Raw genomic sequence first — 70,275 nt, 5'->3', positions numbered from 1 at the left:
CTATGAGCCACATAAATGTCTGATTATTATAAATGACCCAGTCTCAGGTATTCTGTTATAGCAGCACAAAATGGACTCAGACATCTGTCTGCCAGCCCTGCCCTCCTGAGGCCTGGAATGCTGTTCGCCGCACTTCCCAGCTTCTCTGCTTTGCCTTACACTAACTTCCTTCCCTGGAACCAGCAGTTCCTGCTTGTCTGGGCATTTTCAGATCTTACTGATCTTTCAAGGGCACCTCCTCTGTGAACTTACCTGGGTCCTTCCCGGTTTGGAGGGATCTCACAACACATGCTGTAGCCAGTACCACATTCTACTGTCTCTTCTAAAGCACAGTTCCTGGGCCAGAACTTTAGCATGGCCGGTAAGCTTGTTAGAAATGCTAATTCCAGGGCCCCCTAGACCTCCTGACTCAGAAATTGGGGGTGGAGCCAACAATCTGTGTCTTATTGGCATAGATAATTCTAGGTCTACCAGGCTTGCCAGGAGGCCTTAATGGCCCAACAATCATGGGGCACGAAGGCAATGCCTGCGAGTCAGCAGCAGGTGATCACAGCTGGTCTCCCCATGGGTTCTTCTTCCCTCTTCTTCTTCTTAAAATGGAGGCAAAATTTACAGCAAAGCACACAAATGTTGGTGTGCAACTCAATGCCTTTTAACAAATGTGTCCACCCCGTCATCACACCCCAGATGAAGACATGGAACATTTCCAGGACCCCAGAAAGCTCCCTGGTGCCTCCTTCCCATCAATAACCCCATCCTCCACCAGCCCCACCAGGAAACCACCACCCTGACTTCTGTCTCCATAGATGACTTTTGCCTGTTTTTGAATTCCATACTGTGCATGCTGTTTGTGTCTGGATTCTTTCGTCCAACTTTATCTGCGAGATTGATCTAAGTTGTTGCATGGCAGAGTCATTTGGTCTTTTCCTTTGCTATGCAATGCAGGAGAACATTTGTTTGTTTTTAGTTTATAGAATGCAGTAAGTTTACTTTTGATGGACAACAGCACTTGTTTCTCTTGGGTGTCTGACCCTTTCCCATGCTTTCCCACCCTAGCTTCTAAGCTCTGTGAGGGCAGAGTTTGCCTCTGTCCATCCTGGCCTGGCATGCAGGCTGCTCCTGTGAGTATTTAATCAGTCCAAATTGCAACAGGGGCAGGTCCCTGCCAGCTGAGGGAGCTATTCTTCCAGTTCAGCCAGGGGTTGGCCAGTCTTGTCCCCTGGGACAAAACCCAGCCAGAGCTCTGGGCACTGTGGTTCAGAAGGCCTGAGACACGTGGTTTTACCGGGGCTGGGTACCAAGAACCATGCTTGAGGCTGATGGCATTTCACTGGCAGTGTCTCTGGGGGGCTGGGGGACTCAACCGTGGGAAGCCTGTTCTGCACACAGCCATGGCGCAAGAAATGCTTTTTTCTGTGACAGTTCAGTGAGAACCATGATGGCAGTGGTGCAGCATCCTCCCAGCTTGGTTTTTAAACATGGGAAGGGCTTCTAAAAAGTCACACAGCTGGTTAATGTTTGAACCAGGGTGGAAGAGGTTTGTTTGAAGCAGTGGGTGGAGCTGTCTGAATGCCAGGACGAGGGTCACCCTGGAGGCGGGTGACACAGGGGGCAGTGCAGGTCAGAGGCAGAGGCTGGGCCCATATGCCATGCGAGCTCCAGGCCACTTTCCCAGAGAAGTGAGAAGTGGCCAGGCTGCCGGAGAAGGTGTGGCCTCTTCAAGCCCTCACTGGTCCTGATTTTGAGGGGTGACTCATGCCGGCTTGGACATCCACTTCTGGCTCAAGTTGCTCTGGGTTCCTCCACACACACCAGAGGGATTCCTACGTCACAGGAATCCAGGAAGGGATGGGGGGTGTTGCAGGTTGAGAAGACAGAGGTGAGTGGCCCCAGGGCCCCTCCCCTGTTGAGTCACAGGAAGGGAATGGAAAATGTAGGCTGAGGCTGAGTCAGGGCCCAGCCTCACCTTCTCAGGACCTCATCTGAGCTCTGAGGTGAGAGGCCCATCTGTCCTCCCCTCCTTGCTGCCTCCTCTGCCAAGCATGAAGAGGGCGAGCAGGAAGGATTGAGGTTAGTTCTCAAGAAGGACTTCCTGACCTGTGCTGGGCGACACTGAGAGGCATCTCTCAAAGGAAGTTGTGAAATCTTCCTTGGGACCAATTTGAGGTTTGGTCTGGGTCCAACCAGGACTACCTTTATGGCTCTAGACTGTTTTCAAGAGTTAGACATTCCTTCCTCGACGTGGCTCAGGGAACACCCGATGTGTGCCTGGCCTGGTGGCAGGAGCAGGGCCAGCTGAGTGTGGGACTTGCCCCAGTCTGGAGGTCTCTAGGTCAGCATTACAGCAGCCTTGGAGGAGACCGCCCCACCCCTTCCCTCCTCCCATCCTCCTGGCTCCCATGGGCAGTCTGCTCTGCCAGCCACACCACACTCCACTTTCAGATTCCGGAAGGAAACTATGGGCAATAAATAGGACAAAGGGTCAATTTCCTTCCTATGCAAATCCCAGTAGCATTTGCAGTGCCCCAGGCTTGGGAGGGCACCCTCCTAAGTGCTTTACCTGCCTTCACTCCGCCACAGCCCTGTGAGGAAGGTGCTCCCCTTTCACAGAGAAGGAAACTGAGGTTCAGTGAGGTGAGCAGCCTGGCTACAGTGGCACTGCCAGCGAGCAGCAGACCCAGCCTGTGACCCGGGCAGTGGCATGGCAAACAGCCAGCAAGCACTGGGTGCTTTTCCTGCGCTGGGCCAGCACTTTGCAGGCATCGACTCAATTGAACCCTCACAACCACCACACATTGGTAAGAAAACCACCCTGACAGTCCCGGGAAAATGCGCAGCCTTCGTGCACTGAAGGAAACAAAAATGGACACATCAGTCATCAAAGAGAACAGAGAGATCCATCTGGAGTGCCTTGAATTGGCAAATGGTTTAATTTTGCTGTATAGGGACACTGGCCTTGCTGGGGCACCGTGAAGTGGGGCCCCGTGCTGGTGGGTTGTTCACTGGGACCACCTTTCTGGAATGCTGGAAGGCGGTGTGGCAGGACCCACGGAATGCCTTCAAAAGCCAGTGGTCCATGTCCCTGTCTCCTTCCTTAGACTCTTTCAGAAGAGACTGGTCAGAGGTGCAGCACAGATGAACCTACAAAGCATCACTTACAATGGTGAAAAGGCAGAAGAATCACTGAATTCCACCAAGGCAGAGCAACCGAGGAAATCACAGGTAGAACACTAGGGAGCCACAAGAAACGACATGTTTGAGGGGATATTTATAGCACAGGAAAATGCTCATGATCTAATGCTACACAAAAAGGGCAGGATAGAAAACAAGGCGTATTTGAAGAAAGAGGGTGGCATGGTTGTCCATCCACTGCTTTCGGGGACTGGACTAAGTGACCCGGATCAGAGTGGGGCGAGAGATCTGCTTCCTGCCTGAGCCCTGTAAACAGCTCAAATCACTCGTGTGTCTGCAGGAATCATTCTTACATTTGCTGTTCTGAGATAACTTCAAACCTACACAAAATTTGCAAGAATAAAAAATACCCTGCCACATACTCTTCACCTACATTCACCCATTATTAACATTTTATCGCATTTATTTTCTCTCTCATTCTTTTTTTTTTTTTTTTTTTTTTTTTCGACAGAGTCTCACTCTGTTGCCCAGGCTGGAGTGCAGTGGCGTGATCTCGGCTCACTGCAAGCTCCACCTCCCAGGTTCACACCATTCCCTTGTCTCGGCCTCCCAAGTAACTGGGATTACAGGCACCCACCACCATGCCTGGCTAATTTTTCTGTATTTTTAGTAGAGGTGGGGTTTTACCATATTAGCCAGGATGGTCTCAATCTCCTGACCTTGTGATCCGCTCACCTCAGCCTCCCAAAGTGCTGGGATTACAGGCATGAGCCACTGCGCCCAGCTGCTAAACTCTTCATTTTCAATTACTCCAATTGCTTGAAACTCAAATAGCCACATGGGGCTAGTGGCCACCATTTGGACAGGGTGACTCCACCCTTCCATGTGGTGTAATTTTATTTGCTAGCCTTTAGCATCATGTGATGTGATCTTCTTCACTTGTTTTCTGTCTCTGTGACCAGAGCATCAGCTCCTTGAGGTGGGGATTGGTTTGTCTTGTCCACTGCTGTATGCTGGGCTAGAAGTGGACCTGGCATATAGTAGATGCTCAATACGTAATCGCCGAATGAATGCATGAGGAAATGAACGACTCCTGGGGACCACAAACTCTGAATTTCTCCAAAAGGAATGCTAGTTCTGCCAGGGATTGCTGCTCTGTGACCTCAAGTCAGGATCTTGCCCTCTCTGGGCTCAGCATCCTGACCAAGGGGCGCCGGGGCCCCTGTGGTCCTAAGGCTCTGAAACTTCCTGCTGCTTACTCTGCCCTGTTGGTAGAAAAGCTGAGTGTTGGGAGAGAAGCTGAGGTAGGGTTTGCATGTCTGCTAGACTTGCTGGCTCCTTGCTTCTAGCACTCCCATTATCTCAAGTAGCCATATGTTTCAAAGAAAATGCTACAACATCACAGCTGTAGCTCATTCACTGGATACATTGCTTCCTTTAAACCCCCACATCCTCACCACCTGTTTCTTTGTTTGAGCACCAATAAATAGCGTGGGCTCCCAGAGCTTGGGGCCTTCACAGCCTCCATATTAGCGTTGGCCCCCAGGTCCCACTTTCTCTCTTGTCATTTCTCATTCCTTTGACTCCGCTGGACTTCGTAGCCTCCACAGCCTGGCATTGAGTCTGATCACCCCAGCATGCCCAAACTGCCCCAATTTATCCTTCATCCCCAATGCCCACCACCAGCCTCCCCAGCCACCTCATAGGAAGGGGACCATAAGGGCTTCCTGTCCCCGGAGACTGTGTCTAGGAAGCCATCAGAGCAGGCTGCCTGTGCCCGTCTCCTAGCAACAAATGGCCTTAGGAAGTATTTGGGGGCAGGATAAAGTGGTGATTGCTGTGGGGCTGTGTCCCAAATCAACAGCTCTCCAGCTGGCCAAGGGCAAGTGTTTCCCAGGAGCCAGGCCAGGGCAGGCTGGCGGTTGTGGCACGTGCACCAGGAGTCGGCTCCAGGGTCCTTCAAGCCTGGGCCCTGTAGTTGGCCACACTCACCCTCTCATGCCTGTGCTTGGGGTTCAGAGGTGGCAGGGAGTGCTTGGGCCCTACATGCTTCTTCGGGGGACCTGTAGGAACCAGGAATGAGGAATTGAGGAGCAGGTGCTGACTGTGAGTGACTTGAACCCTGACTGCTCCAGCATTCAACACTCACATGCATGTACATGTGCCTACTTAGACAGACACAACACACAGCTATGCACGCTGACATGCACATGCTTGAAGGCATGGGCACAGACACACACTTACTTGTTTTTGTTTTCATTATTTTGAGACGAAGTCTTGCTCTGTCGCCAGGTTGGAGTGCAGTGGCATGATCTCAGCTCACTGCAACCTCTGCCTCCCGGGTTCAAGCGATTCTCCTGCCTGAGCCTCCTGAGTAGGTAGGACTACAGGCATGAGCCATCACACCCAGCTAATTTTTGGTTTTTTACTAGAGACAGAGTTTCACCACGTTGGCCAGGATGGTCTCGATCTCTTGCCCTTGTGATCCACCTGCCTTGGCCTCCCAAAGGGCTGGGATTACAGGAGTGAGTCACTGTGCTGAGCCATTTTATGTAATTTTTATGTTTAGAGAGGAATCTTGCTGTCTTCCCCATGTTGGATTGCAGTGGTGGTATCCTAGCTCACTGCAGCCTCAACCTCCTGATCCCAAGCAAGACTCCCTCCACAGCCCTGCCAGTGGCTGAGATACAGAACCACACCATGAGGCCCGGCATTTAAGTAATTTTTTTGTACAGTTCGGGTCTTGTTTTGTTGCCCAGGCTGATCTCAAACTGCTGGCTCAAGTGATCCTCCTACCTCAGCCTCCCAAACTCCTGGCATTACAGGCATAAGCCACTATGCTCAGCTCTGTTTATTCATTAGATTTGAGTTGCAAATCTTCAAAGTTCATCCATATTTGTAGGATGTATAAGTATTCCATTCGTTTTAACAACTGAATAGTATCCCCCTGTACACATATAATACATGTTGCTCATTTATTCATCTGTTGATGAACAATTGGGCTGTTTCTACCTTTTGGCTATTGTGAATATGCTGCTCTTGATGTTGGGACACAAGTATCTTTTTTAATTGTGTTTTATTTTTTGATAAGTTATTAGGGCACAGGTGGTATTTGGTTACATGAGTAAGTTCTTTAGTGGTGCTTTCTGAGATTTTGGTGCGCTCATCACCAGAGCAGTATACACTGCACCATACTTGTTGTCTTTTATCCCTCGCCCCCCTCCCACTCTTCCCTTGAAGTCCCCAGTGTCCATTGTGTCATTCTTATGCCTCTGCATCCTCATAGCTTAGCTCCCACATATCAGTGAGAACATAGGATGTTTGGTTTTCCATTCCTGAGTTCAAGTACCTGTTTGCAACCCTGCTGTCAGGAGTTTTGGACATCTACTTAGGAGTGGAATTACTGGGTCATGTGGTAGTTTCATGTTGACTTTTTGAGGAACTGCCAAACTTTTCCACATTATACATTATACATTCCATGGGTCACTGCATTATACATTCTCATGAGCAATACGTGAGGGTTCCCGTTCCTTCACATCTCCAACACTGGCTATTTTCCATTTGTTTGATAATAGCATCCTAATGAGTGCAAAATGATATCTCATTGTGGTTTTGATTTGCATTTCCCTAATGACTAATGATGTTGAACATCTTCTCATGTGTAGATGCTGGAAGTGGGGACACTGTGACAAGACAGCAGCCTTGGCATTGCCTTAGCAGCAGCCTAGGATGGGTGCCAGGGAGCACGAATGAGTGTGAGGAGGGAGAGGAAGGGGGAGAGAGAAATAGAGAAGAGAGATGGGGAGAGAGAAGAGAGAGGTGGAAAGCAAAAGATGGGTAGAGAGAGATGGGGAGAAACAGAGGCGGCTGGGAGGGAGAGGAGGATGGAGAAAGCAGAGAGAGAGAGAGATGGGGAAAGGGGCAAGAGATGACAAGAGAGACAGAGAAGCCAGAGAGGCAGAGAGGGAGAAAGGGAGAGAGGAAGAGAGGGAGAAAGGGAGAGAGGAAGAGAGGGAGAAAGGGAGAGAGGGAGAGAGGGAAGAGAGAGAGCAGGTCGGGGCACTCTGGGTCCCAGTTTCCAGTGCAGCTGTAGGTCGCCATCCCCTAACCACATGTGCCATAAAGTCCTCCTGCCAGCTGCTCACAGCCCCCGAGAGCCCCTCCTCCTGGAGAATAAAACCTTTGGTGACTGCCCTTCCTCACTGGATTTTGGTTGTGTCTAATAAACCGAGTCGTCCCGTCTATGACCTTCCCGGGCTCACAGCTCCACCAAACGCTGCTCTCTCGGTTTGGGAGAACCAGTGGTGCCCACGTCTCACCAGGCTCCCGAGGAAGATTGTGACCTTGGCTTGTGCCCAAAGTAGCTGGGTACCTGCTGGGGCTCTGCTTCTCCTTTCACTAAGTGGAGAAAGAGACCAAAGAATGGTCTGCAGAGAGGACACCTGTGCAAACACCCAGGGAACGAGGGGCTTGAGCCGTCTTCATTTCCTAACAGACACACATTCCCTTCCATGCCTCCTTAATGAGGGCATGAAGCACAGTGTACTTGTGTCCACCTGTGTGCAAGGGTATGTGTGTGTGCATGTGTGTGTGTTGTGGGGGTGTGCAGTAGGCAGCAAGGAGAGGGCAGCTCCTGCTCAAAGCTGCAAGTCTCTCTGAAAGAAAGATCAAGATTCTCTGGACCACAGCAGGACAGTATTTTCATTTGCATCCATTTTTTATTAGCATTTAAACTTGTATTTTGAGTAGCATATAAACCATAAGTTGGTTAACTATTCTTATAAGCATTTACGCAGTAAGGTAAACACATGATAATGTACACTGAAATTATGCACCCTGCACCCCGCCCCCCGCCAAAATTATCTTGCAAACCTACGCCCAGCACAGGATCCCATAGCGCACTTTGGGAGGTGTAGGCAGGAGGCCTGGGTCTCCATCGCTCATTCCATCTTTTCACCATCTGTGGGCTACCAGGCTGCACTGGTTTGCTAGGGCTCCCTTAAAGTACCACAGACTGGGCAGCTTCAGCAACAGAATCTCACTGTCTCGCAGTCCTGCAGGCTGTAGGTCCAAGAGCAAGGTGTCAGCAGTGTAGGTCTCTTTCCAGGGCGGTCCAGGAAGGCTCTGTTCCAGGCCTCTCTTCTGGTATGTAGGTGGCTTTCCCTGTGTCTCTTTACCTCGTCTTCCCTCTATGTGTGTCTCTGTATCTAAATTTGCCCTTTTTATACGGACATCAGGGCGTGTAGGTGACTTGCTCTGTGTCTCTTCACCTTGTCTTCCCTCTATGTGTGACTCTGTGTCTAAATTTGCCCTTTTATAAGCACATCAGTCATATTGAATTGGGCACCGCCTACTGACCTCGTTTTTCATTTTAACTTATTTCTATAAGATACTATCTCCAAATAAGATCACATTCTTAGGCACTGGGGCTAAGGACATCAACATAGTAATTTCAGGGGACAAGTTCAACCCATCACACAGGCCCTCCCCGAGGCCACCTCTGCATCATCTTTGTCTACAGGCAAGTTGGCATCTAAAAAGTGTCTGCCCAAGACATGCGTCTGGCCCATGGTACAGCCAGTCCACACAGCTAATGGTGAGATCCGGGTGGCATTGTTTCTTCACCACTATGCCTCACGCAAGCAGCTGCCTTCTTATAACGGGGTGGACACAAATCCCGGCACTGGTGCAATCGCTTGCTGGCTGTGGGTGAAGTAGCCCCATGTCAGTGTGCTGCAAAGATGCGGCTTAGAACGTTACGGCTTGTGTGAAAGATGCGCAGATTTCTATTCCTTCTGATGTGTAGTTTCAAGTTCTGCTCGTCTGAACCCAAGGGACTCTGTAGGGTGCCTCTGGAACAGCCGGGGTGTTAGGGGTGCTGAAAACACAAGGTACCCAGGCTCAACCCAGCTTCATTCACACAAATAATCTTGTTGACATGTTTTTTTTGGTCAGTTTTTTAATTGATCTTTCGTGTAATTTTTTTTAAGAGAGGGATCCTTTGGCAGAAAGAAAATCTGAAACTCTAAATACCTAAATACTGTCCGTTTTATCCATGTGTTGTTGGTCCTACCCCCAAAACATATCCTGATTCCATCCATTTGTCATGACTGCTTTAATCTGAGCTCCCATTTTTCGCCTGGATTACTGTACCAGCCTCCCGGATGGCCTCCCCGCTGCCACCTGGCCCTCTCCTCAGGACTCAGCAAGATTTTTCTGAAAAGGACCTGGTAGTAAACGTCTTGGGCTTCGTGGACCCTGTGGTCTTTGTTGCACCTACTCAACAATTACTCAGCTCCGCCACTGCAGCCCCAAAGCAGCCACAGACAAGAAGTGAACACACGGGAGGAACTGTGGCTCCTATAAACCTTTATTCACCACAACAGGAGTGGGGCTGCATCTGGATTGTGGGCCATAGTTTGCCAACCCCTGCCTGACTTCATGGCAACACTGACCTTCATATTTACGCCTCTTAAAAACATGTGTAAGCCAAGTGCAGTGGCTCATGCCTGTAATCCCAACACTTTGAGAGGCCGAGGCTGGAGGATTGCCTGGGGTCATGAGGTCCAGGTGAACCTGGATAACACAGCAAGATCCCGTCTCTACAAGAAATCATTTCAAAAGCAGCCAGGCATGGGGGCCCACACATGCAGTGCCAGCTACTCAGGAGGCTGAGGTGGGAGGATCGCTTGAGTCTGGGAAGTCAAGGCTGTAGTGAACTGTGTTTGGGTCACTGCACTTCAGACTGAGTGATGGAGCAAGACTCTCTGTGTGTGTGTGTGTGTGTAAAGGTTGTGTACAAGACACACCTTTAATTAATGACAGCCAACCCTCAAATAATCCACATAGTATAGGACCCTTACAACGCTACACTCCCAACTGTTATCCCCACCCAACTTTTGTTTTCTTTCTTTCCACGGATTCTGTGACCATCTTCCTCTCCTCACTGACTCTGCATGAAGGGGATTCCTGGTGGGGGAAGGGTAGCCGGTGAGAAATGAAGTACCAAGAAACTAGCAAAGGGTCTTCTGGCTGTCTGGGGACAGTCCTCGTGCCATCCCTGGCCTAGTCTCAAGGGTTCTGGGCTGGTCACCCTGCAGTCTCTGTGCTGTGTCTCTGGATCTGGCCTCCATGGGAAGGACCCTGGGAGACCCAGCAGAGTGGGGTACCTGGTTGACAAACATCCTCCTGTTCCTCTGGCTACGTGGCTCAGGGATAGGCCCAGACAGTGTGTCCAGGTGTGCCAGGCCACATCACTGCCCCCTTTGAGATGGTCCAGAGGACCTTGTGGTGCAAGCATGAAGCTCGACACCCAGAACCTGGGACCAACTGCCCCTCCCTGTGTCCTGGAGTTGGGGTCCAGTCCTGAGAAGACTCTCAGTCACCTGTGGGTGCTGATGAGGGGAAGGAGGAGTTTGTGGACTCAGAGGGGCCATTGCTAGGGGACTCTGAGCACCATCGCTCAGGGGTCTGGTCAGTGGGGGTCTGGTCAGCAGGGATTGAACTCTGGGGCTCAGACATAGAAAAGCTGGTCAGTGACCCTTTCTTCTTTTTCAGTTCTTGCCGCACGTGCAGAGAGAGAGGAACTTCCAGTGCCTGCTACGGAGCCAGAGTCCACAGCATGGGGAAGGCCCCATCGAGAGGCAGCACTGCAGCTAGAGGTAGCTCCAGAGCCCTCTGGGCCCTGCACCAGTACAGCCAAGGACCAGCCAAGCGAGGAGCTACCAGACCTCATGCCACCTGCTATAGCCACTGGCTTCAACCCTGGAGCTGAGAGCTTAGCTGGAGATAGACGTGGCAGAGAGGAGATTGCGAGCAAGGCTCAGCCAGCAGCTCCCACGCTGCCCCTAGTCCTGGGCATGGTGTGAGCCTTGGTGTTGGAGGCCAGGGTGTTAAGCCTGAGTTCCTCTATCTCACTAAAGAGAGGCCTCTTTTATTTACCAGAGCCACAGCCCTGCTGCATCGGGACCTTTTCACTCTGCTGGTGCTGGGGCTGTCTATCTGCAAGCTGGAGGTGCTTGAGAGCAGGAATAGGAGCCTGTGAGGAAGGGTTCCAGCAGCTCCTCCTGCTCCCAGAGGTGGACTCCTCCTTCAGGCATGGAGGTCTCTCCACTACTGGGCTTCTGGGCTATTTGCCCCTGATTTGCTCCCTGGGACGGGCTCTTCTTAGCAGGTAGGCAAGGGGTGTGGGGACCAGGTGGGGGCTTCAAAGGGTACAGCATCAAATCTTCCAAACTCAGCACTTGTGCCCTGGGGTCTCTAATCTGTCTTCTGCCCTAGGATTTATTAATAGTGTTAAATTACCATTTTATACAAATGACGTTTAAATAAAATTTGATTTCTGAAACTTCATGCCTTTTTGAACTCCCTAATGTTAGATGGTGTTTTTGAGGCGATCCTGAATATCTCTGATAGTTGTGTCTTTTGTTGTGGTTGTTTGTGTGACTGAGTTACCACCAAATCAACTGTTATTGGAAACCTTTCAGGTATGGCTTTTAAAAGACCTTGACCTACTCTTGCCTGTTTTGACCCTCCAGTTTATTGTGGAAAGAAGGATCATGTAGTTTTATGTCTCCAGCAAATCAATCACTTTCCTCCCTCCATAGCAGGGAGGAGTCATGGCACCCCAGAGGGTTACTGGGAGGAGGAGGTGAGGAGGTGTATGGAATCCAGCCCTGCCACACAGACCTAGCACGTTACACCCTAGCTGAGTCCCCTGCTAAGGAAGGGGCACGCCCTCTGCCCTCTGCCCTCAACCGTCAGCCACCCATCCCTCATCTGCACCCCCAGGACTGCCCCAGATGGGGAGGTCTGCGATTGGGGAGGACACATAGATGTTCTGATGCTAGCTACGGGTCCTAGGGTGGGGGTGGTGACAGTGACAAGGATCTGGGTGCATACATGAGTTGGGCAGCCAGGCCTGGCCAGAGCAGTGACACATGCATCCACACATTAGTGCACTCACATACATGTGCACGCTCACCTGCACAAACACGCTGCACACGTGCATGTTGAAACTTCAGGGATGGGAGGATGCTGACTCCAGGCCCTGCTTGGGTCTGTAATGGGTGCCAAGACTCCACAATGTCACTGGTGCTGCATACCCTCCCGCCTACCTGCCTGCCCTCTCTGTATCTGGAGCTCTTGGAGACAAGACACACAGCGGTGTCTGGTTCTGCATAGAGGAGGTTTTCCTAAGTGAGAGGCACAGCTGGATCAGCAGACTCAGGTGAGTGTGACCTGCTGTGTTCCCTCCCTGCTGACGTGGGACAGTCGCTACCTGGTGAACAGTGCTGTCCTCTGGGCAGGTGCCGAGAAGGGTCATCCCTGAGCACTCACCAGGTGACCATTCTGCACTGACTGTGTAGACGGTTGTTTCCTGCATCCTCACAGCAACTCTGTGGGGTGGGTGCTGTCTCCAAATGCACCCGTTTGACAAGTGAGCTGTCTAGGGTCAGAGGAGCCGATACTGGCCCAGGGACCCAGATGTGAGCCTGGGATGTGCTCTCAGCCCTGCCCTGTGCAGTGCTGGACTCAAGCCCTGACCTCTGCGGCCTCCCTGCCCTGGATTCCAAATCTCCCTGGGGTTCTGGACTTCAGTGGGGCAGAGCCTGGCCCTGGAAGAGTCACTAAAATGGAGGCCCTATGGGTGGTGGGGAGGCGAGGGTTCTCAGTCCAATTCTGTGCCTTAAGCTGGGAGGAGGTCTCACCAACTCAGACTTCAGGTGTGGTCACTGATGATCCTTGTGGGACCCACTGGACACATGGGGTCCTGGGGGAGTGCGTCTCCCCCGGCCAGAGTGTGTGAGAACTGGAGTAGGACGGAGCAGTCACCAGTTATCTTGCTTCCTACAGAAAACTGGGCATCTTCATGGAGATTGATCTTATACAGATGTCCAGTCCTGACCCCATCTGCCTCCAGGTGCCCGGAATAACTCATCATGAGCCCTTGACGCTCGACAGGTGGACGCTGTTTGCCCTGCTAGGGCAGGTGTGTATCCACCTGAGAGCACTTGAGGACAATAGGCCTCTCTTTCCAGGTTGCCCTGTGCTCAAGTCCTCAGGAAGGAGCCCACCCCAGGTGGGATGCAAGGACTCCAGAGACTGAGGAAGGGGTGGGGTCACTGGGTCTGGCCCCCGTCACCTGGAAGGGGTGGTAGAATGGGGCTCCTCAGGCCGGAGGGTGTCTAGGGGTGTGGCAGGACTGGTTTGGGTGTTTTCTGGAGCACGACTTGGTCTTGTGGGATGGTGATGGATGAGGTCATGGATACCCTGCATGTGCATGGGTGAGGGGACATTATTGAAAAGTATGAGCAGGTGCAGGTAGGGCCGCTCCCTCAAGAGAGGTGGGGCCTCTCCTCCCTCGCTGTGCCTGGTCAAAGGCTCCTGGGATCCCTAAGATCATAGGGCCAGGACAGGCTGTCCACGCCCTTAGGACCGCAAGCGCCTCACCTTGCCCCCCTCTCCCTGGCCCCCTCTGGGTCACAGGGACACGGAGCTGGGTCAACAGTGGACATGGAGCATGAGCATGTTGACATCTGGAAATTCACTGATCGCCTCAGGATTGTGTGGTGAGTCCTCTGTCCCCTGACACATCGGTCTCACCTCAGGGACAGGTTTTGTTTTTAGAAAGATCTCTCTGAGGCAGGACATGTCTCCCTGGCTCTGGCCAACCTTCTCTCCAGGGTCAGAACTCCTCCCTGCCTCTCCTGCAGGTCCAGCCCGTGGTCAGGGTTAGGGCAGAGCCTTGAGGCCCATCTAGGGAGCTTGGGAGAGTGGGTGGGACAGAGAGGGGGCTGGGTCTGACCCCTGAGCTCTCAGCACTTAGGTCTCCACATCAGCAGGAGAAGAGGGGGCAGCCTGTGGGTCTGGCCCTGTCCCCTTGGGGGCTGCCCTGATGAGATCTGGGGGTGGTGGCCACAGGCTAGGGGGCCCCTGGCCAGGCCTGAGGGCCATTGTGTAGCAGGTCTCCAAGGGCTCAGGGGCCCCAGCTGAGGCATACTGTAGGGAGGGGCATGGGGACATCAATGGCTGTGACTGTGGGAGGCTGGGGAAGAAGAAGGGGAGGGCCTGGCCTTGGCATCTCACAATGAGGCTGGGGAGTAACAGAGCGTGCAGCTGAAGGCCCCGGGAGTGGTGCTGGGAAGGGATCTGGGCCTGGTAAGGGGAGCCCAGCTTGGAGTCAGCCCCTTATAAATCATTTAATTATAAGACACAGGATTAAGAGAGGGAGGAGTCTGGGGAAGAGGGGCGGGGTGAGCCCATGAGACCTGCCACTTCTGGGATGCACCTGAACCAAGCCAGCCCAGGGTGGAGCTGATAGCCTTGGGAGAATGACAGATGGGGCGGGCAGGGAACAGTGGCACACCTGGGACCCCTCAGTGGGGGGACTTGGTCAGTCCCCAAGGCTCTGCGTGGCCCTCCAGAGACACTGGTTCCCGCTGGCTCAGTCAGCACTGTGCAGGGTGGATGGGGGGGCCGAGTTGGTGCAGGTAGGACAGCCAGGCACCCCATGTCCTGGCTGCTGCAGTGGCTGGAAGGAGGCTGAGGGATGAAGGCTGACTGCCCTGAGAGCCAGCTTTGGCTGGAGGTGGGGTGGTGGGGCCATCCCCACTGTTGGCAGGGCTCTTGGTCACCCTTGTCAACCAGGCTTCTCTCCAGCAGGCTGGGAAGCCCAGTGAGACACCTGGGGGTCTCATGCCTAGGCGCTGACAGGAAGAGGGTCACAGGAAGGCCAGGGTAGCTGGAGAGAAGGTCATGGTCTCTGGGCTGGGCAGGATGTGGGAAGATGGGGAACAGCCAGGGTCAACGGCCAGGCTGCAGGGAGAGACAGGTGCACACTGGGAGGTCAGACCCTGCAAGGCCTGTGGGGAGTGTCAGGTGTGAAGGGCTCCAGGTGCGTCCTCAGGGCACTGGGCAGCTCTCAAGCCAGGTTATCTGGACATTGGTGGGTGATGAGGTCACTCCCAAGGCACTGCTGTCAGTCAGGGCTTGGCCACCCACCCTAGGCAGCACCCATCTTGTCGGAGGGGCTGGGGCCCTCTCAGGGAGGGAGATGGTTCCTGGCCTGGGCATGTCCTCAGCTCTGTCTGAGTTGCCTTACAGTGAGACGAAGCTGGCTCCTGTCAGTGCCCTGGAGGTGAAGATAAGAGCCTGTGCCTGCTGCATGTGAGGCTGCCCCAGGGATAGGGAATCAGGGCTGGTGGGCAAGGCAGAGGGGGCAGCCTGTGGGCCGAAGTTGTGGTGACTGGGAGTGACACTGTCACTGGGAAAAATGGCAGTTCCTGCTCCACCTGAACCCAAGATTCTGTCTCCATGGTGGTTCAATCAAAATCCAAACTAAGAACCACAGTCTTGCTCAGAAGTCACTGCCTTCTTGTTCCAGGACCCCAGCTGAAGGATTGGAAACAACCATGACCCAAGCTTTTTGTGGTCTGAAGATGCTGAGTCTTGCTATCAGGAGTCCAGGCAGCTGGTGCCCGTTCTATCAGAGGGTCTCAGTCCCCCAGGGTCTGCCCTTTCCTGGCTCCTTCCAGTTCCTGGAGCCCAAGACCCAGCATCCATGGGCTGCTGCCAGAGGCCAGACACTTCCGCTAACTCCATCCTGGCTCATTTGATAGCAAAGAGATCAGGAAATAAAACCACTGACAAGTGGCTGAAGATGCTTGGAGACTGGCCAAAATATAAGAACAGCAAAAAGTAACATGGGGAGGGAGTGGCCCCGTGACTGTTCTCTACAGAGCCAGGAGACAGGCACCCATGGCTGTGACCTGGCACCGTCTGCCTCTCAGCGGGTGGGTGGCACCCTGTCCTCACCCAGAGGACACCAGGCCTGGTTGCCAGCATTTTGCCCATCCATGCAAGCATCGCCTTTCTAAGAGAAAACCTAATACCAGGACCTGGGCCACCCCTAGCTCAGGGGTAGGGACGTGTCCTGGTGACCCAAAAAAAGGAATAGGTCCAGGTCAGAGTGCACAACCCTGAGTGCTCCTTCACACTTTCAATTGCCTCTCCCTGGGACCCGAAAAAGGCTGGAGACTTCCAGAACCCTCAGGCTCTGATCCTCCCTGAGTCGCCCCGTGTCCTGTCTCACTAAAGCATTTTGTCTGTTTCTGTCTCACAGGGTTTACAGAGGAATTCCCCCCACCGGTGAGGGACTGAGTGTGCTCACTCCTTCTAGACATTGAGGAAGTCAAGGCTAAGAACCCAGGGGGATACAAGATAAGGCCCTCCCATACTCGGCCAGGGCAGGACAAACAGGTCAGGCCATGTCAGGAGCCCAGGACTCCAGCTGGAGGGAACATCGAGCCCAGGTTGGGGGTGGGGGCTGTGGTCAGACGCATATCCTGGGCACAGACGGTGACTCAGGCACCACAGGTGCACTGGGCTCTGCTGACCCTCCCAGGTTTCAGAAACAAGGCAAAAAAGGAGCTTTTTGCAGAAGGAAATCTTCCTCCTTTCCTTCCAGAAGTGCTGATGGAGGGATGACTGCCGTTTGGAGCAGGGAGTCTTTTGTGTGTTCTGAGGCTGCTTCCTCCTCTTGGCCCTGTCCTACAGGTCATGAAGGAGAAGGGCAAGAGGTCCCCACATGATGTTTAGAGATCGATATGGAGTCAAGGCACGTGGTGTTTACAGAACGATTCAGTGTCAATGCATTTCGGGGGCTGTAAGGGTCCTAGGGGAGATGGGCAATCCAGAGGGATGGGAGCTTCCCCAGGGCAGAGGCCAGGGTCACCCAGGTGGGCTGACAGAGCCGCCAAGGGCTCTTCTGGCCAGGGAGCAGCCAGGATAATGGATTGAGCACCTCCCAGGTTCCCCTGGGCTGGGCTGGGGCATTTGGGGCCAGAACCCAGGTGGCTCCTGAGGAGACGCCAGGCAGCAAACAAAATAATGCAGAATGGTGAAAAGTGCTCTCCATGATCCATGGAGCCTGAGGTGGGCAGATTGCTCAAGGTCAGAAGTGTGAGACCAGCCTGGCCAACATGACGAAACCCTGTCCCTACAAAAAATATCAAAATTAGCCTTGTGTGGGGGTGTATGCCTGTGGTCCTAGCTACTCAGGAGGCTGATATGGAAATATCAAAGCGACTTGATTCAGGGTTCTGCTAGAAAATATTTAACCAAAATAAAATACCAGTTACCTTCAAGGAGCACACAACACTATTTTCAAAGGTAAACTAAGTTCAGAAACTTCAATATTTCACAATAGACATTTTCCTCGATTTCTAAAACTAGATACAGAATGAAAATGCTCAGTTTTCATATAATCGCTTTAGCCAGTCATAGACCTGTGTTTACAAAAGAAAGGCAACAGTGATCCTCTGTTTCAGCACAAAAAGATCTATATCTGCTGAAAATTCATTGAAAGACTCTTTATATAACTGTATTTGTTCTTTGCTTTCATAGATCACTGGATTTGGGTTCAGCAGTTTTAAAAAATCTCTCTACCCATGTATGAATCCGGATATGGATGTATCTATCTACATATGTAGATATGTATGAATGTTTGCATGTATGTGTGTTACCTATCTACCTATGATCTATCTAGTCCCTTGGTTCTCATCTGTGATACCACGATTCAATCAAAGAAAAGCAATATGGCATCACTGCTGTGACACGGTTATTCCACATGCAGTATAGCATAGGATTCGGTCAGCCTTCTCGACCACTTTCTTGTCTACTTGATTTTAGAGTTAGTTCTTACTATCAGGCAGCTACTAATTAGTTGATATTAAAACCAGCCCTTGTTTAGGCATTTTACTTCAATAATATAGTTTTTATTGTTTAGGCATTTTATAAACTTAACCTTTCTCTTGCTATCTCTCCAGAAAGATGACAAGACTGCATTTATAGTTTTGCAACTACAGATAATTGTACAAATAACTAAATATGTGGAATTGTTAATTTGTGTCAAGCACTATACTAGGCATATTACATACATAATTTATTTACTCTATATAGCCACAGTATAAACTAGTTACCATTTAATCCACATTTTTCAGATAAGGAAAATGAGGCACAGAGAATTTGAGAAATATATGTACATTACACTAGTAGGATATAGCAAAACCCCCATTTAAACCCACATTTCTCCCCAAAGAGCTTAAACTCCTTTTATGTTATACTGATTTGCTACTTATCACTTTTGAGTCTCAGTTTTCTCATCTAGGAAGTATACTACTTCATTTATTCATTAACTCTCAGTCGCTTGTGCTAGGTTATATGGAGGTGCATGCACAAGGATTAACCAGGAACAAAACAGACTGTGTATGCTGTCAAGGACATAACTTTCCAGTGAGAAGAGTCAGAGAGCCAGGAAATAAATGACTGTAACATGTCATGTGGTGACAAGAACTTTTATGAAAAATGAAGCAGGCTAGAGAGAAAGTGTTGTATTGGAAGCACTATTGTATACCATATGTGGAAAATTCTGCTAATGAGGTATTTGAATAGCAAGAAGAAGATTCTAGGTAAAAAGTAAGACAAATCTAAGAAGGAGGATGTTCTAGGAAGAATGTGTCCATCAGTGAGGCCAGAGCAAAGTGCACAAGGGGAGGATGGTAGACGACAGTTTCAGAGCAATGCCACGAACTAAATCATGCAGGGCCTTGGAAGACATTGTGGTCAGTTACTGTCCAACCAGGAGACTGAAACTGCACAGTAATTTGAATAAGGAAAATTGAAAGTAAATAGCTATTAACTATTTCAGGGAATTATCTCTTAAAGCAGGGGTGTGTCCAATCTTTTGGCTTCCCTGGGCCACATTGGAAGAATTGTCTCAGGCCACACAAAAAATACATGAACACTAACGATGGCTAATAAGCTAAAACGAAAAAAAAGTCACAGAAAAACCTCATAGTGTTTTTTTGTTTGTTTTGGGTTTTTGTTGTTCTTGTTGTTGTTGTTCTTTTTTTTTTTTTGAGATGGAGTCTTGCCCTGTTGCCAGACTAGAGTGCAGTGGCATCATCTCGACTCACTGCAACCTCCGCCTCCTGGGTTTAAGCGATTCTCCTGCCTCAGCCTCCTGAGTAGCTGGAACTATAGTCACACGCCCAGTTAATTTTTGTCTTTTTAGTAAAGACGAGGTTTCACCATGTTGGCCAGGATGGTTTTGATCTCTTGACCTCGTGATCTGCCCGGCTCGGCCTTCCAAAGTTCTGGGATTACAGGCGTGAGCCACTGTACCCAGCCTTGTTTTGTTTTTTGAGACAGAGTCTTACTCTGTCACCCAGGCTGGAGTGTAGTGGCATGAAATCTGCTGACTGCAACCTCTGCCTCCAGACTCAATCGATTCTTGTGCCTCAGCCTCCTGAGTAGGTGGGATTACAGGCATGTGCCACCACACCTGGCTAATTTTTGTACTTTTAGTAGAGAGAGACGGGTTTTCACCATGTTGGCCAGGCTGGTCTTGAACTCCTGAACTCAGGTGATCTGCCTGCCTCAGCCTCCCAAAGTGCTGGGATTACAGGCATGAACCACTGGCACCCAGCCAAAAAGCTCATAGTGTTTTAAGAAAGTTTACAAGTTTGTGTTGGGCCTCATTCAAACCAGCCCTGGGTTGTGCGTTGGACAAGCTTGTGAAAGGTCAAGCAAACACACACACAAAATAGGGACAGCAAATTCAGGGAGCTGCCACTGCACACTCCAGGACTTCAGGCAAGCACTGCAGGAAGAAACAAATCTGGAAGAATCCCCCAAACACACCAGAGCTGAGTGCTAGACCTCCTTGGAGAGGGTGAGGATGTGGCCTGCTTGACAGCAGAGAATTTTGCTGAGTTTCTACACTGACGAAACACTGAGAAGCTGCTCCCCTAGGTGCTGCCTGTGACCTGCTCTGTCCCCAGAGAGGTGATTAGCCACTGTTGGCTGCTGTCCCCTACAAGAGCAAGGTAAGAGGAGCACTCAGAACTAGAAAGAGCCTCAACTTTCTCCAGTGTCCCTCTAGCAGATGCTGCAGATGAAGTTTCACACCGTGCCGCAGACAAGGCAACGCCAGCAAGCAGGGTAAAGGGAAGAGGTTTGGAACTGATGGTAATCAGCTCAACAGTGCAAGAAAAATGAGTTTTCTTTTGGAAAACATCACTGATCATTAGAGAAATGCAAATCAAAACCACAATGAGATGCTACTTCACACTAATCAGAATGGCTATTACTAAAAAGTCAAAAAATAACAGATGCTGACAACGTTGTGGAGGAAAAAGGAACACGTACGCACTGTTGGTGGGAGTGTAAATTAATTCAGCCATCGTGGAAGACAGTGGTGATTCCTCAGAGACCTAAGACAGAAATACCATTCAATGAAGCAATCCCATTACTGGGTATATACCCAAAGGAATATAAATCATTTAATTATGAGACACATACATGTGTATGTTCTTTCCAGCACTAGTCACAATAGCAAAGACATGGAATCAACCCAAATGCCCATCAATGATAGACTGGATTAAAAAAATGTGGTATATATACATCATGGGGTCCTATGCAGCCATAAAAAAGAACGAGATCATGTCCTTTGCAGGGACATGGATGGAGCTGGAGGCCATTATCCTTAGCAAGCTTATAAGTGTGAGCCAAATGATGAGAACACATGGACACATAGAGGGGAATGACAAACACTGGGGCCTTTCGAAGGGTGGAGAGGTGGGAGGAGGGAGAAGAGCAGGAAAAAAAAAAACTAGTGGGTACTAAGCTTAATACCTGGATGATGAAAGAATCTATACAACAAACCCCCATGACACAAGTGTACCTATGTAACAAACCTGCGTACGTACCCTGACCTTAAAAGTTAAATTTTTTTGAAAAAAGAAAAGATTAGTTCTGCCCTAGTTCACAGAATTTGAGCCAAAGAACCAAAGGGTGAAATTTTAAATGATATTTTTCAAAAATCAGCTAGGTGGCTTCATGGAAAGACAAAAGGAACAATAGAAGGAATAAAAAGCATGTAGAAGGACAGGCTACTAATCGAGACCTGAGATGACAGATGGGTAGGGGTGGCAGCAGTAGACCGGTAAGAGATGCCTGGATTCACAATATGTTTTTGTTTGTTTGTTTGTTGTTTTGAGATGGCGTTTCCTCTGTTGCTCAGGCTGGACAGCAGTGGCGCAATCTCGGTTCACTGCAAGCTCCTCCTCCCGGGTTCACGCCATTCTGCTGCCTCAGCCTCCCCAGTAGCTGCCACTACAGGCGCCCGCCACCGCGCCTGGCTAATTTTTTTGTTATTTTTAGTAGAGATGGGGTTTCACCATGTTGGCCAGGATGGTCTCGATCTCCTGACTTCGTGATCCGCCCGCCTCGGCCCCACAAAGTACTGGGATTACAGGCGTGAGCCACCGCGCCTGGCAGGATTCACAATATGTTTTAAAAGAATCAACAACACTATCTACTGATAAATTGGTTTGGTGTATGAGAGATAGAAAGTAGTTCCAGAGGATTCCAGATTTCTTATTGAAGAATAGAAGTGACATTTACTGGATGGTAAAGACTGAATAAAAGTGAAAAACAGTGAGCTTCTCACTTCAAAAAAAAACTGACAATATCCTATATGTCAGTGATAAAATTTTAAATCTGAATTAAAAAAAAGAATTTTCAAAAAATTTTATCCACTACTTGAGCCAGACTGCTGTCCAAACACCTAAAGATCTTTCTGGTTAGGGTGGCCATGATTTAACAAAGCTGTTGTTTATTTGACATTGTATAATGAAATGTGCCAACATTTAAAAGATCTGCTTAACTCCGTGAAACAATGTCTAATGGATGATATTATAAAATTAGGCATGGGTAAAAATTATAAGATGGAACAACAGATTTTAGAGTAAAATTAATCTTTTTAAAATCTTAAAGAGTTTTAGTAGTTTTCATATTTAAGTTTCCAGATTCCACATTACAGCTAATTTTTAAGAAACTACCCTTTTAAAATTTTCAGTGTAATATCAAAAGAAGATTGTCCCCAATTACCTGAAAAGGTTATTAAAATACTTCTCCCTTTCCAAGTATTTTTCTCTGTGAGACCAGACTTTTTTCATACACTTGTTTAAACTCAATAACATATTTTAACAGATTAAATATGGAGTTAAATATGATAATCTAGCTATAATCTATTAAATCAGATATTAAGGAGCTTAATAAAACTAGTATCACTCTTCACATTAATTTCTATTTTGTTCAGTTTTTTATGCAAATGTGTTACTTATGTTAACACATAATGAGTTTGTCATCATTGCTTTGAATCAACTCATATACTTCTTTCAAGATATCAGACTCAATTTTAATACGGTAAATACCTAAACATATAATGCAGATAGATCAAATGACTTTGTGGCCCCCAATAATTTTTAAGATTTTAAAGAATTCCTGATGCCAAAAATTTTGAAAACTTGTCTTTATTCTTTTGTACTGTAATTTTTATTCCATTTTCAAGACTACATACTTGCTGTACAGATTCAAGTTGACAAAAAATTGAAAACTAACCATAAACTCAATACAGAGACCATTACTAAATTAATAGAACTGTGTATTTATCTCTCTTTTAAAATTTGTGCCATGTTTGACTAGAAGAACCTTACCTACATTATCGATCGTATTTTTTTCCCTTAACCTCTGAATTTGGAAATATCATGCAGAGATGTACCTTTAACAACTCTTTCAAATTTTGTTTATATCGTCAAGGGCTATCAAGGATCATATTTATCCAAAAATGTAAAGAAAGAAATGATAGAAACACAATATTTGTCCCTTGGGAACTATAGGTTTAAGTTCTTAAAGGAAATGTCTAGTTGTTTTAATGTAAATAAGAATTTTCTTTTTTCTGCTAGGAGGTATAGTATTCCACCTTGTGCTACTCATGTTATTTGGCTTCCATGAATTTTAGTCCTTCCCCATTATCAGAGCACATGCATTTCCTAACATCTTCCTATTTCTACCGCGTCCATCCGCTAAGCTTTCCCTAACTTGTGAAATGACATAATGCCTTGGAAATGAGAACAAAAAACATGGACTCCTCCAAGTCAGCAAGGTGAACCTTCATTCTTAATTTAAATTTTAGACTGTAATCATGTGCAAAAAATATGAATATACTGCTTAAATGAAACAATCATCTATAAATTTAATACCCAGATCAAAATAATCATGAAATAAACATCTATAAATTCAATACCCAGATCAAGTTTCCTAAACAGTCTAAATTTCCCATTTGCCATTTTGCCCCAATCACAATTTACCCTCAATAGTAGTCGCTGTGCAATCTCCTACCACTTTCTCAGGTGCTTTTTGTCTTGCCTGCTTTTTATTCCCTTTTCTCGGTATTTCTTGCCTTCTTTTGACGAATGTAGATTTTCTTAAACATTCATTTTATTCCCTTTGGTTTGGAATTTATATACTCTTACTCTCTTGTTAGAAATTTACTAGAAATTACAATATATTTGTTGACTTATCAAAATTTAATAGTTATTAATACTTTTACCATTATTCTGGAAAATGCAAGGAAGGACCTTATCCCTTCTTTTTTTTTCTTTTTTAAACAGTCTCACTGTGTCACCCAGGCTGGAGTGCAAGTGGCTTGATCTTGGCTCACTGTAACCTCTGCCTCCTGGGTTCAAGTGATTCTCCTGCCTCAGCCTCCCAAGCAGCTGGGACTAGAGGCACCCACCACCATGCTCAGATAATTTTTGTATTTTTAGTAGAGACGGGCTTTCACTATGTTGGCCAGGCTGGTGTTGAATTCCTGACCTCATGATCTGCCCACCTCGGCCTCCCAAAGTGCTGGGATTGCAGGCATGAGCCACCGTGCCCAGCCCTGTTATCCCTTCTCACATGTACTTGTACTTGTGTGTGAATTGGGTCTGTGCTATGTATTTAATATCTCCAAGGCGTTGCTGTTTTAGTCCATTTGTGTATTGTCAAGATATCTGCCACTTCTGCTGCTCTCCATTCATCCCTGAACCCTTGAAAACATTTATTGTGATCATTTCGCTTTTTCTTATTTCTCAATAAACACGCTTTAGAATTTCATTTAGGGTCTATCTGCTGATAAAAAAAATTATGTCAGTTTTTACGCATCTGAACATGTTTTAATGTTATCTTTGTTTTTAAAAGATACTTTTGTTGTGTAGGGAATTTTTTGACTAGCGATTAGTATCTTACATCACAGTGAAGCTCTACTAATTTCTACTTGTTTCTTGGTTTTCTGCAGCTTCATTACCAGGAGTTTGTCTTTCTGAAATTGCAGGTTATTATATTTCATTAACTTTAGAAAATTCTCAGCAATTGGGTCTTTAAATATTTTTCTGTCCCATTCTTATTTTCTTTTCTTTTCTTCAGTGTATATTAGATTTTATTATTAAATATCCTCAGTGACTCTTAAACTCTTGTATCCATATCTTTATGAATGTATGTATAAACATGCATATTTTTCTGGTTAGTTTCTTATGATATCAATTATAATCCACTGCTTCTTTACTCACCTGTCTCATTTGCTGTTAAACTCATCTATTGAGTCACCTTTTTTTCTTCCTCACAATTTTTAGTCTTAGAATTTTTTTGTTTTTTTACCCTAATCTGTCACTTTTATAGTTTCCATTTTCTTCTTGAAATTTCCAAGCTTGACCTCATGTCTTTGAATATAGTAATTCTAGGTGCTTTGACACATTTTTTTTCCCCTTGGCGTCTGTTTATTCCTTCTCAGAGTGTCTTTTTTCTTCATTGACCCTCATATCTTTGAGCAAATGTACAAAATATAGTGGGTGAACAACTGGTTTTGGCTGTCTTTAGAGGCCCAGATGATGTTTTCTTTCTCAAATGATTGCTATTGGCTCATGCCAGAAGGATAAGGACAGTCAAGTCCTGAATTACTTTCATAAAAATTTGGAGTTGGAACCTTTTTGGGGTACTCAGGTGGAGAGCAGCCAGCCTGCTGTGGTGACTGGGTGAATTCTAGTTCCTTCTCAGTGCTTTAATGCACCAGCAGCCTTTAATATCCATGACCAAACCTGGGGCCTCTGCAAGACTAGCACAGGTTTAACACAACCTGGTAGATATCCCATCTGAAGTAACAAATGGCTCCAGGGCAAAGCAGCTCTTATTTCTCTAGATGCTGTTTCTCTCCAAATCTCAGCCTGACAATTCTCGGCTGTGCATTAATTTAGTTAGTGTTAAAAAAAAAAATAAATTATTACCTCCGATATTTATTTATTTATTTAATTTTTTATTTTTTTGTGATGGAGTCTTGCTGTCACCCAGGCTGGAGTGCAGTGGCACAATCTCGGCTCACTGCAACCTCTGCCTCCGAGAATCAAGGGATTCTCCTGCCTCAGCTTCCCGAGTAGCTGTGACTGCAGGAGCATGCCACTACTAATTTTTGTATTTTTAGTAGAGACGGGGTTTCGCCATATTAGCCAGGCTGGTCTCGACCTCCTGACCTCAGTGATCCACCCGCCTCGGCCTCCCAAAGTGCTGGGACTATAGACGTGAGCCACCGTGCCTGGACCTGATTTGTTTTAAAATGTTATTTTACATACAAAAACTAATTTAAATTATTCTAGGGTACCTAGTCTGTCTTTATCAGAAGCCTAAGTCTGACATTTATTCATCATAAAAGACGATATTTGAAGTTTTCTTTCACTTGTGATCTGTTTTGTTGTTGACCTCACAAAGTTATCTTACAAAAATGTTCTTGATTATGTCTGATAATATTGTTTTGACAAATAATTTTTTCTTTGTGCCATTCTTGAAACTTTTATGTTGTAAATGGTTAGATGAAAAGAAGAACTATTTTAAACTGGTGTTACAAAGCAGTGCTTACTAAGGACCTATGTGTTAAAAGAAAAATGGCAATATTTGTCAAAATGTCTATGCAAGCACCTAATTTGAATGTATGCTATACTGCAAATAAAATGTTTCTATTTATAAATGTCTTATTTTTTGTCGCAGCATAGAATAGAGAAGGAATAAAGAAATCTGTAACCGGTGTCATCAATCAGTTGTAAACCCCAGCCTCCAAATTATGTTATTAATCGTTGGTACTGAGAGTTCACAGTGAAATAGAACAATTAGAAAACATGGGCAAATAAAATTGTTAAAAATTCATCTCTATGATATGCCATGTTCTGAATAGGCAGTTTCTGAGTGTCCGGGCAATCTGTACAAGAAAGAGTTGTTATTTGGTCAAGGACACATGCACTTTTCAGTCTAGAAGAATGTCATCATTTTCTTGAAGTAATTGCAGTGTTCCCACTCTGTATCAAACAGCAAATACCTCTGATTCTTAAGTCAACAGCATAGTTATTACTTAATTTTTTTCCAAGTGAATAAAATGAAAAATAAATTGTTATGTCACAGTCCCAAAAAACTACTGGTATATGGAATAGTTGAGATGATAGAACATGATTTTACAACTCCAAACTGAAAATATCTATCCAAGCAGTTGCATCCCTGAAAAACTATTATATTGTCTAGCAAAAGACTCTCTCAGGATAGGAAGTTTTTCTAGATTTTTCTAGAAATAGAGACAGGGATTAAATTTTATGTGGCCCCAAGGAAAGGAATCATAATTGAGTATTGTCAATGATTGCTTATGGGCTTGAGAATTAAGAAAAAAAGGACCCCTCCCCACAGGTACTAACAGTTACATAACCGCGGGTGCCATGGAACAATTTGACATATTGAAATAATTTTCTATAATCATTCAGATTTGTTTACAACAAATCAAATTATAGCTATCAAATTCATATTTATGTAAGTTACAAGTCAAATCTTATTTTAAAGTACATTCAAACTCTGAAGATTTATCTTAACAATGACAAAGCAATTGACTGGGAAGTAGTATTGTTAACCATTCAATTGACTATTTGACCTAAGAATACTGTATGGACATATATTTAACTTATATTGAAACAAATAAACATGTTTGTTTATACCATATAGTTATAGTTTTATTTGATTTTTTAAATAATTCAACCAAAACCATCAATCCTGAAGTATCAAACTCCAGTGACTTCAGCAATTCTACTTTTGAATTCAGTGATTTGGTAACAAATGTAAGTAAAATAATAATTTTGGCCAGGCATGGAGGCTCACATCTATAATCCCAGCACTTTGGGAGGCCGAGGTGGGCAGATCACAAGGTCAGGAGATCGAGACCACGGTGAAACTCTGTCTCTACTAAAAATAAAAAAAATAAGCCAGGTGCGGTGGCAGGCGCCTGTAGTCCCAGCTACTCTGGAGGCTGAGGCAGGAGAATGGCATGAACCCGGAAGACGGAGTTTGCAGTGAGCTGAGATCATGCCACTGCACTCCAGCCTGGGCAACAGAGAGAGACTCTTGTCTCAAAAAATAATAATAATAGGCCGGGCGCGGTGGCTCAAGCCTGTAATCCCAGCACTTTGGGAGGCCGAGACGGGCGGATCACGAGGTCAGGAGATCGAGACCATCCTGGCTAACACAGTGAAACCCCGTCTCTACTAAAAACACAAAAAACTAGCCGGGCGAGGTGGCGGGCGCCTGTAGTCCCAGCTACTCGGGAGGCTGAGGCAGGAGAATGGCGTAAACCCGGGAGGCGGAGCTTGCAGTGAGCTGAGATCCGGCCACTGCACTCCAGCCCGGGCGACAGAGCAAGACTCCGTCTCAAAAAAAAAAAAAAAAAAAAAAAAAAAAATAATAATAATAATAATAATTTCATGCTAACCCTCTCCATTTATTTCAGAATCAGAACAACATTTCACCTTTGATTATTAAGCAATGTTCTCAGTATCATCTAATATTTATCTTTGCAAATGCAAGCACTGAACACTGATGTTTTAAATAACATCTTGTTTTTAAAAATCATGTATCTTTCATGCATCTGTAACCATCTGATCAATGATCAGAAAACAGGAAAGTGAGTAGCACTGGGATTCTCTCAGAGAGGCACATTTAATTGGCTGGGCCCCTTTGAATTTCCATCTAGAATCTTCTGAGATTAATGTACAAGTGATCACTCTGCATAAAAGCAGCTTAAAATACTGGACATAGCTTCAGTATCAGAACGCTTTTCAACTATAGTGTGACGTGCACAATTGCTTTGTATTTCTTGAATATTTTCTCTCTTCCACTTGGTTAAGAATTGAGCAGATTGTGCTTTTCTGGAGAAACAAAAAACAATGTTGGAAACCAAGTTTTATTTAACAAAATTAAGTGATTTAAGCAGAGAGAGATTTTGAACTTAATTCTACAGTACATGTTTCACAACAAATTTCCTTGTATTCATGGTAGGCCATTTCACACACAGAGCAAGTTTGAGCACTGCAGAACACAGCTAATTTTGCTAATGTATCACAATTACAGAAATACCTGTGCTAAATAACTTTGTCCTATTTTCATGAAAATGAACAGTGTTCAATAACCCTCAAAATATTTTATTTCATGCTGATTCAGATTTTTTCTAACCATTTTTTTCTTTGATGTTGCTTCCACAGTAACATAGAATGCTTTTAAAAAGACAAATGTAGTTTGTTTTCATGTATCTTTTTCAGATACTCTCCTTAAGAAAGCACGGTGACTTGCAGTTATTACCATGCGTGTTCTTTTTTTTTTTGGCTAAAGGATATAATTTGTTGTAAAAAGCTAATCCGAACACTGTCCTATGTATATACAGGTGGCCATGCTGTTAAATTTACACATAGAGACTGTCAGTGACTGAGAATGACTCAAATTGCAACCTCCTGTTTTAATGTTGCAAAGGTTGCCTATGCCTGATGGTGTGTTAAATACCCAAAGCTTGCAAGGAGGGAACTAACGATGGACCTTTTCACTGGGTGGTGGTGCAGTTGTGCTTCCAGAATCTTTATCCACTTTACTTCATAGTACAATAAGATGAAACAAAACACAAACCGCCTGATTTCCAAGAGCTTATTTAAAACCAAAACCATGTAAGACTTAGTAATTCAATTTATTACAGTTAGTATAGTACACATTAGATATGGATGACATATCAGGAGTAAGTCATTTAAATCTAGTAAAAAATATCCAGATGATAACATTGATCTGAGCAGCATTGATAGTTATACACGAGGTGGTCATGTTAGCGTTCCACAATAAATTAAAGAGATGAAGTCCATGAAATTATCTATGCTACTCTATATTACAGATGGGAAAAGCTTGGGTAATATTCAGTGCGGATACTCACTTGTGTTCCTGACTCATAGGCGGTGCTCAGATACATTTAACCCACTGTCTGACAGTATGAATGAACGTGTGCTATAAGTGAACCCCTTTGGGGCATAAGGTTATTTTCTGTATGAGTACATTAAATCATTTTGTTTTCCAAGTAAAAATGAAGCCTTCAATTTGATCGAATAAAATACAAGACGTGCACCACCACGCCCGGCTAATTTTTTGTTTATTTTTCTACAGGCAGGGTTTCACCATGTTGCCCACGCTGTCTGGGATTCCTGAGTTCAAGCCATCCACCCACCTTGGCCTCCCAAAGTGCTGGTATTACGGGTGCGAGTCACTGCAACTGTCCTAAAATACAGATTTTGCTTAATTTCTGCACTTGATGTTCTGGTACAGACATTTGCTTAGAAATACAATATAGTTAGCTGAAGCCTTTTCATGGGGAAATAAGATCAGTAAGTATTCCAGGATTTTAAACTAGAATACAAAAGAAAAAAAAATTTTTTTTAAATGTAGGGTAATATAAAATGTATTTATATCTTTACATTTAACTGCTTATTTTACAAGCAGTAATAGTTATCACTAACCATTTAGTTTATGTCAAGTTCACCTGTGTTAATACACACAAACTTCTAAGAAGTTCTATAATGCCAAATAAAAAAGCACCATTTACGTTTAATATGTATTTTATATAGGCATAATGCAACATTACAGGATTGCATTTACAAATTCTCTTGACTCTAAGCATGAAATTATGGTAAAAGACTAAGGCAATTTAATTGTTTTTGGGTTTTTTATATTAAGGAAACCTAAATTTGTATGAGTGAATTAATTGAATTAATTACATTTTCTTATAGGCTTATCAGTGTACCCTATCTTTGTTAAAATAACATGCACTGACCTACAAAATGAACGCCTTATTCACAATCATGTTTCTGCCACATTCTTAAGGATTTGGGGAAACAAATGCAATCTAAAATCAGAGACTCCATGTTCAATGCCAAAGGTACACACCTCTATTTTTTTCCCCAACGAGCCCCTTGGAAAAGTCTTTGAATTACATATTAAAGTGAGCTTCAAGGAAATGTGATCTTTTCGTTTATAGCTGGTGAACAGCATGCAATTTGATAGCACCGTCACTAACAATCAAAGACTGCTCTGGATCTAACTACTAAAAATGACCCACACTGCAATCGCAAAATACTCGGAAGTGGGAATTTATTGAACAAAGTTAGGCCGGGACTCTAAAGCAACACTTGATTCTTTAGCTCCAAAGACCACGACGTTTAAACATTAGTATCACTATTGTTTCTTTTTCCCCCAACTCTTCTCCCACACTGCCTTCTTCTCCCCCACCACCTTCTCCCACCGTCTTTCCCCGCTTCCCTTCTCCCTCCCCGCGCCCTCCCCTCTTCTCCCAGCACTGTTCTCTCTCTCAGCCCGTCTTTCTGCCTTTTTCTTCCCCTCTCCCCACCTCGTTCCCTGCTCATCCTCTTCTCTCCCACCCATCTTTTTCCCCCCTCCGTCTTCTTTCCCCAACGTCATCTTCGCCACTTTCTCCTCCCTTCTTCTTCCCCGCAACCCGTCCTCTTCCCTTCTCCCTCCCCACCCTTTTCTTCCCCCTTCCCTCTCCCCTTTCCAACCGTCTTCTTCCCCACCTTCTGCCCTTTCCCTCCTCCTCCTTCCCGACCCTTCTCCTTTCCCACCCCTCCCTTCCCCAACGTCTTCTTCCCACCTTTTTTTCCCCCTCCCTCTCCTCAACGTCTTCTCTCCTCCTTCTTCCCCACCGCGGTCTTCCCGCATCCTCTGCTGCCCTCTCCCCACCGTCTTCTTCCCGCACCTTCTTCTCCCCCGCAGTTTTTTTTCCCTTCTCCTCCGTTTTCTTCCCCTCAGTCTCTCCGCCTCCTCGCAGCACCGGTTCCTGTGGCGGCGGCTTTTCCTCCCATGTCCCTCTCCCCACGGCCTCCTCCACCCTCCTCTCCACCCGCTCGCTTCCCCTCTCCACCTTCCCGCCTATTCCCGCAGCAGCGTCTTCCCGCCGCTCCCTCTTCTCCCCTCCCCCTCCCTCTCCTCACCGTCTTCTCCCGGCCTATTACTGCAACCGTTTTCTTCCTCACCCCGCACCGTTTTCTTCCCATGTCTTCCCACCTCTTCGCAGCAGCGTCTGTCTGCCGCGGTCTTCTCACTACCCTCTTCTTCTCTCCCCATCGTCTCCTTTCCTAGCCAAGATCTTATTCTCCACCGTCTTCTTCCGCCTCCATCTCCCCACCTTCTTCTCGCAGCAGCGTCTTCCTGCCGCGCTTTTCTCTCCCCGCCCCATCTTCTCTCTTCCTCTCCCCACTGTCTTCTCCCCACGCCGTCTTCTCCCTTCACCGTCTTCTCCCCGCGCCTTTCCCACAACCGTTTTCTACCCACCCGTTTTCTTCCCCCACACCGTTTTCTTCCCGTGTCCTCCCACCATGTCGCAGCAATGTCTGTCACAATCTTCTTCCCACTCTCTTCTCTCCCTCTCGCCATCGTCTTCTTTCCCAGCCTCTTACTCGCCACCGTTTTCTTCCCCTCCCCACCATTTTCTTCCCGTTTTCGTCTCCCCACCTTCTCGCAGCAGCGACTTCCTGCCGCGCTTTTCTCTCCCCGCACCCTCTTCTCCCCGCTTCGTCTCCCCACCGTCTTCTCCCCCGATCGTCTTCTCGCCCCCTCCCTTCTCCGCGCTCTCCCGCTGCCTTTCACTTAGAAGCCCTCCACGCGTGCGCGCGCCTGTGTTCCTGCGCCCGGTGTGTCTCTGCGCCCAGGTAGACCCGTGAGCTGGGCCCCTGAGCTCCGCGCCAGCAGCCAGCTGGAGACCCCGGAGAGTCGCTGCCTGTGCCACCGCGGCTGCCGCCGCCCCCGCCGCTACCTCAGAACTGAACAGTGTTGGCTGCGGGCGGAAGACAGTGGGGCCCAGAAGACTGCGGGGAGAGGGGGAGGAGGCGACGGAGAGGGTGGGAAAGACCTTGGAAAGTGGGAGCGGGGAGAAGGAGGGGAAAGAAGACAGTGGGGAGAAAGTGCAGGGAGAAGACAGGGTGGTAGAGAAGACAGTGGAAGAAAACGGTGAGAAGAGGGAGAAAGGGTGGGAAAGAAGACGGTGAGGACAAGGCCGGGCGCGGTGGCTCACGCCTGTAATCCCAGCACTTTGGGAGTCTGAGGCGGGCAGATCACAAGGTCAAGAGTTCGAGACCTGCCTGCCCAACATGCTGAAACCCAGTCTCTACTAAAAATACAAAAATTAGCCGGGCATGATGGCATGCACCTGTAGTCCCAGCTACTCCAGAGGTTGAGGCAGGAGAATCGCTTGAACCCGGGAGGCGAGACCGCACCATTGCACTCCAGGATGACAGAGGAGACTCCATCTCAGGAAAAAAAAAAAAAAAACTACAGTGGGGAGAGGGCGAGTGGAAGAAGATAGTGGGAAAGAAGACCACCGAGACTGGGAGAAGATGTGGGGAGAGCTCTATTGTTTCACTGAACTTTCCTCAGTTAAAGTTAAAATATTCTCATAAGTTATGTATTTACAACTTTTGCTCTTCTGGTTGGTATATTTTTTCTTCCTCCATCTCCTTAATTTAACACCAAGTTGTAACTCCAACGACCTTCTTTTTATTTTCCAATGTTTTTCTTCTAAGAACATTCCTAACGCTGACACTTAATGTTGCAAAACTCTGAATCCTATTTCCTGTCATGTCTTCATACTTTCCCATTGAGATATCAGGAGATTTTCATCCTCTTATTTTGTTTACACTAGGAATATTTCAGCTTGGCTAGACCTGTTTTCTACTTAATTTTTTTCAACTTCAAGCTTGACAAACCCAAATGTGCTCCTGTTTTTTGTTTTTGTTTTTGTTTTGAGAAGGAGTCGCCCTCTGTCGCCCAGGCTGGAGTTCAGTAGGCTCACTGCAAGCTCCACCTCCCAGGTTCATGCCATTCTCCTGCCTCAGCGTCCCCGAGTAGCTGGGACTAAAGGAGCCCGCCACTACGCCTGGCTAATTTATATTTTTTTTAGTAGAGACGGGGTTTCACTGTGTTAGCCAGGATAGTCTCGATCTCCTGACCTCGTGATTCACCTGCCTCGGCCTCCCAAAGTGCTGGGATTACAAGCGTGACCAAATGTGCTCCTTTACCAATTGTTTCTGTCCCAGGAATTGGTTTCTTGTTGCACTGTGATACACATGAAGCCATATACCTTTTTCAGCTCATTATCCTGAGAATGTTTTTGTACATTATTGACACAGAATAGACACCTAATAAATATTTCTAAATTTTTATTGTTTTTCTTTGCCACAAAACAGCAATCACTTTTTTTTTTTAGCATGATGTACATGCCTTTTTATCATTTTGCCCTGAACTGTTTATCAAATCTTATTTCTTCCCACTCCCCCATTTGTTTCCCACACTGTGGCCATTCAGAACTACTTAGAACTCTGTCAACTCTCCATGCTATTTTATAATAACACTAATGAAAAGGGACTTTATAGCAGAGGCAGAACTCATTATTTTCTAAAAAGAAAAATACATGCATATCTCCCATGTTGAAAAGTGTCCCACAGAAAGTCATGTCCACCTGGAACCCAAGAATGTTAAGCTGCTTGGAAACAGGGTCTCTGCAGATACACTTGGTGAAGATGAGGTCACAATGCATTAGGATGGGCCGTAAAGCCAATGGCTGTGTCCTTACAGGAAGGTCGTGGGAACATACAGAGACCTACAGAGAAGATGGCCATGAGACAAGGGAGGCAGAGTCTGGAGTTATGCTGCCTACAGTCACGGAATGCCAGGGATAGCTGGAAACCACCAGAAGCTAAGAAGGAGATTTTACCTGAAAGCCTCCCAAAGAAATCAATCATACTCACACCTCCCTTTTGAATTTCTGGCCTCATGAACTGTGAAAAAATAAATTTCTATCGTCTTAAGTCCCACGGTTTAAGGTCATTTGTTCTGTTCCTGGCCTTAGGAAACTGACACAGCATGCTAAGGGAAAAGAAGAAAATTATGCGTAAAATGTCATTTTACTTTTTAAAGTAACTACTATTGACAGTAAATGAGTATTCTTCCAAGATTCATATGCAGAACATACATGCAGCCGAGAACATTTTTGGAGACCTATGGCACAAGTGATATGATCAATAAAATCCAAATATTAACCTACCAAAAGAATTATTTTTTCTTTTGCAGTATTTAAAGGTAATAAGCAGAGGTCATGAGCCCTATAAAAATCTATTCATTTGTTGTCACCTGATACTTATGATCCACTGACATATTTAGGTTTTTAATTCTTTGTACAGGTTATCGTTTGTCTTGCTACACAACAAATTTTTTATCATATACCTAAGTTTTTTTGTTTCTGTTTTTGTTTTTTGTTTTTTGTTTTGAGACGGAGCCTTGCTCTCCCCAGGCTGGAGTGCAGTGGCACAATCTCGGCTCACTGCAAGCTCCGCCTCCCGGGTTCATGCCATTCTCTTGCCTCAGCCTCCCGAGTAGCTGGGACTACAGGAGCCTGCTACCACGCCCCGCTAATTTTTTTTTTTTTGCATTTTTTGGTAGAGACGGGGTTTCACCATGTTAGCCAGGATGGTCTCGATCTCCTGACCTTGTGATCCGCCCGCCTTGGCTTCCTAAAGTGCTGGGATTACAGGTGTGAGCCACTGTGCCCGGCCAACAGCTGCTTGTAGTTAATAAAAACATAATTCCATTTTCCTTTTATGTATAGATTATAAGTAAAATCGGCATTTAAAAAGAAAAGTCTGTTCCACAATTTCTATTGGTATTGTATGTAGTATAACATATAATTTGTCTTATTTTTCCTTCACTCATTGACAGCTTAAGTAAATTTTTTAAACCAAGAAACTCTTTTCACATACCAGGCCCAGTGACTGGAATTGAGTATTCAGTATTGAACAGAGCAAAGAAGTTTCTTATCATTAAGCTCATATTCTATGTTATAAACATTTTTCCAGTGAAATTACTGCAATGTTTACAAGCAATATTGAATTGTGTTCTTATAATCACCCATCTCCATTTATTGTTGAGAATGAAGAAAACTGTAGAGCACATAATTCACTGCAATGATTTTTTTTTTTTTTTAGACAGAGTTTCGCTCTTGCTGCCCAGGCTAGAGTATAGTGTCACGATCTCGGCTCACTGCAACCTCCGCCTCCTGGATTCAGGCAATTCTTCTGCCTCAGCCTCCTGAGTAGCTGGAATTACAGGCATGTGCGACCACGCCTGGCTAATTTTTTGTTTAGTAGAGACGGGGTTTCACCAGGTTATCCAGGCTACTCTCAAACTCCTGACCTCAGATGATCCACCCGCCTCAGCCTCCCAAAGTGCTGGCATTACAGGCATGAGCCACTGCACCCAGCACAATGCTTATGGTGGTTTTAAAGTGACCTGAGTGAATATAGTGCATATAGCAATTCCTCATCTGCCATTCATTTCATCTACTAATCTGCTCTAACTACATTAACATTATTTCTTTTTATTAAATGTCTTGGGATAAAAAAAGATATTTTGTACTTACACTCAAGCTTCAAATACAGTATCATTCTCCATAAAATACTAAATGTATGTAAAGCTTATATAAAATTTAAAGGATAATTGTGACACTAAAGTAATCCGGAGAATATATAAAGGTATTTTTGAAGTCCGAAAAATAGAATTAGAAAATGGAATACATGAAGAATTAAAAGGAAAATTAGAAGCTGAGAACAACTTTAAAAATAGGACATTTATAGCAATGAGTTATTTTGATGCATGACAGAAATTATCAGTTAATTATAAAGATGTCACAGACAGTAAAATATAAATGAAAAATAAACAATTACTTGTATACCACTAAATAACAAAGGAAGCTTGCCAGATAGGAATGCCAAATGTATAGGAAATGAAATCAAAACTAAAATGTAGTCTTGTAGAAATGAATATTATCTAGAAATCAAAAGACAAGGTAAAAAACCATATGATAAAATTACAGAAGAAGGTGAAACATTTGAGAAAGACAAGCATTAACCTAATTAAAAGACAAATGAATAGTCTATCATATTTTGGTCATGTTTTCATAAGTTATTTCTCATGAAATATTATGAGTTTCTCCTGAAAAGGACCACAGTTATGTTTTGACCCCTTGCATAGTTTGTATGACATCAAGAATGTAGCAGAGTATTGGGAAAAAAAAAAAAAAAAAAAAAAAAAAGCATGTTTACTTGAATTGAAAAAATGAACCACAAATATTTCAGCGAAGTGGCATGGAAAGTGAATGAATGGTCTGCATAAAGCCAGAGTCATATAACAAAGAAACAAAACTGTCTTGTTGCCAACTGGGTTAGATATAGAAATCACAAGTAGAGAAGTTTAACATGGCAATATTAAGCCTACTTTGAACATTGTGGAGCAATTGGCACATAGTAAGTTATTGAAACATTTTTATTTATAGCCATTCACAAAGGCGTCAAAGCAAAATACATCATTTATATATTTTACATATTTATGTATTCAGTGGCCTTTACCATAAAGCATTGAAATAAAAACAGTAACAATAAATTATCTTAATTATTTGATGAGCTATTTATATGAAATATTTATAAAAGGATAATAGTAGAAAAATAGAATTGATATTCTTCTAAAACTCAAACACTGAAGATGATAATCTGGTGATTAAAATAAATAATAACCATGGCTACTATATTTTTAAAAAGAAATTAACCAATGTCTAGAATGTGGAGAAATTGAAACCCCTGTACACTGTTCAAAGAGATTTAAAGTGGTGCAGATTCTATGCAAAACAGTATGTCAGTTCCTCAAAACTTAAAAGCAGAATTACTGTATAATCCAGCAATTCCACTTCTGGATACATACTAAGTAAAACTGAAAATAGGGTCTAAAACAAATAGTTTTATACCCATGTTCGAAGCAGCATTGTTCACAACAGCCAAAAAGTCGAAGCAACCTAAGTGTCCATCAGTGAATGACTGTATAAGCAAAATGTGATACATGTTTTGGCGCACAGTAAAATATTATTCATCCCCAAAATGGAAGGAATTCTGATGTATGCTATAGCATGGATGAAACTTGACTACATTATGCTAAGTGAAAGAAGCCATTTACAAAAAGCAAATACTGTATAATTTTATTTATATGTATTATCTCGAGTGGACAAACTCCTAGAAATAGAAAATAGAATGAAAGTTACTAGGGGGTGGGGGAGGAGAAATTGGGAGTTGTTTAATGGGTATACAGTTTCATTTTTGCAAGATGAAAAAGTTGTGGAAATTGGATTTACAATAATGTGAATATACCAAATACTGAACTGTGTACTTAAAAATGGTTAAGAGGGTAAAAATAGTATGTTCATTTGTGATAATTAAATCAATTTAACAATAAAACAAACAAATGAATCAATAAATCTCTCTACATAGTAATTCATTGTGGAGCTACTCAAATATAAATTGTTATTCTTACGAGACCCAAAACCAGGTAAAATGGATTATATATACATATAAGTGTTATATATACATATCATTGTAAGTTTTGTATATACATATAATTGCAAGTTTTGTACTGTCACAACAGTCAATGTGTGAGTCAGGCTTACATCATGTCTTTGTGTGATTCTAGATCTTCTACGCTCCATATCAGTGCTTTTGTTGTGGACCTTTTCTTTTGTGGTTTTGTCACTATTGTTGTTGGTTCTGTGTTTGCATTAAAAAAAAAAAAGTGAAAATAACTCTGTTTATTAAGGTAATGATTATTCACAGTTAATTATTTGATAATTTCAGAGAACTGAAAATTTTCTCTTTTTAAAACTCAGAAGGCCGGGCGTGGTGGCTCATGCCTGTAATCCCAGCACTTTGGGAGGCCGAGGCGGGTGGATCACAAGGTTAGAGATCGAGACCATCCTGGCTAACATGGTGAAACCCCGTCTCTACTAAAAATGCAAAAAATTAGCCGGGCGTGGTGGTGGGCGCCTGTAGTCCCAGCTACTCAGGAGGCTGAGGCAGGAGAATGGCATGAACCCAGGAGGCGGAGCTTGCAGTGAGCCGAGATCATGCCACTGCACTCCAGCCTGGGCAGCAGAGCAAGACTCCGTCTCAAAATAAATAAATAAATAAATAAAACTCAGGAAAAAAATCCATTAATCTGATTAAAACTTTAATCAGAGGACGATGGTTTTGCCTAGCACACATCTTTTGAAACCTATTTAAACTAAGCATAAGTGTTTTGCTTTGCAACACTTTGTAATTTGGATCATATCTCTGATATAGCAGAAATTTTTAATGCCTTCCCCAAATCCATTGCCCATTTACTTGAAAATTTGCCTTTTTTTCTGTTAAAGCCTCTGTACTCTTCCTGTGGTAATGTAAATCATAACTCCATGCTGGATCACAGAGTGTGGGAGTGCTCAGTCCTATAAATGCCATCGTAATCAATCCCTGTGCTCAGAGATGGGAACATGAACTCCTCCGGACCAGGAGGTGCATGAAGATTGTGGGAAAGAAGATTCTGCTGTTGTTTTGTTCTTTTTTTCCTTGCATCTTTGAAATAATGTATTGTTCACTTTTGCACACACGCATCTGAGGACAGGGCAGGTCCAGCCTGGGGCCTGCTCCCTGCTGCAGCATTTCCAAGCCCCCCAAGTGGACTGAGGGGAGGACATGGGCATGTCTTTCCATTTGTTGATTTTTTTTTTTTTTTTGAGACAGAGTCTTGCTCTGTCACCCAGGCTGGAATGCTGTCACATGATCTCGGCTCACTGCAACCTCTGTCTCCCAGGTTCAAGTAATTCTCCTGCCTCAGTCTCTTCCCTCAGCCTCCCGAGTAGCTGGGATTACAGGTGCATGCCACCACGCCCGGTTAAATTTTTTTTTTTTTTTTTTGTACTTTTAGTAGAGACGGGGTTTTGCCATATTAGCCAGGCTGGTCTCTAACTCCTGACCTCAAGTGATCTGCCCATCCTGGCCTCCCAAAGTGCTGGGATTACAGGCGTGAGCCACTGTGCCTGGCTACCATCTATTGATATTTTGAGAGAGCTTCAGAAAGTGACATTTTTTCCTTTTCATTGTACATAGACTAGAAAGCAAATACCGAATGCCTTTCGGGGAGCACTTTGATAACTTTGCAAGGGAAATGATCTGAAAACAAGAAAACAAGTGTTACTCAACAGAAACAAACCAGGTATTATGATTTTATTAATACACTGAAATACACTAGTCCTGAAACCTATACTTTGACTTTTGTTAGTAAATCATATCCCTCTATTGGTTGGCAAGTTTAAGCTGGATTTTCTTTTACTTGGAACTTAAATTAGCACGATCACTATTTGATAAATCCTGACCTATGTGATGTGTGTAGAACATCTTCAAAATTAAGGAAGTCCATTCTTATGATGGGGACAAGGTCAGAGTGACTCAACCTGTAACCAAAAGAAGTTCATCCTTCTGGCCAGGCGCGGTGGCTCAAGCCTGTAATCCCAGCACTTTGGGAGGCCGAGACGGGCGGATCACGAGGTCAGGAGATGGAGACCATCCTGGCTAACACGGTGAAACCCCGTCTCTACTAAAAATACAAAAAATTAGCCGGGCGTGGTGGTGCGTGCCTGTAGTCCCAGCTACTCGGAGGCTGAGGCAGGAGAACGGCGTGAACCCAGGAGGCGGAGCTTGCAGTGAGCCAAGATAGTGCCACTGTACTCCAGCCTGGGCGACAAAGCGAGAATCTGTCTCAAAAAAAAAAAAAAGAAGTTCATCTTTCTTAACTCCAATGTGCAGAGTACATCAAAAATGTGTTATCAAAGTATTCTTCAATATCTAATGCAAAATACCTTAGTACAAATACATTTTTATTCAGATGTTATTCAAGCTCTATTTATATTTCTATAAAGATTACTTTTCAAACCAAAAAGTTATATAATTGTTGACACTGAATAAAATGTTTTAAATTCTTAAGAGTTTTGAATATCTATTATTTTTATATGTCAACTCTAAACAATAGCACTAGCATAAAAGTATCAAAATTTAAGGATGAGTTTATTATTAAAATATTCAGTAAAAGTCTTATATTTTATGAGAACTGATATTTTCTCTTTCACATATAATGTGTTTACATAATTTATTATTCTTCTAATAGCTCAAAAAGCAAACTGATAATCACCTTTTCAGGGACGTAAGTCATTGTCATTTGTGTGATTCAAAGACCCAGGAATATAGTTATCAAATACAATTTCTAGCACATAACGATAAAAAGACACACAAGACAAGATACTATAAGGAAAAATCAAGAGAAATAATTGACCACAGAAATATTCTCAAAAAGCGTTCACATGTTAGATCTTTAAGCTTAGATGATTAAGCAAATATGATTTTGTTCTAAGAAATAAAAGCCACATGGACACAGGGAGGGCAACATCACACACCAGGACCTGCTGGGGTCAGGGATGGGGCGTGGTGGGGAAGGGAAGGGAGAGCATTAGGACAAACACGCAGGGCTTAAAACCTAGACGACAGGTTGGTAGTTTGGTAGGTGCAGCAAACCACCATGGCACGTGTATACCTATGCAACAAACCTGCACGTTCTGCACAGGCATCCCATAACTTAACGTAAAATAATTCTTTTAAAAAAAGAAAAAGAAAAGCCAACATAGTAAAATTTGATCATGAAACTGGTTACTTAAAAAATAGAATAACATAAAAACTTGAAAATGAATAGAGTATAATTTTTACAACTGAAAACTTTAAAACTGAAATTGTTCCATTTTCAATTATTGAATGGAAGTGATTTCAGATTTTATTTAAATGAAGGAAAAAATTAATGGACAAGAAGAAAAGTCATAATAAAATATACAGAAAACAGTCTACAAATGAAAACACAGAACAGAAGGTAGAAACTTTGGGAATACATTGAGATAGCCTAACATACATTTAACTGGTGTCACTGGGGAGTTGAGAAAGTGACACAAACATAACATTTGAAGAAAAATAGTTCAAAAATGTTTGATTTTCCAGAATCAATAAAATATCAACCCAAAGATTTGATAAGACCAATACATCTCAAGCAGGATAAATAAAATATCCACTTTGAAAAATCATAATCTTACTAGAGAAAACCAAGATGCTCTGCAGCAGCAGCCTGGCCTAGGAAACCAAAGCCGTGGCCCTTCCTTTTCGAGTTGGGAAGGGAGAGTCCTGATGTCCTCCCTGGGTCTCTGGGGAGGGTGCAGCCCTGATGACCACCGAGTCATCTTCATGGTCATTCTCTTTTCTTGAATGATACAGCATTCAAAAAAATGTTTGCAGCCTAACAGTTTTACTGTCCTGTCCTGTAGAACCCAAGAAGTTTGACAGTCTTCCTTTAAGTCATCCCACTTTTTAATTCCTCTTTAGTTCAAACTAGCTCTATCTCTGTGGATATAATCCATCTCCATTCTTGGCTTTTCCTGAGATGGCTGATTAATCCATGAGTCATATTCATGATCTCCATCATATGGCTGTTCTGCCTCACTTTTTGTTTTCTGTTCAGAACATGCTTCTTTCCTTTTCTTTTCTTTCTTTCTTCCTTTTCTTTCTTTTTTTTTTTTTCAGATGGAGTCTCACTCTGTTGCCCAGGCTGGAGTGCAGTGGTGCAATCTCAGCTCACAGCAAGCTCTGCCTCCCCAGTTCATGCTATTCTCCTGCCTCAGCCTCCCAAGTAGCTGGGACTACAGGCGCCTGCCACCATGCCCGGCTAATTTTTTGTATTTTTAGTAGAGACGGCATTTCACCGTGATAGCCAGGATGGTCTCGATCTCCTGACTTCGTGATCCACCCACCTCGGCCTCCCAAAGTGCTGGGATTACAGGCATAAGACACCGCGGCCGGCCTTTTTTTTTTTTTTTTTTTTTTTTTTGAGATGGAGTTTTGCTCTTGTTAACCAGGCTGGAGTGCAATGGCGCAATCTTGGCTCACTGCAACCTTCGCCTCTTGGGTTCAAGCGATTCTCCTGAGTCAGCCTCCCAAGTAGCTGGGATTACATGCATGCACCACCATGCCTGGCTAATTTTGTATTTTCAGTAGAGACGGGGTTTCTCCACGTTGGTCAGGCTGGTCTTGAACTCCCGACCTCTGGTGATCCACTCACCTGGGGCTCCCAAAGTGCTAGGATTATAGGTGTGAGCCACTGCGCCCGGCTGAACATGTTTCTTATGTTTTGCAATATAGATAGGCTGAGGATGTTTCAGATATTCAAGCTGTGATTTCCTTTTTTTTTTTTTTTTTGACAGAATCTCGCTACATCACCCAGGCTGGAGTGCAGTGGAGTGATCTCAGCTCACTGCAGCCTCCACCTCACAGGTTCAAGTGATTCTCATGCCTCAGCCTCCCGAGAAGATGAGACTACAGGTGCATGCCACCACACCTAGCTATTTTTGGTATGTTTACAAAAATGGTAGAGATAGGGTTTCACTAAGCTGGTCTCGAACTCCTGACCTCAAGTGATCTGCTCTCCTCGGCCTTCCAAAGTGCTGACATTACAGGAGTGAACCACCGCAGGTGGCCTGTGATTCCTTTTTATTTAAGTATTATTTTAATTTATCTCTTTTCTGTTGCACTTTACTGTAAGTGGTAAAGAGAAACCACACCACTCATTCATCACTTTGCTTAGAAATCTCCTCAGCAAAATATACAGTTTCATCGCTTGCAAGTTCTACCTTTCACAAAATATTAGAACATGATACATCCAAGTTCTTTGCCACTCTATAACAAGGATCACTTTTCCTCCTGTTTCTTTTTCTTTCTTTCTTTCTTTTTTTTTTTTGAGACGGAGTCTCGCTCTGTTGCCCAGGCTGGATTGCAGTGGTGCGATCTTGGCTCACTGCAAGCTGCGCCTGCCAGGTTCACGCCATTCTCCTGCCTCAGCCTCCCGAGTAGCTGGGACTACAGGCACCTGCCACCATGCCCGGCTAATTTTTTGTATTTTTAGTAGAGACTGGGTTTCACCGTGTTAGCCAGGATGGTCTCGATCTCTTAACCTTGTGATCCACCCGCCTCGGCTTCCCAAAGTGCTGGGATTACAGGTGTGAGCCACTGTGCCTGGCCTTTTCCTCCTGTTTCTAATAAGCTACATCTTATTTCCATATGAGACCTCACCAGAATGGCCTTCACCTTTCATAATTTTACCAACGTTCTATTCATGATGATATAGGCATTTTCAAAGCCAATAGATATATGCTTTTAAAAAATAGTTCACCTCTTTTCCTTCTGAAGCAGCACCGTAACTTAATTGGAGGGGGATACAATCCAGGATACAATTCAGTCCGTACCAGTTGGTCACTATGGTTCCAAGCCTGAGTATAACTACAAAATATCTTTTTAAATCCCAAGACATTTAATAAAAAGAAATAATGTTAATATAGTTAGAGCAGATTACTAGATGAAATGCATGACAGATAAGGTATTGCTATAAACACTATGTTTTACTCAGGTCATTTTAAAACCACCATAATAACTATGAAATCATTGCATTGGGCCAGGCGCAGTGGCTCATGCCTGTAATGCCAGCACTTTGGGAGGCTGAGGCGGGTGGATCATCTGAGGTCAGGAGTTCGAGACTAGCCTGGACAACCTGGTGAAACCCCTTCTCTACTAAACAAAAAATTAGCCGAGTGTGGTGGCACAAGCCTATCATCTCAGCTACCCAGGAGGCTGAGGTAGGAGAACTGTTTGAACCCAGGAGGTGGAGGTTGCAGTGAGCTGAGATGGTGACACTGCACTCCAGCCTGGGCAGCAAGAGTGAAATTCTGTCTCAAAAAAAAAAAAAAAAATTATTGCATTGAATTGTATGCTCCAAAATTTTCTTCATTCTCAACAATAAATGGAGATAAGCGATTATAAGAACACAATTCAATATTGCTTGAAAACATTCCAGTAATTTCACTGGAAAAATATTTATGACGTAGAATATGAGCTTAATGATAAGAAATTTGTTTGCTCTGTTCAACACTGAATACTCAATTCCAATCACTGGGCCTGGTATGTGAAAAGAGTTTCTTGGTTTACAAAATTTATTTAAGTTGGGCCGGGCGCGGTGGCTCACGCCTGTAATCCCAGCACTTTGGGAGGCCGAGGCAGGCGGATCACGAGGTCAGGAAATCGAGACCATCCTAGCTAACAAGGTGAAACCCCGTCTTTACTAAAAATACAAAAAATTAGCTGGGCATGATGGCGGGTGCCTGTAGTCCCAGTTACTCAGGAGGCTAAGGCAGGAGAATGGTGTGAACCCGGGAGGTGGAACTTGTAGTGAGCCAAGATTGCACCACTGTACTCTAACCTAGGTTACAGAGCAAGATTTCATCACACACACACACACAAATTAACTTGTCAATGAGTGAGGGAAAAAATAAGACAAATTTTATGTTATACTACATACAATAGCAATAGAAATTGTGGAACAGATTTTACTTTTTAAATGCCAATTTTACTTATAATCTATACATAAAAGGAAAATGGAATTAGGTTTTTATTAACTAGAAGCTGTTATGAGAATGTCGATAGAAGTCTTCTGAGTATTTTCAAGTGCAAAGTTATTTACATTTAAGAAACAACTTAGATATATAAATAAAAAATTTGTTGTGCAATAAAATTAGAGTGCAAGACAAACCATAATCTGTACAAAGAATTAAAAACCTAAATATGTCAATGGATCGTAAGTATCAAGTGACAACAAATGAGTAGATTAATTTTTACAGGGCTCGTGACTTTTGCTTATTACCTTTAAATGACTTAAAAGAAAAAATAACTCTTTTGGCAGGTTAGTATTTGGATTTTATTGATCGTATCACTTATGCCGTGGGTCTCCAAAAATGTTCTCGGCTGCATGTATGTTCTGCATATGAATCTTGGAAGAATACTCATTTACTGTCAACAGTAGTTGTTTAAAGGAAAATGACATGCAGAATTTTCTTCTTTTCCCTTAGCATGCTGTGTTAGTTTCTTAAGGCTAGGAACAGAACAAATGACCACAAACCGCGGCACTTAAGACGATACAAATTTATTTTTTCACAGTTCATGAGGCCAGAGATTCAAAAGGGAGGTGTGAGTATGATTGATTTCTGATTTCTTTGGCAGGTTTTCAGGTAAAATCTCCTTCTTAGCTTCTGGTGGTTTCCAGCTCTCCTTGGCATTCCGTGACTGTAGGCAGCATAACTCCAGACTCTGCCTCCCTTGTCTCATGGCCGTCTTCACTGTAGGTCTCTGTATGTTCCCACCACCTTCCTGTAAGGACACAGCCATTGGCTTTACGGCCCATCCTAATGCATTGTGCCTCGTCTTCACCAAGTGTATCTGCAGAGACACTTTTTCCAAATAGCTCAACATTCTTGGGTTCCAGGTGGACATGACTTTCTGCGGGACACTATCCAACATGGGAGATATGCATGTATTTTTTAGAAAATAATGAGTTCTGCCTCTGCTATAAAGCCCCTTTTCTTTTCATTAGTGTTGATTATTATAAAATAGCATGGAGAGTTGACAGAGCTCTCTAAGTAGTTCTGAATGGCCACAGCGTGGGAAATAAATGGAGGAGTGGGAAGAAATAAGATTTGATAAATAGTTCAGGTCAAGATTATAGAAGGGCATGTACATCATGCTAAAAAAAAAAGTGACTGCTGTTTTGTGACAAGGAAGAACAACAAAAATGTAGAAATATTTATTAGGTGTCTATTGTGTCAATAATGTACAAAAACATTCTGGGTATAATGAGCTGAAAAAGGTATATGGCTTCATGTGTATCACAGTGCAACAAGAAACCAATTCCTGCGACAGAAACAATTGGTAAAGGAGCACATTGGGGTTTGTTAAGTTTGAAGTTGGAAAAAAATTAAGTAGAAAACAGGTCTAGTCAAGCTGAAATGTTCCTAGTGTAAACAAAATAATAGGATGAAAATCTCCTGATATCTCAATGGGAAAGCATGGAGATGACAGAAAATAGGATTCAGAGCTTTGCAACACTGTAAAGTGTTTCCAGCGTTAGGAATGTTCTGAGAAGAAAAACATAGGAAAATAAAAAGAGAAAAGTTGTTGGAGTTCTAACTTGGTGTTGAATAAGGAGATGGAGGAAGAAAAGAATATACCGACTCGAAGAGCAAAAGTTGAACAGAACTTATGAGAACATTTTAACTGAGGAATGTTGAGTGAAACAATAGAGCTCTCCCCACATCTCCCTCTCTCGGTGGTCCTCTTTCCCACTATCTTCTTCCCCTCGCCCTCTCCCCACAGTAGTTTTTTTCTTTTTTCTTTTGAGATAAATAAAACTCCAGGCTGGAGTGCAATGGTGCGGCCTCAGCTCACTGCAATTTCCACCTCCGGAGTTCAAGCGATTCTCCTGCCTCAGCCTCTGGAGTAGCTGGGATAAGAGACGGAGTAGCTGGGATAAGAGACGGTCGCCATCACGCCCGGCTAATTTTTGTATTTTTAGTAGAGACTGTGTTTCAGCATGTTGGCCAGGCAGGTCTCGAACTCCTGACGTTGTGATGCGTCCGCCTCAGCCTCCCAAAGTGCTGGGATTACAGGCATGAGCCACCGCGCCCTGCTGTGTCCTCACTGTTTTCTTTCCCACCCTCCTTTCTCCCTCTCCGACTTTCCAAGGTCTTTCCCACCCTCTCCGTCCCCTCCTCCCCCTCTCCCCGCAGTCTTCTGGGCCCCACTGTCTTCCGTCCGCAGCCAACACTGTTCAGTTCTGAGGTAGCGGCGGGGGCGGCGACAGCCGCGGTGGCACAGGCAGCGACTCTCCGGGGTCTCCAGCTGGCTGCTGGCGCGGAGCTCAGGGGCCCAGCTCACGGGTCTACCTGGGCGCAGAGACACGCCGGGCGCAGGAACACAGGCGCGCGCATGCGTGGAGGGCTTCTAAGTGAAAGACAGTGGGAGAGCGCGGAGAAGGGTGGGGGCGAGAAGACGATCGGGGGAGAAGACGGTGGGGAGAGGAAGCGGGGAGAAGAGGGTGCGGGGAGAGAAAAGCGCGGCAGGAAGTCGCTGCTGCGAGAAGGTGGGGAGATGGAAACAGGAATAAAATGGTGGGGAGGGGAAGAAAACGGTGGAGAGTAAGAGGCTGGGAAAGAAGACGATGGCGAGAGGGAGAGAAGAGAGTGGGAAGAAGATTGTGACAGACATTGCTGCGACATGGTGGGAGGACACGGGAAGAAAACGGTGTGGGGGAAGAAAACGGGTGGGTAGAAAACGGTTGTGGGAAAGGCGCGGGGAGAAGACGGTGAAGGGAGAAGACGGCGTGGGGAGAAGACAGTGGGGAGAGGAAGAGAGAAGATGGGGCGGGGAGAGAAAAGCGCGGCAGGAAGACGCTGCTGCGAGAAGAAGGTGGGGAGATGGAGGCGGAAGAAGACGGTGGAGAATAAGATCTTGGCTAGGAAAGGAGACGATGGGGAGAGAAGAAGAGGGTAGTGAGAAGACCGCGGCAGACAGACGCTGCTGCGAAGAGGTGGGAAGACATGGGAAGAAAACGGTGCGGGGTGAGGAAGAAAACGGTTGCAGTAATAGGCCGGGAGAAGACGGTGAGGAGAGGGAGGGGGAGGGGAGAAGAGGGAGCGGCGGGAAGACGCTGCTGCGGGAATAGGCGGGAAGGTGGAGAGGGGAAGCGAGCGGGTGGAGAGGAGGTTGGAGGAGGCCGTGGGGAGAGGGACATGGGAGGAAAAGCCGCCGCCACAGGAACCGGTGCTGCGAGGAGGCGGAGAGACTGAGGGGAAGAAAACGGAGGAGAAGGGAAAAAAACTGCGGGGGAGAAGAAGGTGCGGGAAGAAGACGGTGGGGAGAGGGCAGCAGAGGATGCGGGAAGACCGCGGTGGGGAAGAAGGAGGAGAGAAGACGTTGAGGAGAGGGAGGGGGAAAAAAAGGTGGGAAGAAGACGTTGGGGAAGGGAGGGGTGGGAAAGGAGAAGGGTCGGGAAGGAGGAGGAGGGAAAGGGCAGAAGGTGGGGAAGAAGACGGTTGGAAAGAGGAGAGGGAAGGGGGAAGAAAAGGGTGGGGAGGGAGAAGGGAAGAGGACGGGTTGCGGGGAAGAAGAAGGGAGGAGAAAGTGGCGAAGACGACGTTGGGGAAAGAAGACGGAGGGGGGAAAAAGATGGGTGGGAGAGAAGAGGATGAGCAGGGAACGAGGTGGGGAGAGGGGAAGAAAAAGGCAGAAAGACGGGCTGAGAGAGAGAACAGTGCTGGGAGAAGAGGGGAGGGCGCGGGGAGGGAGAAGGGAAGCGGGGAAAGACGGTGGGAGAAGGTGGTGGGGGAGAAGAAGGCAGTGTGGGAGAAGAGTTGGGGGAAAAAGAAACAATAGTGATACTAATGTTTAAACGTCGTGGTCTTGGAGCTAAAGAATCAAGTGTTGCTTTAGAGTCCCGGCCTAACTTTGTTCAATAAATTCCCACTTCCGAGTATTTTGCGATTGCAGTGTGGGTCATTTTTAGTAGTTAGATCCAGAGCAGTCTTTGATTGTTAGTGACGGTGCTATCAAATTGCATGCTGTTCACCAGCTATAAACGAAAAGATCACATTTCCTTGAAGCTCACTTTAATATGTAATTCAAAGACTTTTCCAAGAGACTCGGGAAAAAATAGAGGTGTACCTTTGGCATTGAACATGGAGTCTCTGATTTTAGATTGCATTTGTTTCCCCAAATCTTTAAGAATGTGGCAGAAACATGATTGTGAATACATTTTGTAGGGCAGTGCATGTTATTTTAACAAAGATAGGGTAAACTGATATGCCTATAAGAAAATTAATTCAATTTAATTAATTCACTCATACAAATTTAGATTTCCTTAATATAAAAAAACCCAAAACAGTTGTTGCCTTAGTCTTTTACCATAACTTCATGCTTAGAGTCAAGAGAATTTGTAAATGCAATCCTGTAATTCTGGTGTTGCGTTATGCCTATATGAAATACATTTTAAACCTAAATGTTGCTTTTTTTATTTTAAGTTATAGAACTTCATAGTTTATGTGTTTTAATACAGGTGAACTTGACAAATTATTAATTGGTGAATGATAACTATTATTGCTTGTAAAATAAGCAGTTAAATGTAATGATGTAAATACATTTTATATTACGGTATAGGTTTTTAAAAATATTTTCTTCTTTTGTATTCTAGTTTAAAATCCTGGAATACTTACTGATATCTTATTTCCCCATGAAAAGGCTTCAGCTAACTATATTGTATTTCCAAGCCAATGTTTGTACCGGAACATCAACTGTAGAAATTAAGCAAAATCTGTATTTTAGGACAGTTGCAGTGGCTCACACCTGTTATCCTAGCACTTTGGGAGGCCAAGGCAGGTGGATGGCTTGAACTCAGGAGTCCCACACCAGTGGTGGGCAACATGGTGAAACCCTGCCTGTAGAAAAATAAACAAAAAATAAGCTGGGCATGGCGGTGCACCTCTTGTATTTTATTTGATCAAATTGAAGGCTTCATTTACACCTGGAAAACAAAATGATTTAATGTACTCATACAGAAAATAACCTCATGCTCAAAAGGGATTCACTTAAAGTTCACTTACGTTCATTCATACTGTCTGTCAGACAGTGGGTTAAACGTTGTCTGAGCACTGCTTATGAGTCAGGAACACAAGTCAGTATCCGCAATGAGTATTACCCAAGCTTTTCCCATCTGTTATATAGAATAGCATAGATAATTTCATGGACTTCATCTCTTTAATTTGTTGTGGAACACTAACATGACTTCCTCGTGTATAATTATCAGTGTTGCTCTTAAATAGATGTTTTCATCTGGATATTTACTAGACTTACAAGTGACTTGCTGCAGATATGTGATCCATATCTAATGCATGCTATACTAATTCTGTAATCTTTAATTAAGTCTCACATGGTGGTTTTGATTTTAAAGAAGCTCTTGGAGATCAGGTGGTTTGTGTTTTGTTTCTCTTTTGTTATTTTACTACGAAGTAAAGTGGATAAAGATTCTGGAAGCACAACTGTGCAGCACCACCCAGTGGAAAGGTCCATTGTTAGTTCCCTCTGTGCAAGCTATGGGTATTTAACACACCATCAGGCATAGGCAACCTTTGCAACATTAAAACAAGGAGGTTGCAATTTGAGTCATTCTCAGTCACTGACAGTCTCTATATGCAAATTTAACAGCATGGCCACCCTATATACACATAGGACGGTGTTCGGATTGGCTTTTTAAAACAAATTATATCTTTTTGCCAAAAAGAAAGAATACGCATGGTAATAACTGCAAGTCACCATGCTTTCTTAAGAAAGAGAGTGTCTGAAAAAGATACATGAAAACTACATTCGTCTTTTTAAAAGCATTCTATGTTATTGTGGAAGCAATGTCACAGAAAAAAACGGTTAGAAAAAATCTGAATCAGCATGAAATAAAATATTTTGAGGGTTATTGAACACTGTTCATTTTCATGAAAATAGGACAAGGTTATTTAGCACAGGTATTTCTGTAATTGTGATACATTAGCAAAATTAGCTGTGTTCTGCGATGCTCGAACTTGCTCTGTGTGTGAAATGGCCTACCATGAATACAAGGAAATTTGTTGTGAAACGTACTGTAGAATTAAGTTCAAAATCTATCTCTGCTTAAATCACTTAATTTTGTTAAATAAAACTTGGTTTCCAACATTGTTTTTTTCCTCCAGAAAAGCACAATCTGCTCAATTCTTAACCAAGTGGAAGAGAGAAAATATTCAAGAAATACAAAGCAATTGTGTACGTCACACTGTAGTTGAAAAGTGTTCTGATACTGAAGCTATGTCCAGTATTTTAAGCTGCTTTTATGCAGAGTGATCACTTGTACATTAATCTCAGAAGATTCTAGATGGAAATTCAAAGGGGCCCAGTCAATTAAATGTGCCTCTCTGAGAGAATCCCAGTGATACTTACTTTCCCATTTTCTGATCAGTGATCAGATGGTTACAGATGCATGAAAGATAGATACATGATTTTTAATAACAAGATAATGTTATTTAAAACATCAGTGTTCAGTGCTTGCATTTGCAAAGAACATAAATATTAGACGACACTGAGAACATTGCTTAATAATCAACAAAGGTAAAATGTTCTGATTCTGAAATAAATGGAGAGGGTTAGCATGAAATTATATATATATGTGTGTGTGTGTGTGTGTATGTGTGTGTATATATATATATATTTATTTATTTATTTTTTGAGACAGAGTCTCACTCTGTTGCCCTGGCTGAAGTGCAGTGGCGCGATCTCCACTCACTGCAAGCTCTGCCTCCTGGGTTCATGCCATTCTCCTGCCTCAGCCTCCGGAGTAGCTGGAACTACAGGCACCTGCCACCACGCCTGGCTAATTTTTTGTATTTTTAGTAAAGACGGGGTTTCACCGTGGTCTCGATTTCCTGACCTCAATTATATGTGTAGGTATTTACCGTATTAAAATTGAATCTGATAAATTGAAGTATGTTAGCTGATTCAAAGCAGTGATGACAAACTCATTGTGTGTTAAGTAACAAATTTGCATGAAAAATTATAATAGAAATTAATGTGAAGTGATATCTTTTATTTAACCTCTTTAATGTCTGATTTAATAGATTATAGCTGGATTATCATATTTAACTCCACATTTAATGTGTTAAAATATATTACTGAGTTTAAACAGGTGTATGAAGAAAATCTGGTCTCACAGAGAAAAATAGTTGGAAAGGGAGAAGTATTTTAATAACCTTTTCAGGTAATGGGGGACAATCTTCTTTGATACTACACTGAAAATTTTAAAGGGGTAGTTTCTTAAAAGTTAGCTGTAATGTGGAATCTGGAACCTTAAATATGAAAACTCCTAAAACTCTTAAGATTTAAAAAAGATTACATTTACTCGAAAATCTGTTGTTCCATCTTACATTTTAATTTTTACCCATGCCCAATTTTATAAATCACCCATTAGACATTGCTTCACGGAGTTAAGCAGATCTTTTAAATGTTGGCACATTTCATTATACAATGTCAAATAAACAAACAAAAGCTTTGTTAAATCATTGCCAGCCTAACCAGAAAGATCTTTAGGTGTTTGGACAGCAGTCTGGCTCAAGTAGTTGATAAAGTTTTCCAAAATTCTTTTTTTTAATTCAGATTTTAAATTTTATCACTGACAGATAGGATATTGTCAGTTTTTCTTGAAGTGAGAAACTCACTGTTTTTCACTTTTATTCAGTCTTTATCATCTAGTAAATGTCACTTCTATTCTTCCATAAGAAATCTGGAATCCTCTGGTACTACTGTCTTCCTCTCATACTCCAAACTAATTCATCAGTAGATCGTGTTGGTGATTCTTTTAAAACATACTGTGAATCCAAGCATCTCTTACAGGTCTACTACTGCCACTTGCTCAGCCACTGTCATCTCAGGTCTCGATTAGTAGCCTGTCCTTCTAGATGCTTTTTACTCCTACTATTCCATTTGTCTTTCCATGAAGCCATGTAGTTGATTTTTCAAAAATATCATTTAAAATGTCACCCTGGCCGGGTGCGGTGGCTCACACCTGTAATTCCAGCACTTTGGGAGGCCAAGGCGGGTGGATCACGAGGTCGGGAGATCGAGATCATCCTGGCTAGCACGGTGAAACCCCGTCCCTACAAAAAATACAAAAAAAAAAAAAAAAAAAATTAGCCGAGTGTGGTGGCAGGCTCCTGTAGTCCCAGCTACTTTGGAGGCTGAGGCAGGAGAATGGCGTGAACCTGGGAGGCGGAGCTTGCAGTGAGCTGAGATCCTGCCACTGCACTCCAGCCTGGGCGACAGAGCAAGACTCCATCTCAAAAAGAAAAAATAAATACAAAAAAAAAAAAAAAAAAAAAAAAAAAAAAATGTCACCCTTTGGCTCAAATTATTTAAATGAGGACAAAACTCATTTTTTTTTTTTTAATTTAACTTTTAAGTTCAGGGTACATATGCAGGCTTGTTCCATAGGTACACCTGTGTCATAGGGGTTTGTTGTATAGATTCTTTCATCATCCAGGTATTAAGCCTAGCCCATTAGTTTTTTTTTTCCTTCTCTTCTCCCTCCTCCCACCCTCCACTCTTCGAAAGGTGAGAACTCATTTTTCTTGCACTCTTCAGCTGATTACCATTAGTTCCAAACCTCCCCACTTTACCCTGCTTGCTGGCTTTGCCTTATCTGTGTCATGGTGTGAAACTATGCAGCATCTGCTGGAGGGACGCTGGAGAAGGATAGAGTTCTTCTTTCTAGTTCTGTGTGCTCCTCAGCTTGCTCTTGTGGTGCACAGTAGCCAACTGTGGCCATTACCTCTCTGGGGACAGAGCAGGTCACAGGCAGCACCTAGGGGAGCAGCTTCCCAGTGTTTTGTCAGTGTAGAAACTCAGCAAAATTCTCTGCTGTCGAGCAGGCCACATCCTCACCCTCTCCAAGGAGGTCTAGCACTCAGCTCTGGTGTGTGGGGGGGATTCTTCCAGATTTGTTTCTTCCTGCAGTGCTTGCCTGAAGCCCTGGAGAGTGCAGTGGCAGCTCCCTGAATTTGCTGTTCCTTATTTTGTGTGTGTGTTTGCTTTACCTTTCACAAGCTTGTAGAACCCACAGCACAGGGCTGGTTTGAATGAGGCCCAACAAACTTTCTTAAAACACTATGAGCTTTTTGGCTGGGTGCCAGTGGTTCACGCCTATAATCCCAGCACTTTGGGAGACTGAGGTGGGCAGATCACTTGAGGTCAGGAGTTCAAGACTAGCCTGGCCAATATGGTGAAACCCATCTCCCTCTACTAAAAGTACAAAAATTAGCCAGGTGTGGTGGCACATGCCTGTAATCCCACCTACTCAGGAGGCTGAGGCATGAGAATCGCTTGAGCCTGGGAGACAGAGGTTGCAGTGAGCCGAGATCATGCCACTACACTACAGCCTAGGTGACAGAGCAAGACTTTGTCTCAAAAAACAAAACAACAGGCTGGGTACAGTGGCTCACACCTATAATCCCAGAACTTTGGGAGTCCGAGCCAGGCAGATCACCAAGTCAAGAGATCGAGACCATCCTGGCCAACATGTGAAACCTCGTCTCTACTAAAAATACAAAAATTAGCTGAGCGTGGTGGTGTGTGTCTGTAGGTCCAGCTACATAAGAGGCTGAGACAGGAGAATCACTTGAACCCGGGAGGTGGAGGTTGCAGTGAGTCGAGATGGTGCCACTGCACTCCAGTCTGGCAACAGCGTGAGACTCCGTATCAAAAAACACCACCACCACCAAACAAAAAACCAAAAACAACAACAAATAACCAAAAGAAACAAACAAAGCTATGAAATTTTTTGTGTGATTTTTTTTTTCGCTTATTAGCCATCGTTAGTGTTCATGTATTTATTTTATGTGTGGCCTGAGACAATTCTTCCGATGTGGCTCAGGAAAGCCAAAAGATTGGACACCCCTGCTTTAAGAGATAATTCCCTGAAATAATAGTTATTTACGTTCAATTCCCCTTATTCAAATTACTGTGCAGTTTCAGTCTCCTGGTTGGACAGTAACTGACCACAATGTCTCCCAAGGCCCTGCATGATTTTGTTCCTGGCATTGCTCTGAAACTGTCGTCTACCATCCTCCCCTTGTGCACTTTGCTCTGGCCTCACTGATGGACACGTTCTTCCTAGAACATCCTCCTTCTTACATTTGTCTTACTTTTTGCCTAGAATCTTCTTCTTGCTTTCCCAATGTCTTTTTAGCAGAATTTTCCACGTACAACATAAAATAGTGCTTCCAATACAACACTTTCTCTCTACTTTAGCCTGCTTCATTTTTCATGAAAGTTCTTGTCGCCAAATGGCATGTTACAGTCATTTATTTCCTGTCTGTCTGACTCTTCTCACTGGAAAGTTATGCCCTTGACAGCATACACAGTCTGTTTTGTTCCTGGTTAATCCTTGTGCCTGCACCTCCATATAACCTAGCACACAGCAGACAATTAATTGAATTAATTAATGAATAAATGACATAATATACTTCCTAGATGAGAAAACTGAGACTCAAAAGTGATAAGTAACAAATCAGTATAACATAAAAGTTAGGAGTTTAAGCTCTTTGGGGAGAACATGTCGGTAAATGTGGGTTTTGCTACATCCTACTAGTGTAACATATATATTTCTTAAATTTTTGGTGCCTCATTTTCTTATCTGTAAAAAGTGGATTATAATGGTAAGTAATTTATACTGTGGATATATAGAGTAAATAAAATTATGTATATAATATGCCTAGTACAGTGCTTGACACATTAACAATTCCATATATTTAGTTATTTGTACAATTATCTGTAGCTGCAAAACTATAAATGCAGTCTTGTCATCTTTCTGGAGAGATAGCAAGAGAAAGGTTAAGCTTATAAAATATCTAAACAATAAAAATTATAGTATTGAAGTAAAATGCCTAAACAAGGGCTGGTTTTAATATCAACTAATTAGTAGCTGCCTGATAGTAAGAACTAACTCTAAAATGAAGTAGACAAGAAAATGGTTGAGGAGGCTGACCGAATCCTATGCTATACTGCATGTGGAGTAACCGTGTCACAGCACTGATGCCATATTGCTTTTCTTTGATTGAATCATGGCATCACAGATGAGAACCGAGGGACTAGATAGATCATAGATAGATAGGCACACACATACATGCAGACATTCACACATATCTACATACGTAGATAGATACATTCATATATGGATGCATACACGGATAGAGAGACTTTTTAAAACTGTTGAACACAAATCCAGTGATCTATGAAAGTGAAGGACACATATGGTTATATAAATATGAGTCTTTCAATAAATTTTCAGCAGATACAGATCTTTTTTGTGGCTGAAACAGAGGATCACTGTTGCCTTTCTTTTGTAAACACAGGTCTGTGACAGACTAAAGCTATTACATGAAAACTGAACATTTCAGCAGGGTGGGGTGTCACCTCACCTGTGAAGCACAAGCAGTAGGGGAACTCTCTCCCCTAGCCAAGGGAAACCTTGAGAGACTGTGCCATGAGGAATGGTGCACTCTGGCCAGATACTACGCTTTTCACGGTCTTCACAACCCACAAACCAGGAGATTGCCTCGGGTGCCTATGCCACCAGGGCCCTGGGTTTCAAGCACAAAACGGGCAGCTGTTTGGGCAGACACCGACCTAGCTGCAGGAGTTTTTTTTCATACCCCAGTGGTACCTGGAATGCCAGTGAGACAGAAACATTCACTCCTGTGGAAAAGGGGCTGAAGCCAGGGAGCCAAGTGGTCTAGCTCAGTAGATCCCACCGCCACGGAGCCCAGCAAGCTAAGATCCACTGGCTTGAAATTCTCACTGCTGGCACAGCAGTCTGAAGTTGACCTGAGACGCTAGAGTTTGGTGGGGGAAGGGGCTTTCACCATTACTGAGGCTTGAGTAGGTTCTTTTCCCCTGACAGTGCCAAGGAGGCTGGGAAGTTTGGACTGGGTAGAAATCACCACAGCATGGGAAAGTGGCTGTGGCCAGATTGCCTCTCTAGATTCCTCCTCTCTGGGCAGGGCATCTCTGAAAAAAAGGCAGAAGCCCCAGTCGGGGGCTTATAAATAAAACCCCATCTCCCTGGGATCAGAGCACCTGGGGGAAGGGGCAGCTGCGGGTGCAGCTTCTGCAGACTTAAACGTTCCCGCCTGCCAGTTCTGAAGAGAGCAGTGCATCTCCCAGCACAGAACTTGAACTCCGCTAAGGGACAGACTGCCTTCTCAAGTGAATCCCTGATCCCCATGCCTCCTGACTGGGAGACACCTCCCAGCAGGGGTCGAAAGACACCTCATACAGGAGAACTCTGGCTGGCATCTGGCAGGTGCCCCTCTGGGACGAAGCTTCCACAGGAAGGAACAGGCAGCAAATCTTTGCTGTTCTGCAGCCTCCACTGCTGATACCCAGGCAAAAAATATGGAGTAGACCTCCAGCATACTCCAGCAGACCTGCAGCAGACGGGCCTGACTGTTAGAAAGAAAACTAACAAGCAGAAAGGAATAGCATTAACATCAATAAAAAGGGTGTCCACTCAGAAACCCCATTTTAAGGTCACCAACATCAAAGACCAAAGGTAGATAAATCCATGAAGATGAGGAAAAACCAGCACAAAAAAGTTGGAAATTCCAAAAACTAGAACACCTCTTCTCCAAAAGACCACAACTTTTCGCCACCAAGGGAACAAAACTGGATGGAGAATGAATTTGACAAATTTACAGAAGTAGGCTTCAGACAATAGGTAATAACAAATTCCTCTAGGCTAGAGGAACATGTTCTAACCCAATGCAAAGAGGCTAAGAACCTCGAAAAAAGGTTAGAAGAATTGCTAACTAGAATAATTAGTTTAGAGAACAAAAGTCACCTTATGGAGCTGAAAAACAGCACAAGAACTTCATGAAGCATACACAAACGTTGATAACCGAATTGATCAAGCGGAAGAAAGGATATCACAGATTGAAGATCAACTTAATGAAATAAAGCATAAAGACCAGATTAGTGAAAAAAAGAATGAAAAGGAATGAACAAAACCTCCAAGAAATATGGGACTATGTGGAAAGACCAAACCTGTGTTTGATTGGGGTACTTAAAAGTGACAGGGAGAATGAAACCAAGTTGGAAAACACTCTTCAGGATATTATCCAGGAGAACTTCCCCAACCTAGCAAGACAGGCCAACATTCAACTTAAGGAAATACAGAGAACACCACAAAGATACTCCTCGAGAAGAGCAACTCCAAGACACATAATCATCAGATTCACCAAGGTTGAAACAAAGGAAAAAATGTTAAAAGCAGCCAGAGAGAAAGGTCGGATTACCGACAAAGGGAAGCCCATCAGACTAACAGTGGATCTCTCTGCAGAAACCCTACAAGCCAGAAGAGAGTGGGGGCCAATATCCAATGTTCTTAAAGAAATAAATTTTCAACCCAGAATTCTATATCCAGCCAAACTAAGCTTCATAAGTGAAGGAGAAATAAAATCCTTTACAGACAAGCAAATGCTGAGAGATTTTGTCTCCATGAGGCCTGCCTTACAAAGAGCTCCTGAAGGAAGCACTAAACATGGAAAGGAAAACCAGTACCAGCCACTGCAAAAACATACCAAATTGTAAAAGCCGTTGACACTATGAAGAAACTGCATCAACTAACGGAAAAAATAACCAGCTAGCATCATAATGATGGGATCAAATTCACACATGACAATATAAACCTTAAATGTAAATGGGCTAACTGCCCCAATTAAAAGACACAGACTAGAAAATTGGATAAAGAGTCAGGACTCATCAATGTGCTGTATTCAGGAGACTCATGTGCAAGGACACACATAGGCTCAAAATAAAGGGATGGAGGAATATTTACCTAGCAAATGGAAAACAAAACAAAACAAAAAAAGCAGGGGTTGCAATCCTAGTCTGATAAAAGAGATTTTAAACCAACAAAAATCAAAAGAGATAAAGAACAACATTATGTAATGGTAACAGGATCAATGCAACGAGAAGAGCTAACTATCCTAAATATATATGCACTCAATATGGGAGCACCCAGATTGATAAAGCAAGGTCTTAGAGACCTACAAAGAGACTTAGACTCCCACATAATAATAGTGGGAGACTTTTCACACCCCATCATCAGTATCAGGCAGATCAATGAGACAAAATTAACAAGGATATTCAGGACTTGAACTCAGCTCTGGACCAAACAGACCTAATAAACATCTACAGAACTCTCCACCCCAAATCAACAGAATATACATTCTTCTCAGCACTTCATCACACTTCTTGTAAAATTGACTAATAATTGGAAGTAAAACACTGCTCAGCAAATGCAAAAGAACAGAAATCATAACAAACACTCTCTCAGACCACACTGCAATCAAATTAGAACTCAGGGCCGGGCGCGGTGGCTCAAGTCTATAATCCCAGCACTTTGGGAGGCCGAGACGGGTGGATTACGAGGTCAGGAGATCAAGACCATCCTGGCTAACACGGTGAAACCCCGTCTCTACTAAAAAAAAAAATACAAAAAACTAGCCGGGCGACATGGCAGGCGCCTGTAGTCCCAGCTACTCGGGAGGCTGAGGCAGGAGAATGGTGTAAACCCAGGTAGCGGAGCTTGCAGTGAGCTGAGATCCGGCCACTGCACTCCAGCCTGGGCGACAGAGCGAGATTCCGTCTCAAAAAAAAAAAAATAATAATAATAATTAGAACTCCGGATTAAGAAACTCACTCAAAACTGCACAAGTACGTGGAAACTGAGCAAACTGCTCCTGAATGACTACTTGGTAAATAACAAAAGTAAGGCAGAAATAAATAAGTTCTTTGAAACTAATGAGAACAAATATACAATGTACCAGAATCTCTAGGACATAGCTAAAACAATGTTTAGAGGGAAATTTATTGCACTAGATGCCCACAAGACAAAGCAGGAAAGATAAAATCGACATCCTAACATCACAAAAGAACTAGAGAAGCAAGAGCAAACAAATCCAAAAGCTAGCAGAAGACAAGAAGTAACTAAGATCAGAGCAGAACTAAAGGAGATACACAAAAAACCCTGCAAAAAAATCAATGAATCCAGGAGTTGCTTTTTTGAAAAGATCAACAAAATAGACTGCTAGCCAGACTCATAAAGAAAAAAAGAAGAATCAAACAGACACAATAAAAAATGATAAAGGGGATATCACCACTGATCCCACAGAAATACAAACTACCATCAGAGAATACTATAAATGCCTCTATGCAAACAAACTAGAAAATCTACAAGAAATGGATAAATTCCTAGACACATACACCCTCCCGCATCTAAACCAGGAAAAAGTTGAATCCTTGAATAGACCAATAAGAAGTTCTGAAATTGAGGCAGTAATTAATAGCCTACCAAGCAAAAAAAGTCCAGGACCAGACAGATTCTACCAGAGGTACAAAGAGGAGCTGGTACCATTCCTTCTGAAACTATTCCAAACAATAGAAAAAGAGGAACCCTAACTCATTTTATGAGGTCAACCTCATCCTGATACCAAAACCTGGCAGAGACAAAACAAAAAAAATTTCAGGCCAATATCCCTGATGAACTTCGATGCGAAAATCCTCAATAAAATACTGGCAAACCGAATCCAGCAGCACATCAAAAAGCTTATCTACCACAATCAAGCCGGCTTCATCCCTGGGATGAAAGGCTGGTTCAACATATGCAAATCAATAAACGTAATCCATCACATAAACAGAACCAATAACAAAAACCACACAATTATCTCAATAGATGCAGAAAAGGCCTTCGATAAAATTCAACACCCTTCATGCTAAAATCTCTCAATAAACTAGATGTGGATGGAACATATCTCAAAATAACAAGAGCTATTTATAACAAATCCACAGCCAATATCTTACTGAAAGAGGAAAAGCTGGAAGCATTCCCTTTGAAAATTGGTACAAGACAAGGATGCCCTCTCTCACCACTCCTGTTCACCATAGTATTGGAAGTTCTGGCCAGGGCAATCAGGCAAAAGAAAGAAATAAAGGGTATTTGGTCAGGCACGGTGGCTCATGCCTGTAATCCTAGCACTTTGGGAGGCCGGGGCGGGCAGATCACTTGAGGTCAGGAGTTGGAGACCAACCTGGCTAACATAATGAAACCCTATCTCTACTAAAAATACAAAAAAAATTAGCCGGGCGTGGTGGCGTGTGCCTGTAATCCCAGCTACTCTGGAGGCTGAGTCGGGAGAATTGCTTGAAGCCGGGAGTCGGATGTTGGAGTGAGCTGAGAACATACCATTGCACTCCAGCCTGGGCGAAAAGAGCGAAACTCTGTCTCAAAAATAAATAAATAAATAGCCAGGTGTAGTGGTGCACACCTGTAATCCCAGCTACTTGGCTGAAAGGCTGAGGCGGGAGAACCACTTGAACCCGGGAGGTGGATGTTGCAGTGACCCAAAACGTGCCATTGCTCCAGGCTGGGCACAAGAGCGAAACTTCGTCTCCAAAAACCAAGCCAAAACAAAATAAAAAAGAAAATGTATATAAACATATTTTCAGGGATCTGTGCAAATTTATTTATTTATTTATTTTTTGAGACAGAGTCTAGTAGCTCTGTTGCTAGGCTGGAGTGCAGTGGCACAATCTAGACTCACTGCAATCTCCACCTCCCGGGTTCAAGAGATTCTCCTGGGATTATAGGCACGTGCCTATATTGCCATGCCCAGCTAATTTTTTTTTTTTTTTTTTTTTTTTTTTTTTTTTTTTTTTTTTGGAGATGGAGTCTCGCTCTGTCGCCCAGGCTGGAATGCACTGGCACAATCTCGGCTCACTGCAAGCTCAGCCTCCTCCCGGGTTCATGCCATTCTCTTGCCTCAGCCTCCTGAATAGCTGGGACTACAGGTGCCTGCCATCACACCCTACTAAAGTTTTTGTATTTTTAATAGAGACGGGGTTTCACCATGTTGGCCAGGATGGTCTTGACCTCCTGACCTCATGATTCGCTCACCTGGGAATCCCAAAGTGCTGGGATTACAGGCGTCAGCCACCGCACCAGGCCAAGACTGCTCTTTAATTCCCAAGGCCACTCACTGTGGTTTGAGCATGTGCCACAGCCTATGCTCGGGTTGATGCCCCACATTCCCATGGTTATCCAAAAGAGGCCCTGAGACTCACAGTGGCCATTATTAATACTCTGAGCTTGCAGCAGCAGTGGCAACTGAAAATCTACAAGCATCGGAAGAAAGAGGTGTTGCGGAGAGGAACCACAACCATCACAAACCTGGAGGGCTGGGTGGGCCACCCCCTGGATCCATTGACTGCCTGTTTCTCACTTTGACTGAGGCCTGCCTCCTGAATGATGATGCTGTCTAAATATGAGTGAAAGCAGACCCCCTGTGTACCAACATGTACCTGTGGCTGTAGGCTCCCCAAACAGCAGTGAGTCCTACTTGTCATTGGCCCTGGAAGCTGCCTCCATGGGCCTGGGTCACAGAGGGTAATGCCTGAAGGCTCCTATCCACAGGACAAGGTGTGCGGTAATGAGGAGCAGCTCCTCGGCCAACTCCAAGAGCTGCAGCTGGATGAAGACTTAGTGCAAACTCTCCAAAAATAGAGCATCTTGTTGCTGGAAGGGGGCCCTTTCAGCAATCTGGGAAGTCATCCACTGAGAGAGCATTTCCATGCATACTTCTGCCAGTATTTGTTCTCAGCTCTGCTGTCTCATGATCCAGACCCGTCCTATAAATTAGCCTTAAGTGTCATAAGAAATGACACGTTTTAGAAAACTCAGGTTGTGCAGGTGACACATCCCTCCCTCACCATATGGTGTCTCTGGTGTCCAGCCGTTATCCTCCCTGGTTCCCGCTTGTACACTTGGAATCAAAGTGGTGGGAACTGGCCTCCACCATGCTGACTGCTGCCAAAGGAGACACTTGGAGGCTCTGAACAATTCTGGAAGCAATGCAGAGGCAATTTGTTCTTTCCCCCTCATCTTCAAACTGGCCAAAAATGCGTTCAAGATTGCTACTCCCACTAACAGTAGTACTGACAGCACCCTGCTCAACGTGGCCCTGGAACCTGGGCTACAGGTGATGCGGATGACCTTATCAACCCTTAACTGGAGACCCCAAGAGATAGTATGATGGTTGGTGATCTGTGCTACAGAAGTGGGTAACTCCCACCTCCCTCTATGCCCAGGGGAAAGGAGTTTCTATGCCCTACTCTTGGGACAGGACAGTGAATCCATGGATCTCTCATATTCCTATTCCTGATGGCTTAAGAAAGGATGGGGCTGATGGTGGGAGAAGATGGCCTCTGTTCAGCCAGCCCAAGTTCTGTCCTCACTGCTTAAAACAACTGTATGCTGATGTCAGCAGCACTTTGACCCTTGCATCAGAGACATGTCTAAGAGAATGAATTTTCAGCTGCCAATACTCAAGTGTGCCCCTGGGAGGAAGTGGGCCTGGTGGTTTGGTCCCTGTCTCTGTCCATGCTTATGAGAAACCCCAGACAGCTTGGAGGCTCAGGATGCTTTCTTTTTTTTGGGTGGCGGGCGGGGATGGAGTCTCCTTCTGTCGCCCAGGCTGGAGTCCAGTGGCTCAATCTCGGCTCACTGCAAGCTCCACCTCCCGGGTTGACGCCATTCTCCTGCCTCAGCCTCCTGAGTAGCTGGGACTACAGGCGGCTGCCACCACCTCCGGCTATTTTTTTCGTATTTTTAGTAGAAATAGGGTTTCATCGTGTTAGCCAGGATGGTCTCGATCTCCTGACCTCGTGATCTGCCCACCTCGGCCTCCCAAAGTTCTGGGATTATAGGTGTGAGCCACCACGCCCAGATGGCTCAGGACCCTGTCTAAAGCCCAAAGCCCCAGCATAAGACTACCCTGAAAGGCCCCAATTCACCTAGAACCCCTGGCAGATCCGCCACCCTGGCCTCGGGGCAAGCAAACCCCAGGCTCTACTGCTCCATCCTTGTGAGGGGCTAAGAGCACCTGCAGAAACCTTCAACCCTCTGGCCTGGGGAAGGAAGGGATAGGAAGAGAGCCCAAGCAGGGTCTGGTTGTCTGGGATGCTTCCCTAGCCCTGGTTTGCCTCAGATCATCTCAAGGTTGCTGAGGAGGAAGGATAACCCATCTCTGCAGGCCAAGTTCAAACCTCACACGGTAATCTGGGCAGACCTGAATCAGGACCCAGGTTGCCACGGCTGAGCTCAGGTTCTCCCTCACAGGTGTGTGGGCCCCAGTGAGCATCTTGCAGAGCTGGGACACACTCTTCACCCCTACTGAGGCTACTAATATTGTAGCTGCCACAGCTGTATCCCACACCACTATCCTGCGCCTCAGTCTTGATTATCCGCAGCGGGAGGAACTGGCTAGCTGTGCTTGCAAACTGGCCTTGCAGCGTGCTATGAAGTATCCACAGAGCTGTGCCCTGTCAGTCCTTACACTCTGAGAAAGACCACATTGCCTTTGAGGCCGCCTGCCAGATTGCCACTGAGGCTGCTGCCGGTGTCACGGCCCATTCCCAGCTGTTCCCCATTGCCTGCTATGCGCAGCTCCGTGGCTGCAGCTCCATGCCTTCAAGCTGGCCTCATTGGCCATGAGCCGTCTTAACCTGGCTCTTAACCAGGATACCCACGCAGCCATCAATGACGTGCTCTAGGTTTGTGCCCTCAGCCACTCTCTGGGCAAGGATGAGCTGGCAGTGCTCATCCCCCTGGTGGTGAAGAGTGTGCACATTGCCGTGATGCTTTCAGACATCCTGTGTGTGACACTGCACGGTGACTGCACCCGAGGCTGCCGCAGCTCTGGAAAGCTCATCTCTACTGACAGAGCTTCATTGCGCCAGTTGCTGATACCACCATGAATGCTTACATCAACACCCACATCAGTCTGACACACATCAGCCATTGCCAGTATGGAGTTCACTGAGTTTCTAAGCAAGGCTCGGGAGACCTTCCTGCTGCCCCAGGATGGCTTCCTGCAATTTGCCCAGTTCATTAACAACCACAAACAGATCTACAAAGGCAAGGAAAAGCTGATGCAGCTGGTTCGAGAGCCCTTTGGCTGAGAAAGCAGATAGCTCACTGGCCCGGCAGCCTGGGTCCCCAAGTAGTATCAGGTCAGGCCAAAAACACTGAAACATTTGTCCACCCTGAGAGGACTCTGAGCACCTGTGGTTGAGGCCAAAGGACCACAGGGCTAATGATGGGGAGAGTCCAACTCTAGTGGATATGCATACCTTGGCAAACTTGTCACTACAGCCCACTGTTCATGGAGGAGCTGGGCCCTGCAGATCGACCAGAAAGCCCAAGATATGTCACCTTCTGTCCCTACGTCCTGCATGTCCTGGGCATTGGCGCTGTCTCCCTTGGCAAACACAGAACACTGTTCCATCTCAGAGATTGCTGAACCAGAGAAACAGATGCATTTATGGTACTGTAAATACTATAGCATATGTGTTGCCAACTACTGTAAAGTCGTAAGTATTAATAATCCTGGTTCTGATTTGATGGGCACTTGAGGTAGCTGTGGGTGGAGGATGTGCTTATTGTCTGAGGAGACTCACAACCATTTCTCAGGTTTCCCTTGCAGAGTGTATGCCCTTCCCAGTGGGATAGTGGGGGTGCCAAGGAGAAAAACGGCCAGTTAGAAAAAAATCCCAAGACTAGTCTATGCAGAATCTCTCACCTGCAGACAGGGCATTAATAGCCCAGTGGTGGGTGAACAGCAGAGGCCAGGACTGGACTTAAAGACTTTTGCCTCACAAAGCTGTGAGGACTCTGAAGCTCCTCCCCTGCCTCACACAGCCTCGCCAGGAGTCTGCTGAGCACCTTTGAAACAAGTGCAGGGAAAAGATGAACGTCTGCAAAGCCACTGAGCTCACAATATTCATCTACACTGGTCACCTTTGTGTTAAAGAGTGTGTGTATCTGTATGACTGAGTGAGTACATGTGTCTATGTGCATAGATAAATCTGCACATGCCTGTCTGTATGTGTCTGTATGTGCACATTATAGGTTTATGTGTATCTATGTCAGTTCTGTGGCTGCGTACCAGTGTGGATATGTGCACACTGGACTGTGGGTCTCTGTGTGAGGATGTAACATTTGCATACATGTGAGGATGCATATCTATGTATAAATGTTCTCATGTTTTGCATGTTTAGTGTGTATCTGGGCACACATGAGCACATGTGTAGAAATATGTGTCTGTGTGTATGCTTGCTCTCCATGCATCTGTGGTTTTATATGTGTAACTGAGCGTATTTCTACATGTAGGAATGATTGCATGTTCATCTTAGAGGATCTGCATGAGTGTGTCCTTTGTGCGAGATTTCTCTTCCCATTCGTGTTAAATCTCTTTCACCAGCTAAATGTCTGTTCCCCATCTCTGTGCCTCCTCTATTCATTCTCTCCCCAAACGAGCTTCTAAGCACCAGTCTCCCTCTGCCATCAGACTGGCTGCTTTCGCTGCACAGTTCTCTTCTCATCCCGTACTTGCTTTCTTCCCCTGCCTTTCTACCTCAGGCTTCCTCTGCCTGTTTTTGTCGCAATCTCATTGCTTGCTGACTTGGAGGCTAGGGCTGGTCTGCACTTAGCCTCTCCTTCCTAATTTCTAGCCCTAGTGAGCAGCCCTGTCTTAGTCCTGGCTGACCTCCACAGGGAATCATCGTGTTCCTGCCACCTTCCTGACCCCTACGCTCAGCCTGAAATTGTTGTAGGAGATAGCAAGGGCATTCAGAAGAGTCAGTTGGTTACCAGTGCCTTGGTGTTTACTCTTTTATGTCCTAGTTCCTGAGTCGGGGGCGGGGTTTCACAGGGAAGAGGTGGTATAGCTAGAAAGCGAACTAAGAACTTCTCCATCTGCTTTACTTTTTCTTTCGTTGACAAACTGTCACCTTTTCTACTCCAAGCTGACCAAAAAGATGTATTTGCCGTTTGTGGCTACTCAAGTCCTACTGTCCAGTCAAGCGCCCCTACAACGTCTCAGCCCAATGGGTTGGTTAAATAAGAGAGAGAGAGAGACAGAGAGAGGTCACTGTCATTTTTGTGTCACCATTGCCCTTCTTTTTAGCAAGTGTGTGAACTCCCAGTGCTTTTCTATGAATAAACCATGGATCACATGAAAGATCATTTTTCTTAAAGAAAAAAAATTCCCTAATCCCAAAGGGGACCAGCAAATACTTAATAGAAGATTATAGGTTTCCTGTGAGTGCATATGGCTCTGGGAGACCTGATTCTGTAAAGCAAATGTTACTGTCCTCCTCAAATTCATGTGTCGAATTCTAATTCCATGTGATGGTATTTGGAGGTGGGGCCTTGACAGGTGATTAAGTTCATGAAGACAGGGACCTCATGAATGGAATTGGTGCCCCTATCAAAGGGACTGCAGAGAGCTCCCTCATCCCTTCTGTCACGTAAAGACACCGTAAAAGATGGCTATCTATGAACCAGGAAGCCAGCCCTCTGCAGACATGGAATCTCCTGACCATTTGACCTTGGATTTTGCCATCTCCAGAACTGTGAGAAATCAATTTTCTATGCTACCTAGTCTATGGCATTCTGTTTTGACACCCAGAGTAGCTAAAGTGCCAGCATGTCAACTTGCACACATAATTCTTGGAAACTCTGATGCCAAATCCTTGATGGCAAAAGGTGATTGATCTGCCAGAGACATGAGCCTACATCATCCCTCTTTCCACAATAAACCAGAGAGTCAAAACAGGCAAGAGTAGGTCAAGGTCTTCTAAAAGCCATACCTGAAAGGTTTCCAATAACAGTTGACTCCATGGTAATTCAATCACACAAACAACCACAACAAAAGACACAGCTATCAGAGATTTTCAGGATCGCCTCAAAAACACCATCTAACATTAGGGAGTTCAAAAAGGCACAAAGTTTCAGAAATTAAACTTTATTGAAATATTGTTTCATCAACTAGTAATTCTAACACTACTAATAAATGCTAGGGCAGGTGGTGGCATGGACAGCCTAGGGCACAAGTGCTGTCTTTAAAAGCTTTCGTTGCTGTACCCTTTGGGGCTGCCTCCTGGTCCCCTCACCCTCTGCCCGCCTTTTAAGAGCCAGCCCATCCTGGGCAGCACGACAGGGGCAAACAGCCTGGATGCCCAGTTGCAGACAGACATCCGTGCCTGGAGGAGGAGGCCGCCTCTGGGTGCAGGAGGAGCTACTAGAATTCTTCCTCTCAGTCTTCTTTTAATGCCCTCAAGCACCTCCTGCACCCAGATGGACCCCACCAGCAGCAGGAGAATAAACAGGCCCTGCAGCAGCAGAACTGCAGCTCTAGTGAATGACACAAGCCTCTCTCCGGCAGGGTAGAGGAGCCCAGGCTCAAAACCCTGGTCTCCGCCTCCATGGTTGCCACCGTGCCCAGGACTAGGGGCAGCATAGGAGCTGCTGGCTGGGGCCGTGCTGGTCACCCCCTCCCTCCGACTTCTCTCTACAGCCACGTTTTCAGTTGCAAGGCTAAGGCCAGTGGCTACAGCAGGTGCCATAATTTGAGGCAGCTCCTCATTGGGCTGGTCCTTGGCCGGAACTCCCTCCAGCTCCAGCGCTGTCTCTGGAGGGGACTCTTCCCATGCTGGCTCTGGCTCAACAGCTGGTGCTGGAAATGCTCCTATTTCTTCAAATGGACCAGGAGCTGAAAAAGGAGAAAGGGTCACCAGCGTCAGTCACTTTCCACTGGAATTTCCAAACACAGAAACAACCTCACTGAATTTAAAGGAGTTCCAGCCCCTAAACACCGCCCCCACAAAGTCTTCGAGACTGCAGGCCACCTCACCATGTGCCTGTGCCTCCATGGGCTCCCGAATCTCCTCCTGGACAGGGACAATGTGCAGATGCAGCCCCGATGGGACCTCTGGTGTGGCATGGCCTGCTAGGGCCTGCCCTTCGCTGCCCTGTGGTACCTGGGTGCGCCTTCTTACAAAAGGCCACAGGCGTCTGGGGTGAGGGATGAGCCTTCTTCGGCATCGTCGGAAAAGGCTCTCACTCCCTCCATTCCTGAAGCAGCAGCCTCTCGAAGTGGGGAAGCAACACGAGAACATCTTGCTCTCTCGAGTGTCTCCCACCAAGTGAGCTGGTTACTGGGCTGACCCTAGGATCTGGGCGCCTGGTTACCAGAGTTCTAAGTTCTGTTGGATATGTCATCGAGGAAGTGAGGTCGCTTCTTTAAGGTTCCGTCCCCTTGGCCCCTTTCTTCCATAAGTCCTACTCAGGACTCCACTGGGCTGCTGACTGCTCACCCTCCCCCCAGGACAACTCCTTACCTAGAAACCATTATGTTCACCCAGGGCCTGCTTGGACATCTGTGCCTGATGTTCACCAGGGGCCAGATGTCCTCCTCAGGCCTGATTTCCACCTAGGGCCTGATGTCTGCCTTGGGCCTATGTTCCTTTTGGGGCCTTGTGTTCACCTGGGGACTGTATCCAGCTGGGGCCTGATGGCCTGCTGGGTCTTGTTGTTCACCTAAGGCCTTGTGTCCACCTGGGGTCTGGTGATCACCTGGGACTTGGGTATCAACCTGGGACCTGGGTGTCTACTTAAGGCCGGATGTGCGCCTAAGGCCTGAGTTTTCACCTGGGTCTGATGTTCTCCTGGGAACTGGCTGTGTACCTTGGGTCTAATGTCCACCTGGAGTCTATGTATCTACCTAAGGCATGGTGTCTACCTGCAGCCTGATGTCCACAGGAGTCTGGTGTTCAAATGGGCCTGCTGTCCACCTAGGGCTTTGGTGTCCATCTGTGGCCTAGCTGTCAACTTGGGGCCTGGTGTACACCTTGAGTCCAGGGTCCATCCGGGGCCTGATGTCTGCCTGCAGGACTGGTGTCCTCCTGAGTGAGGTGGGAGGATCTCTGGAGCTCAAGAGGTTGAGACCACAGTGAGCTGTGACTGTGCCACTGCCCTCCAGTCTGGGTGACAGAGTGAGACCCTGTCTCAAACAGATCAACAGAAGAACACACAAATTATATAGCTATACAAAAATATTTTCTTTCCTTTTAACCTTATTCTATGAGCTTTATTCATTATTTATTTATTTATTTCACTTTTAAAACATTTTTGTTAAAAACCAAGACACAAACATACACTTTCGCCTAAGCCTAAGCAGGGTCAGGATCATCAATTTCACTGTCCTCTACCGCCACATCTTGACCCACTGGAAGGTCTTCAGGGGCAGTAATAGGCATGGGGCTGTCATCTCCTTGATAATAATGCCTTCTTCTGGAAACCTTCTGAAGGACCTGCCCGAGGCTGCTTCACAGTTAACTTAAAAAAAAAAATAGTAAGCATATACCCTAAAATAACAATAAAAAACATAGGATATTAAATACATAAAACATTAACATCAGCATCTACTCTTTTCATTGATTGTTATGCACTGTACATAATTGTACACACCCACATCACCACAAACATGTAAACTCTGTGGTGTCCAGTAAATCTGCCTTTCTTTACCTACAATTGTCTTGGTAAATTCTTTTACCAACCATCCCACAGTCCCAGAGAGTC

The 70,275-nt window shown here is 44.8% G+C and overlaps 2 protein-coding genes and 2 pseudogenes across 2 annotated transcripts; 2 read left to right on the top strand and 2 right to left on the bottom strand.

Annotated features, from left to right (window-relative positions):
* The first annotated feature begins 10,430 nt into the window (after window positions 1-10,430).
* On the top strand, window positions 10,431-34,427 carry LOC140708707 (uncharacterized). The gene is made up of 6 exons (XM_073005382.1): window positions 10,431-10,519; window positions 11,077-11,172; window positions 12,988-13,123; window positions 13,621-13,703; window positions 30,575-32,845; window positions 33,991-34,427. The coding sequence occupies exons 1-5, from the start codon at window positions 10,431-10,433 to the stop codon at window positions 32,079-32,081; spliced, it is 1,911 nt and encodes a 636-aa protein (XP_072861483.1). The 3' UTR covers window positions 32,082-32,845; window positions 33,991-34,427.
* Window positions 34,428-45,135: 10,708 nt separating this feature from the next.
* On the bottom strand, window positions 45,136-49,838 carry LOC140708706 (uncharacterized; annotated as a pseudogene).
* An 11,900-nt stretch (window positions 49,839-61,738) lies between these two features.
* LOC103242568 (zinc finger SWIM domain-containing protein 5-like) lies at window positions 61,739-64,814 on the top strand (annotated as a pseudogene).
* Window positions 64,815-67,757: 2,943 nt separating this feature from the next.
* On the bottom strand, window positions 67,758-68,813 carry LOC103242459 (CMT1A duplicated region transcript 15 protein-like protein). Its single transcript, XM_073005381.1, has 2 exons — window positions 68,549-68,813; window positions 67,758-68,407 (listed from the first exon to the last, which is right to left on the bottom strand). The coding sequence occupies exons 1-2, from the start codon at window positions 68,811-68,813 to the stop codon at window positions 67,758-67,760; spliced, it is 915 nt and encodes a 304-aa protein (XP_072861482.1).
* Window positions 68,814-70,275: the final 1,462 nt, after the last annotated feature.

The sequence above is a fragment of the Chlorocebus sabaeus genome, chromosome 16 (assembly GCF_047675955.1).
Source record: "Chlorocebus sabaeus isolate Y175 chromosome 16, mChlSab1.0.hap1, whole genome shotgun sequence".
In the NCBI taxonomy this organism is placed as follows: Eukaryota; Metazoa; Chordata; class Mammalia; order Primates; family Cercopithecidae; genus Chlorocebus; species Chlorocebus sabaeus.
The sequence above is the reverse complement of the archived record's forward strand: the minus strand, read 5'-3'. Positions and strand labels throughout refer to the sequence as shown.

What these genes read in the sequence shown, in the direction of transcription:
- LOC140708707 (XM_073005382.1), top strand. Translation starts at nt 10,431, where the DNA reads ATGAAGCTCGACACCCAGAACCTGGGACCAACTGCCCCTCCCTGTGTC. An exon ending in GAGAAGACTCTCAGTCACCT is followed by an intron (nt 10,520 to 11,076) that starts GTGGGTGCTGAT and finishes TTTATTTACCAG; the next exon opens with AGCCACAGCCCTGCTGCATC. An exon ending in TGTTTGCCCTGCTAGGGCAG is followed by an intron (nt 13,124 to 13,620) that starts GTGTGTATCCAC and finishes TCTGGGTCACAG; the next exon opens with GGACACGGAGCTGGGTCAAC.
- LOC103242459 (XM_073005381.1), bottom strand. Translation starts at nt 68,813, where the DNA reads ATGTTCTCGTGTTGCTTCCCCACTTCGAGAGGCTGCTGCTTCAGGAAT. An exon ending in CATGGAGGCACAGGCACATG is followed by an intron (nt 68,408 to 68,548) that starts GTGAGGTGGCCT and finishes CTCCTTTTTCAG; the next exon opens with CTCCTGGTCCATTTGAAGAA.